The following is a 71,618-nucleotide window of genomic DNA, read 5'->3' as shown; positions in this document are numbered from 1 at the left end:
CATGAGGTACCAGAGGATCATTCCTCCTCCTTTTGACTCCCCAGAAAGGCTTCAGGGGAAAGCTGGATGTGGATGCAGCAGGACTGCTTTATCACTCTATTTTCCGCTACTTTTGAGCAAAAACTGAAGTTTCTCCTTCTATACCAGGGAGACAACTGGTGAGTGACTTCTGGTGTGATTAATGGATTTAATGGAGATCAGAGAGTTAAAATGAGTACTGTGGTTTTGTAGTCAATAGGAATGCTTCTGTATACAATACTTCAGTTACCCTACAAGAGGACTTTTTTTTGTACCTGACCTGTGCTGAGCAGTGGTTACATTAGAGGCTGAAGAGCAGGACTGCCTCTTTGTGCCTCTCTTGCTGGCTAAAACTTCAGGACAAAGTAGGCAAGCTCCTTAGGAAGAGCAGAGTTTGGGGTTCTGCATCCAGTGGGGCTGGGAGCTTGGTCTGTCCAGACTGCAGCAACGGGAGCATCAGTCATAGAATCATAGAATGGGTAGAGTTGGAAGGGACCTTAAAGATCATCGAGTTCCAACCCCCCTGCCAAGGGCAGGGACACCTCCACTAGAGCAGGTTGCTCAAAGCCACATCCAGCCTGGCCTTAAACACTTCCAGGGATGGGGCATCCACAACCTCCCTGGGCAACTTGTTCCAACAAACTTCCAACAAGCTCAGTGCTGAGGATCCCCTCCCAAAAAGATCTGGGGACTGGCCTGAGGTGCCCTCTTCATACATGATCCTGCCTGAAAACAAACCACTTCTTGCTTTTTGGACAGCTAGTTTTCAGCCTGTTTAGCTTTCTGAGCCAGCTCACATGGGTTATAATATTGTCCTGAGGACCTGCCCTGAAGAAGGAGAAGGCTATACAGTTGCACCATCTGCTGCAGTGTTTGTGCATCCATAAGCTGAATTAGGTGGGCCCATGGAAAGAGCTAGAGCTCCTGCAGCATCCTCTCCTGCCATCCCCCCAATCACTCTGTATCTGCTCGTCTCACACAAGTATGTGTGTGTGTTATTCACACACATAGGGGTTGCAGAATCAGGCCATATTTTGATATGGTAAGGTGCTCAGTTCAGCAAAAACATTAAGTGTGTGTCTAACTTCATGCTCTTAACAGTAGGCATCACGTCAGTTTACGCTCACATTTTAGGAGGCATAATTCTCTCTTCACCTTGAGTAGTCACCTGCCTGATCCCCTCTTCCAGCTTCTCTGAGACAGTCCGGCACCTAGAGAGCCTGCAAACACATTGTGCAAGGAACACACCAAGCCTTGAAGTGCTCCTCTGGCTCCTGTGAGCACTCGGTGGGGACACCTCCTGTCGCCAGCCAGCTCGCTCCCCGGCCCTGGGGACTGCAGCCGTGCCCCGGCACCAGCCGGCTGTAGGCCAGTGGTAAGGGGTTTGTAGGATGCAGGAGGGGAATCCAAAGTGAAACGGGACAAGTGTCAGTAAATAAAACCTGGAGGAGCCATGAGATGGCACTGGGGAACTGCACAGAACACGGCAGAGCGGGCAGATTAGGGATCTCATTAAAACAAGCCCCAGCCTCTGGCCTAGACCTAGCAGCCCCAGCCAGGCAACAAGCCCAGGCTCAAAGTGTATGTAAACAGGCTTGAAAGTTTTGTCAACAGTCTGGAGGTGTGGATTAAGGGCAAAGCAGCATTTCAGTGCTGAATTAAGAGGTGTTTAAAATCTGCCTTAAATTAGGGAGATGCTCACATGCTTCCCAGAAGGTGTGCCAGGGACAGCCTCATCTCCTGGGAGGCTGTTTTCCAGTCACCACTTACCCTTGAGAAGGCCCCCATGAACAAAACTCCCTCATTCTCAGTTTGATGGAGACTCCTGCATACAAGAGTAGGTAGGGTTGAAGGTGGGAGCCTGTCACAGCCCAGTCTCATGCCAGTTTAAAATGTCAGGGAACCATATCCTCCAGTAGCAAATGTTTCAGAGCTAGAGATGAGAATTTCTGCCATGGAAAACCAAAGAATAATCTGCCCATCTGCCCATGGGGAAAGTCTTTTCCAAGCTCTAATCTCTTAGTAGCTGCCTTAGGTCATGTAACACAGTGATTTATATTTGCCGTTACCATATCAAATGTAACAGTTGTCGTTATCTACCTAAATGGTTAATCCTTCTTGATATTTAGCCTCTGTTATGGGACAGATCCTGACATGTAGTAGCTGCTTTGGGCCATTCTGTTCATCTTCAGTACCCATAAATCTGGATTATTCTTCTAAATGTGGAAGTTCCAGGTGGAATAGATGTAATTGTCCTTCCCATTCCTCTATGCTAGGGTTGCTTGTGCTGTCTGTACAGCTTTCAGGGATTTCTGAAAGAAATAAACTTGTCTGATATGGTAATTTTCTGCTGTCGGAGAAAGAAGAACCAAAATGAAAGCCTGTATTCCAGAATGGAAGTTTGCAGATATCTATGCTTGAAATCATATGGCTCTATATGTAGGTGTAGTTAATACCTTTGCCTGAACAAACAGGCTACCTCGCTGCAATAAGACAAGCCTCCCATGCAGGTATCTAGAAGTTCTTTTTGCACAGGGGAAACATTGGGTAGTAGGTGGATTAAATAAGCCAGAAATTGAGCTGGGAGGAGAGGAAGCAGGCAAGGATAGGAAGGAAGCAAAGCTAGCAATTAGGCCCAGAGAGCTGTTACTGTGCAAGCTGAAGTGGGAAGAGGGGGAGTGGAGCATTATTTGTTTGGATTGTCAGGAAGAAGGGAAAATAGAAGCCCTGACAAAGAGGGAAGAACAATAAACATAGACGAGTTCAAGTACTCTTTGAATCTGCATACCAGTTTTGAGATTGAAAAAGCCCACATCAGACTAGGATTTCTCTGTCAACTCATCACAGTGCCATTCTATTTCCTGAAGACAGGAGAAGAGTGACAATGCCCCCTTCAAGGCAAGATGAGTCCTGACACCCCAGAGGCTCCTCAACACAAGCATATACAGATGCATGCACACACAAGCAAACAACGAGCACAGACATTCAGACAGTGTGACAGGAAAATACTCAGAATTGCATTTAGCATCTGAAGAAACCTAGGGATTACCGAAGGAACTGCGAAAATAAATCCATGCAGCCTGCACTGGTATTGAAAATCTATGCCCACCAGCTGCTTGGTAGCCGTCTGTCCTTGCCGCTGAATACCAAGCAGGAGCGCTCCATATATGCTTGCCCAATTGCAATTCTGCTCACCTTAAATTTGGGAGAAGCAGCAAACACCATCAGAATGACAAGCTGACAGTGACAATACTGCAACAGTATGCTGTGGGAGAAGGAAAAGGAGAGAAAGAAAGGGCATTTCCAAAGAGATCAAGACGTGATGCTGACATCATCACACCCCAGGGAGCAGGCTGAAACCATCCAACTTACTTAATTTTAAAACCTTAGGTTCATTCAAATTTCCATTCCCAGAGGTAAGCAGCCAATTTCCTCTTTCCATGAATAATTCAGCCTTGCTGTGTGTTTACTATTTCATATATCATCTCCACCTTAGTGCATAACAGTTCATTTTGGACAGTATCTCCTCAACATTCTGGAAAATATCTTTCTCTTTCCTATTACAAAACATTTGCAAATTTCTTCAGTTTCTAGATCAAAGCTATTGGAGTGAGTCCAGGAAAACTGGGGTTTTTTTAGCCTGTGGCTACATATCAATCAGCAGGTCACCAAAGGTTTCTGGATCAAATGTTAACACTGCTTGGGAAGACGTCCATAAGTTACTGAACATTTCAGCACAGGAAGGAGAAAGCAAAGAGCGACTCAAATCAAATCCAGGATTTCTTGTTTTCAGTAAGAGAGAACCAAATCTCTTCACAGCTTTGCCAAAACCCATGATTGAAGGCACATGGAAACACATGTCATAGCTTAATGTAGCTGTCCCTGAAGTCCACGAAGACATCCTTGTAAGGCTTTTTTGGCTCAGACACAAAATGCACATGAAGTACTGATCAGGAAAAGGACTGTGCAGAACTCAGTAGAGAAATGAAACTCTATCAGGGCAGGTTGATTAGGTAGAGATCAAGCTAAACTGGGCGTGAACTACTCCACAATGTAGGTCGGAGGGAAGTTTTTTACTCCTAGAGGAAAAGGCTCTGAAAATTTTGGAGCCGGGTCCAAGTTACCTCAAAATTTGGGAGACATTTGGGTTTGGGATTCAGTCTCACATTCATCGTAAATACAAATTAGGGAGCACTGAGAGAAGGGGTCCTTTCAGTAATCTACTCACAGGTGCTGAACACAAGCTAAAACAAACTGGAATTCTGAATCAGACCCCAAACTTTGTGTTCAAGCTCGAAATTACATTTCTCCCTTGTTAAGTTCTGGCATCTAGCTCTTATGACTGTGAAATAAACCACATTAACTGAGCAAAGAAAATCAAAAGGAGACACCCTTCTCATGCCAGGCTGGTGCTGATGGGATGAGAAGCTGCCTGCATAAGACAAGCTTGCTTTATACTCCCTGCAACTAATAAAATAAAGGCCTAGCTATATTAGCATTTTAGATGACAAAGGAGGTATAATTTTCAAAGCTGTAGTCGAAGGGTGTCTCTTTCTCTCTTATACCAGAACTAAGGCAGCCTTAAATAAAGAGAGCTGGAACCTGTTGGAAGCTCCATCTATGACCCAGACCAAAGTTCTTTCCCCCCCACCCAGTTTATAGGAGTTCAGATAAGGATCTGCTATTTCTGTCTTTAAGCCTAGAGCCGACTGCTGTCAGTCTTGTTAAATGTGCAACATGCTCAAGAACTTGTACAGGTCGGGATTTTCCCAGAGGGCAAAATCTGGCCAAGGGTATAAAAGCTTCAAATATCCAGGGCGGAGGAAAGCAGGCCTCGCAGTGAGACATCCCCGAAAGCAGTAATAAAAAGGTAATCTTCCTTCCTTCCTTCCTTCCCATAAAATAAAACAACAAATGGTATCTGCTGTGCTGACAGAACTTGCTGTTTGCTGAGGCTGAGATATAGCCATTGGCTGTTTATTTAATGCACATAAATAAGCAGATATCAGAGTAAAGGTCAATGAAGTATTTGCCCTATCCCCAAGTTACACAAGAGTGTGTCATCATGCAGATCTTAGCTCAGTGTTGCTTTCTTGGCTTGTGTTTTAGCTCCTTCCTTTCATCCCATTCCTGCTTTTCACACGTAAAGGGTAGTGAACAAAGTTCAGGAGGCACCGCACAGAGGGAGAGCTCCCTAACATTGTCATGGGAAAAGGGCTGCTGGCCAAAACAACTGTCAGCAGCACGTGTACATATTCAGAAAGCATATTTTATGAATCTATGGTTTTGTAGTCAGAGAATGTCAGAAAGCAAACACAGAAAACCCGTCCACATAGTTTACCCAAATATGTGGCCCAACGTAGTCCAGGAGAAGAGAGTGAGCAGGGAGGGAGGAGATTTACGCGACTGAAAGAGCTGTTTTTTCAGTGTGTGGCCATACTAAATACTAAAAACATGAGTAAGAGCCATGGGAGAATGTGAGGAAATCCCTTTGGGGCAGTTAGAGGTCAAACTCTGTTTCCTTGGACACTAGTCTAAATGCAGGGTGTGCACTAGTGAACCTGTGTGCGGATGTGGTCCACTGGCTCTGTACTGGCCAGGACACAAACGCCAGTGCACTACTTGCACCTCTCTGAGACAGTCCTCCTGGGCTCCTATGATACATTATTTTTTTTCTTCCTCACATCACAGCTAAGTATTCCTGGGGAATCACTACATTGAACAGGATATGGAAAAAAATTATTCTTACTTTTTATTTGACAACTGCCATAGTGCCCTGAGGTGCCAGCTGCAGCTGAAGCTCCACCGTGCAAAGCATCACACCACATGGAACAAACACCCTTCCTGGCTTTCAACATCACTCTCTGCCCTGGAGGAAGTCACTCCCAGGGGATGCTCTGCAGTCCCACGCTTCCCCTGCTTAAGGGGAGAGCCTTCGGGTGGGCTCTGGACTCCAGCACAAGCTCTGTTCCAGGACATGTGTCCATAAGCCCACCTTCTGGCTTTGCCTCATCTCTGTTCAGCATCTTTGACTTCCCAGGCCCTCAGCAAAAGAGAAAAGTAGCTGCTTTATGCCTCTGTGACTTCACACAGTGAATTTCCTCCTGCAGCTGGCTCTGTGCCCTGTATTACATCACTAGAAGGTGGGATAATACAAGGCCGGTTCTATCTTCATATGTCGTCAAGACACTTGGGACAGTAATGTTTTCCAAGCCTCCTCCACTCATCTTCAAGAACTGCAAGCCTTGGAAAACCAGATGCTCAGGAATATAATTCAGGCACAAGGCTGGTGCAGTGAATCAAAAACAATGCAGGAAAGGATCTTGACTCTCATTACCATGAATGAGAGAAAGCTGAAACCTGTGGCTCAAGCCCCTCAAGAAATTATGTTCCGATATAACTGAAACCTCCCATGAGATCCCGGGTCAAGATACAAAAAATAGACAATTTATGACATTCCTAATGTATCCATCTCCTCCCCCAGCACGTAGCTGCCATTTATATTAGTTGTGGATTTTACTCAGACAAATTACTTTTTCTGCAAGCTACTATGATGATTCTTGTTTCTTTGCATGAGAAATAAGAATAACAACAACAGAAAAGTCAGATGGGAGGGAGTAGGGACCAGAAAAAACTTCATTAAAAAATATTATGTACCCACAGCAGCAAGTTATCACAGACCAGTAACTTCAGCTAGGTTGAAAAAAGGTAGAGCAGTTACACTGTGCCAGCTGAACCGATGTAGTTGTTCAAAGAACCAAAATTTGCAACACGTGCCAGAACTGTTAAAAAAACATCTTTTAAGGACATGTTCTTCTCCTCTAAGACAGAAGATGAGACATTACTTGCTACTTTCTTTTGTAACAGGTCCTGCTACAGAAATATCCATATTTCAGAGGGGTGCTGGTGGCCTCATGCCAGCGAGATCTGCAGGTATCAGGTGATGTCTGTGTGGCTGATGCACTAAGGTGCTGGGTTCTTCTAGCAGTGCCCTGGTATGAGGTGGGGTAGGATGCTCCTCATGTGCCGTGGTTAAGAAAACACTACTTCCACCAGAAAATACCTTTCCAAAATGGGAAGGTTGTCCTTGCTACCTGTCTGGCCCAAACCCAGACTTTGGAAGAGGTATCTGTCAAAAGCCACAGCACTTCTTCCTCAGCTTTGGTGTAAATGATCCACCCTCTGCCCCAACTATCTGCTTGGATTATTCAAATCACTTACAGTGCCCAGGAGAGACCAGAGATGCATCTTGAAGGCACATGTGAGAGCAAGACATCACTCAGTCCCCAAAGCGGAAGGCTGGGGGGGGCCGTCAGAAACGGGTCCCTCATACAGCAGAGCAGAAAATAACTCCCCAAAAATCACAGCCTTTTGTTTTACCAATTAACGCTTCCTGGTTTAGCTGCTCCAAGACAATTGCTGAGTTATTTGTGGTTGTTTTTTTTTCCTCCTCCACTGTGGCAGCTGCTACTTCTTTGCTTTCTCCGAGTCTGCTTTCTGGCCACCATTCAGCAGCTGGCCAGCCAGGAGGGAGCAAGGGGACACTGGAGTAGCAGCTTACATGCGCTTTCCCACAGCCTCACTTCTGAGGAATTACTAACATTGACTAAATACACTTCGTGAATTTGACAGATATCTATGCTCTATATGCTTTCACAAAGGCTAGAAAAATTCACTCCCAGGAATTTGACAACTTTCTCTTAATTAGTAAAATTGCATGAGATAAGAGGTAGATTTCATTTCCAGCTTTTTCTCTCTTTGCATATGAAGAAATTATTTATCAGGTACAATCAAAAAATATTTTTACATTTGCTAAGTTTCTATAAACTTTTCTGAGAGCAAGAGCTAGCAGACTTCTGAAGGACATTCTGTTTAAGCCATTTATGTTTAACAAGAGATCAATGTAGCAGCATTTTTGTTCTTAATAAATGTAATGTTATTAGAGGTTTTTCAGTTTACTAGGATACTAATGAGGGTTTACCTGAATGATGATATATTTATGATTTATGTATTTGACAATCAGCTTTGAAAATGAAGCGTTGGTTAGAAGAGATGTATAATTATGTGCATCCACATGGGGAGTTCCATATGTTTTATACATAGATGAGGCAAGCCTTGCCTCTTAAAGCAGCTTCTGGCCCCAGCCGGGGCATCATTGGAACCAAAGTTTGGGAGCATTTTTAGGACCATTTGAGGAACTTACCGTTAAGGGTGACACTGATGATTCCTGATTCCAACCATAATGGCCAGATGTCTGAAACTACTGGAAGCCCAGTTTAAATTACCTGTTTTCTATGAGCCTTATTTTTTGGAAGGATGGATCAAATTAATCATATTGTTAAAACAATGGCAAGGAAACTAATGACTGCAAGCACAGGGCATTGGTCCAGGGAGAATTAGATAATTAATTGCAGTTGCTGTGATTTGACTTAGGCACACCTGCTAAACTGGGGAAGCCAAAGCAGTATTTATTTTGACACATTTTTTTGGGAGAATGCTTGGAAAGCTAAGGATATTGTAATGTTACTCGTTTATGTAGTTTTAAGTCTGAATTGTCCACAAATGATTGAATTTCACTGAGCTGTTAATACAGGAGTCTTACATGTATCCAATTAGGGCTATTAAAAGCAAGAATGTTGTGGATAATGTTTCCAATGCTAATTAATTTAAATAGTATCAGTTGGAGAATGTCTCCCCAGAAGCTGCCCCAACCCAGCCCCTTCCAGCTATGATTTATAGCCACTTGGCTTGGTGGTGTGGAAATTTTAAAGGCTGAATTGCTGCTGCAAGCTTATTCTTTAGCAGTGAAATTAGGCTATAATTCTATACAATTTGTTAGGAATGAAATAAATAAATATTTTTCTTTTAATAATGGTGTTGTTTTAGAACGTTGTAAGGATTTGCAAGTTGAAGCCCGAAGGAGTTCTGTGAAGATTACTTGAAGCAAGCAGTGGGTAGCCTCTCTAACTTCATTAATTTCATAAAATCATAGAGTAGTTTAGGTTGGAAGGGACCTTTAAAGATCATTTAGTTCAACTCCCTGGTTCAATGGTTACTGTGAAGAAAAAAAGTCACCAAGGGGAAAAAAAAAAGGTTCACAAATCTGGAATGTACTTTTCAGCATGAGCTAGGGGCAGGGGTTCCTATGTTTTGCCAAATACAAAGAATGTGTATTAAAAGTCTACAAATTGGGGAATACTTGAAAAAGCCTGAAACAGGAAAAGATGCTCATTATAGGGTGGTGTGGTGAGGAGCAGGTTTCCTTTTAACCCTACAAAAGGTTTGAGGCAAAACCAGCAATACATCCAGTGGGTGCTCTCTGAATAAAATTCCCATTTTAGCTCAGTTTTGAGCTATGGGAATTACTTATTTTTAAAGATTTTTAGATAGTAGAACCCGTTGTACACATTTAGGGTTAAGAAGCACCTTTCCTGAAAATGCAGATGAAAGCTATTAGGCAAAGTTTTATGTGTAAAATGCATCAGCCACAAAAGACAAACTTGTAATGGATTTAGTTTATAATATATCATCTGACTAATGAAAGGGGATTAGAATAATTATTCAGCTAAATATAAATGGATAGGGAAGTAAAATATTTACTTAGTCAATAATAGCTGAGATAACATGCTACAGTTTTACAATCTAAGAATGGAAGATCACTTTGTAATTTTATTACTTATTCAAATAATTTTAAAATAATTATACTAACACAGTTTTATTACCTGCTATGGTGTTGCAGCACATAACTTAAGAACTATTTGCATTTTGGCAACCCTCACACTTTATCCAAACATGGTTCTTGTTGTTGGGACAGGAAGACCATACTTGTGTCATTCTGGAGTTTTTACATGTATGTGTGTGATTTCATGAGATGCTAATATTTATGCCCAGTCATCCATTTCCAGACATTTTGAATCCAGCATCTATAAGAAAAAAACAATAATCAGAAAAATTAATTAGAAAAATTATGTTCAATTGTGTCATGTATCAAAAAAAAAAAAAAAACCTGGCAAAGAAAACACCCAAGTAAAGGTATAACCAGGATATAAGAATTTACTGTTTAAAATACAACGAAGTCCAACAGAAAGGTGCAGCAACTACTTTATGCTTTCATTTAAAATTTTAGTAAGCCCTAAGTGTATTGTGGCTGCATAGGTTATGATTTAACTTGCCATATTAACAATTGATCGAATAGAAATATTTTTAGTTACAGAAATTAAGTATGATATGCCACTAGCAAATCCTATGACTATTAAAGAACCAAAGTCATTCCCAACAAGATTAAACACTGAAGATGTATTAAAATTTCCTTCCAAAGAAAGGCTGCCTATCAGTGTGTAATCTTCTTATCGGCCCAGCCAGGACGGTCTCTCCCAACCCTGAGGGAATGCTCTCATTTTGCAGAAATACAGGTTGGGAATATTTAGAGATGAGATGTTCACCTGATGTCAGTGAATTTCATTGTAGGCATGCAAGCATATTACTCAGAAAGGTTATAGGAAGCCTTTTTCCTGGCTAAGAAGGAAAATGAAAAAGTGCTGGATTAATAAGTTTACTGAAATTCCTTTTGGTGAGTCATGAAGACAAGATAATATGAAAATACAGTGATATTTTATATTTTGTGGAAGCCATTTGTAGAGCAAGAAGATATTATTTGCCTTGACTAGAAGTTAATTAGCAAGCAAGCATGTAAAATAGAGACAGCAGGACCTAAACGGCATATTTAGGAGGAGAGCTCTTTTAAACACTCCTAAGGGTGACACTTGTAGACTACCCACCACAACACTGCTGCCCGTGCTGGTGTAGCCCAAGAAAACAACTGCTTTGCTGCTAGCAATGATTACCTCTATATTTCTGTTCTAATGAATCCCTGAGTTTCTCCAATAATTTTTAAAGGATGGGTGGGTCAGAAATGAAGCTGGCAAAAGGTGTTAATTGGCTGGTTTTTTATCTGAGGATAATCCAGTGCTATCTTTGCTAATGTCTCCAACAGAGAGAGTTTCGATCTCCTGCCTCTGAACTTGTGTTTGGAAAGTATCTACAAATTGTTTATTCAGACCCAGGGCCTTCTCCCACCAGTATGGACCATTCAAGTTATCCTATTAGAAGAAGATCACAACTGGAAGCCCAGGCCCAAGAGCTTAAATCTTGTTACAAGTCTTTTAAGATAATTTTAGTGTTGACAGGCTGTAGGAAAATCTCCCAAAATCTCCTTTTACAGTATCAGATGGAGTGACATTTTTGTCACTACTAACAAAAATATTCTGAGTCCTTGTGCAGAGGAAACATACCCAAACATGCACATAGTGTAAAGCATCCTGGGCTGTGGAATTTTCTCCCATGAGAAACAAGAGCAGGCTTGCACTATGTACCCTCAGATCATGATGCAGACTATCTTCTTGAATGTATGCAGCAGAAACCACCTAGAAGATCATCCAAAACAACCTTGCATAAGTCCTCAAAGGAGAGAGTGAAATCAGTCGTCTTCTGTCTTAATTAATGTGAATCTCTTCAATGAACAAGGTGCTTAAACACTGCTGTAAAAGATGCATTACAAAATATAGAGTAAGGCATGCTGGATCAATCATAGCTTCTGCACAACTCTTACGACTGCTTCAGGAAGTAAATCCACTGGATTTATACTTTTATAGGATTTCCATTAAGTCTTGTGCTGTTTACATTGGCTTTATATTTAAGGATCTTATACAGACCTAAATCTGATTTCTGGACTTAGAGAGGGATTGTGTCTCAGCTGTAGTAAAATTTAATCCTGAGTCAAAAGTTGGAGGACAGTCAGTGATCTGTGGAGTATGGGCATCACTCCATGGTGATGCTGTCTAAGTGGTGTCAGAAAATTATTCTCTTTGGTCTCCCAGAAGAAGCTGACCTACAACTGCTTCTTGTGGTGGTGTGCACTCCCTGTTTTTCCCCTTCCTCCCTGCCCCCCCCGGCTCCTGCTCAAGCCGTAACCATCAGTGGGAGTTGTGATGAGTTGCACCTGGACTTTGGGGGGATGGCTGGCAACACAGCCAAAACACTCTCTGGAGTGGGGACATAGATATTTTGTTCCCATGAGAATATGACTATAGGTCAATTATCTTACTATATAAATAGTGGACAGCCCAAGAGCCTTTTGAGCTCTCCTGCATGGCAGCGGGATGCATGCCAGGATCTCCCCTTTTCTGAGGATGCTTGCTTAAGGTTCTACTCCTCGAGGCTGAGAGATTCCTTGCTGCAACAGATTCTCGGTAAGTGACTAATAGCATGCTAAACTTTGAAATCCTAGCTAAGTAATATAAAGGATTGATTGCACATATATAATCCTTTAGACATAAACCGTTGACCAAGTCTGGGACTAGGACTGGATCCAGCCGCACCCTAGACTCCTCTCTGAGAGGAGTTTAGAAAGCAAGGGGGTCCTTTCTGAACCTCGTGACTCAACGGAAGGGTCTCCCTGACAGCTTGTCTGACCCTGTCCTCTATGCAGTAAATAACCTAGTGTACCTTGCCATCGAATCTCATAAAACACTGTCGCATTTACCACTAATTTTGTTAAATCACTGTTTCACCTTAATAAGTATTTCACTACTTCTCTCTTACGAGTGAAATCGATCACTGCGCCCACAACTCTTCTGTTACATTGAATTGCTTTAATTGACTTTGTCCATCCAGCCAATGTTGAAATCAAAACACAATCAGAGCTTTCACGGCTTAATTGACAGAATATGTATTTGTATAGCTTTAAAGGATGATGAGTTGTTCCTGTAGAGAATCAATTGCATCTGATATTTTCAGCTGTGACTAGGATTTTGCTCAGTTCTATTTCTGTTTCACCTTATTTTCCAGCACAGAAAACCTCCTCTGTTCTTTTTTTTTATACAGAAGAGCATTCTATATTCTCAGACAACACTTCATCCACTCAGCAAGTGACATGCTCAACTTATGCTTTGAGCTCGGCAGGATTTTCTCCTTTTTCTTTAAAAATTAATTTTCTTCCTATTGCCACGGACTGAAATTGGTGTGACTTTCCATGGAACAGCCCAAGAGCTTTGCTGGCATACGCTCCCTGTCCCTTAAAAGGAGAAGCAGTGTGAGAGCTTCCAAGCTGCCTACTGCAAGACAACCCATGTATCTGGCAAACAGCCCCTGAGCCCTCATTCCTCCTTTGCTGAAGAGGAGGTCAACAAGTGTGGTCAAGAGTGAAAAAACATTGTTCAGATACATATGTGCTAGCTGTCTGAGGAGGCCACCATGCCCTTAGGAGGTCACCTGCCAGTTTACGGAGGTCAGGTACCAAACACCATGCCTGGCACGGCACCAGCGCCTATGAAGAGGACCTGACCGGTCTGGGCCCAGTGCCATCCTGACAGATGGACACGTGCAAGCATCCAAGTAGATGTAGGCAGGGAACCTGTTTTAGGATGCCTTAATAGGCATCTGCTCTGAATTTCTGTGCCTGTGACTGAACGGAGGCACTGTCCCCAATCCCAGTCATTACGCAGCTGCAGAAAAGCTACAAGCTAAATTCTGGACTCTGAATCCCTCATCTGTACCTGTTTCAAGGGCATTTACATCACCAGAGTGATCCAAATAGACCTTACTACATGAGAATCAGGCTTAAACATGTGCTTTTAACCAGAAGGAGGTGCTGCCAAGTGTACCTGCCCTCACGGCTGAGAAAGGGAATTTGCCCTTCTGGAGCACTGGTAACAGGCAGCAAGAGGCACTGTGAAGAGCTGGTGCCTCTGACATACCCAGTTGTAGGTATTTCTGTAGGTACAATGCACCTGAAAGACTTCAAGGAACAAAACATTCAGCTGGCTTTGAAAGAGAAACACAGTGAGGGTCGAGTTATCTGGCAGACTTAAAAATTCTGTAACATCTGCTGAAAAACATATCTGCCTCATTTGCCTTCAACCTCTCTTCTAACTGGTGATAACAGATCTGTGTGGGTTTTTTTGTGACAGCAACAGCTAGGAAGCTAGATAAGATCATCAAACACATTTTAGATAAGCCATCAATAACAATATTCAGTCACTAGCACCATAGGCTGGATGGAAATCCATGCCTATTCAATTCAATCAACATTTCAGTTTGATGATGTAATTTTTTTTAAAAAAAAAAAGAAAGGAAGGAAGCTTCTTCATAGACCACAAGTATTTTCAAACATTTCTTTTCAAAAAAATACTATTGAAAAAAATAGCTACTAGTTACAAGGTTATCTCTGATGAAGGTGAACCAGGCAGAAACACAGCCATGAAAAATGATGTGCATGGTCAGTGCCAGAATTGCATTTTGGGAGCTGAGATTCACTACAAAGACATCGTTGTATTTAGGCACAGATTCTTCCTTCAAACGCTCTTGAACCGGTCTAGTTTTCCTCTTTGTAGCACAAGGGGGCTTGCACATCTCATCCACATGGGGCAGCTCAGTCAATCACCTCAAATGCAAGGTGAATCCCTTGGCTTTTATACCAAATATATTGTGTATAAAAAAGTGAATTTAGACTTTAGATGTTCTGAATGTTATGTGTGTCTAAAAAAAAAATAAACTGAAGTCTGATCCCTTGATAGGTGATCTAAGAGATTTTTTTGTGTGGAATGCTTCAGGAGTATATGATGACAAGTTGAAAAATGCTGATCTTGTGGCTTTTAAGGCAGAAATATGTGGCTTCAGAGAAATTTAGCACATATTTCGCAGTGAAAGGCTTAACACTGCACTACAGACCAGTCTTCTCAAACCATCTCATCACAGATCACATCTCCAGGTTCATGCAAAGCCACAGCAAGATTTTAGCCCTAGAGACATCCCCTCAAGCGTGGCTGCTTTCTCTTCTCCCAGGCCTCTTCCAGCTGCTGAGCTCTCCTTACAGCCATGACAGATGTGCACTGTGCTCCTCTTTGGCCTCTTTACATGAAAGCTGGCCTGTCCCAGCTTTCATGGCTGCATAATATCACCATGTTCAGGAGGGAGAGCAATATGGGTAAAGTGTTACATGCAGTTGCAGCTTATTTTAACAACACTGCGACTGAAAAACACAGCATCCTCATGACCAGAGGACATTTTTGCCGGTCAGGGAGCTCTCTCCACAGAGAACAGCTTGGCACTGCCAGCCTGTGTCCACCAGGTCTCCCTCTCATTTCATCTGTGCACACAACAAAACAAACATGTTCCAGGAGCTTCACAGTCTGTTTAGATTACTTAATGAAAGTGGCTTTCAGAGACAAGGATGTCACTACAGACTGCTTGTTTAAAGGTATGGAACAGTTCAGAGAGGAAGATAAGCATATTGCAATTTGGCTTTACTCGCCAAACCTGAACGAAAGGTTGCCCATTATAATTCTAACGGCATGATGAACTGCCAGTAGTGGGCTGAGAAGCTGCAAAATAATATCCCATCAGCCGTCTGCACACACCTCCTGGCTGCTGCCAAAAGCAGCTGCAGCAGAGCCTGCTGTGAGTATGCCGGCAGCAAGGGGACACGGGGGAGGCAGGAAGGCAGGGGACAGCCAGGGCACAGGCCCAGGGGATTCAGTGGTTTTCCTCACCAGCCTGGTGCCACATCCCTGTACCTCCTCCATCTGCACAAGCAAGTCCTGGAGAAAGACAAAGCTGGACACCCCCATCCCTGGGGTGGGGTCTGACCGTTCCTACTTTTAGGTATCTATAAGCTTGTTTTTCAAAGCCTACATTGGGCTCCCTCTGTAGCAGAACTAATAGAGAGAAGGTGATCCATTCTGTCCTCAGGCAGATGATGACGATCTCAGGGCTGAAGACCTCTCCGGAGGTGCCTCTCATTCTGCACTGATACAGATGGTGTCCAGACACCCAGTGTGTGTTTAGGCTACACCTGATCAAGGGACATGGAAGTACTTCCATGGGTCAGGGTCCAGCTGCACTGTTACTTGCAGCCCCCACCACAGCAAGGCACGGGCATCAGGTACATTTTGTACAGGTCCCTGATTCAGCTGGCTGGGGGACAAGGACCTTGGGAGCATGAGATCATGCCTCCACCATTTGGTTACCTGTAACATGGGATGTGACGAGACAAATTCCTCCTTGAGCATGCAGCTCACACGCTGACCCAGACAGAGGCACTACCTGCTGTGTCATCCATGTGAACCCCACAGGTTCACACCCATGTCCAAAGCCAGCCTTGATTGCTTCCTGGTGCTGCATTCAAAGCAACTGAAGAGATAGAATTGAATCAAGGCTCCTATATTGCATCTTTGAGGATATTCACTTGAGAAACAGGACCCCAATGAGCAACCTTTTCATTATATGCGAGTTCTTCTGAGGAGGGAGAACGGCTTTGAGCTTGCAAGGGGTAAAACTCACGTGTTGTTCCTGGGTGTCCCTGGGTAGTCTATTAACAAATCTTCTAGTTTGTTGTATTAAAAACATCAAACCCCTCAGCCATTCCCTATTGCTAAAAGTGAATAAATGCAGCCAATTACATCCTATTATCACTATTTCACCAACAGAGCAGTTAATTGGTGACACCATGAGGCTAACTTCATAGAACACAGGTGTCACACAAACCTGTGTTCTAGACACTGTCAGAGTAATGTACTTTTATAACACGTCCCAAATTTCTGTTGTCTTCATTTTCCTATGCCTCTCTTGACATGCTGAAATAAGTATTTAGACCCCTTCACTCCATTTACATGATTCTTGCAAAACTAAGTCACTAACTGTTTTTGAAAGCTATGGCCTACAATCTGATTTCCTTTAAAATCACTTTTTTTTTTTCTATTCTGTGCATTTCTTTTTGAAATATAGGGCTTCTATATATCTTTATGCTAGTAAAAGTGCGTTAATATGTTTCCCTGGACAAAACACCTGAAAATATTATATAGGGTTCTTCAAGGCAAAGAAAGACAATACTCAATCCCACATCAGGGCAAATTTGTACTTCTGGATTATAGCATAAAGCTATCCTGAAACAAGCTTATCCCACCCTCTGGTGATTCTTCATAAATACCAGGTTGCACAGTGCAGCTGCCTTCTCCCTACTGCTGATGAAGTGAGCATTATAAAAGAAAAAAGCGGATAGCCAGCATATAGCATACCGGACTCTAGCCTACTAGCCACCACCGGCTGCCAGTACAGTAGTGTAGCTTGTGGGCTTCATATTTATTCTTGGAAAAGTTCACCATGGGGCAAGATAAAGGAGTTAAATTACAGCACCAATCTGTAATTGCAGTCACCTTCTTCACCAGCTCCTATCACTCTGGGCTAACAGCTGAGGGATGAGCCTGTGATTTTAGAAGTATCCAACCCATAAATTTCCATGTATAACTGCAATTACATTAATTGACAACCATGTTCATAGGTTGAGGGCAGCTTCTGCGGAAGCTCAAGATGAGAGTGTTCAGATGATGTCAGTTGTTTTCAGATAAAGACAGCTGGCCAATGACACTGCGTACAAGGAGGTCATGGAAATCTCAGAGGTTTCTCAGAACATCAATCACCCATCTTCATATTTTGTTTGGGTTGTTGGAGCCAAATTCATTGCTGCTTCAAATCGAGCTGAGTCCTGCAGCTTCCACATACACTGGGTTGCTTTCCATATTCAGCACACAAGGAACAGGAAAGTGTGGCAGAATACCTCATTCCCCATTTTACCTGAGTCTCTCAAATCGGACTGCGTGCCACACAGCCATAACTAATAGAGAAAAGACACAGTAATGTCAGGCTGCCTTCCACATACGGCCGTGTAGTGCCACCTTCAGACGAAACCAAGACATTCCCTAGCACTCTCCCAAGTAATAGCCCACCTTCAGCTGCACTCCAGCCCCAGCCAGAAGCACTCAGCCCTCAGTGAAAGTGAATCCAAAACATGGCCCAACTTCAGATCCAGACAGAAATTTGTTTCCCTGCAAAGGAAGGCAAATAAAACCGAAGGAGCTGGCCATTTGCAACACTAGGTCATTAAAAGCCGTGTCCAAATCTATAAAGTCCTAAATCAGATTATTTTATTTCAGAGGAAAGAGCTTTCACAGAATAACCCATCCTGAGTCTGGATCTGAGGTCTTGTGGGTCCTCTTCCATTCCTAAGGTGTCAGGTGCTAATATTATGGTACATTGGTTAGTAAAAACTTGTAAAAAACAAGATTAGCATTTCTAGAGAAACCTTAACATGACCTTCTTAGCAGCAATTTTACAACCACAACCAATTGTAGGCACAATAATTGTGGTGAAACTAATTTGAGAAACTGATGATAGCATTTAAATGTCTGATCTGCAGATATAATTTGACATAATGTATCTGTTTTTACATGAGCCAGAAGTTTCTAGCAGATGTAAACAACAGAACCCATAAATCAGAAGATGAATTAAGCATTTGGCTTTTGGTTTTTTTCACCCTCACATCCAAAATGGAAACTGATGAGGTCATTTCTAGCTATTTATTTTTTGATTACTCAGAATTATTTTATTAACAGACAGGGTCCTATATTGCCAAATAACTGGGGTATCAGCTATATAGTTTCTAACCTAGTGCAATCTTACTTATTTCTGAATTTTACTTTGTTCTAATTTCTTCTTCAAAGCAGAAATACTGAAACACCAAATCCTATTCATCTCTCGCATTCTCCTGTCTTTGCTTTACCATTCTTCCAACCGCCTTCTTCCTCTTCAGTATTACTAATAGCTTTTATAGAAAGCTTTACAGTTTTAATGTATTTTATTGGCATGTGCATGTAAACAAATTGGGAGTGGCTGGAGGCAGAGGAAGGCTGGAGGCATTAGCACAATGACATATTTATCAAATATAACCGCCATAAAGGCAAGCTCATCTTGCAAGATACACATAATAAAAAACAAGATCTTACACGAATTTGTCTCTTAGCCTAAAGTACTGTTTATACAGTGCAAGATGTCTAAATCTCCATGTTCTCTTATTGATATAACATGACATATTGTTAGTAATCTAGTAAAATTTGTCTACTTCTGTGTTAAACAATCTTTGGGATTTTTTTGTAATACTTTTGGGTTGGGTTTTTTGGGCTTTTTTTTCAGCAAAAATAACCAACATTTATCAGGGATTGGGTGACGTTAGACCAAACTTCTTTAAGGCCCAACTTAAGTCTCAAAACATACCATTTTGGGGGACAGCTTTCAGCCACAAAGCTCTCATCTGTGACACACTGGAATCCACGCAGCTCACATGAAGACCCCTCAGCTTCCTCTAGCATTCTGGAGAGCAGATACCGCAGAGAAATGATCACATGTGATATCGTAGACCTCAATCTTCTCTGTGCATCAGGGCTATGATAGCATTGGGAACTTGTGTATATAACCTCTAATTACTGTTCATAGAATGGTTTGGGTTGGAAGGGACCTTAAAGATCATCGAGTTCCAACCCCCCTGCCATGGACAGGGTCATCTTCCACTAGACCAGGTTGCTCAAAGCCCCATCCAGCCTGGTCTTGAACACTTCCAGGGATGGGGCATCCACAGCTTCTCTGGGCAGCCTGTTCCACTGTCTCACCACCCTCACAGTAAATAATTTCTTCCTAATATCTAATCTAAATTTCCTCTCAGTTTAAAACTGTTACCCCTCATCTTGTCGCTCCACTCCCTGATAAAGAGTCCCTCCCCATCTCTCCTGTAGGCCCTCTTTAGGTACTGGAAGGCTGCCATAAGGTCTCCCTGGACCCTTCTCTTCTTCAGGCTGAACAATGCCAACTCTGAGCTTGTCTTCATAGGAGAGGTGCTCCAGCCCTCTGATCATCTTTGCAGCCCTCCTCTGGATCCACTCCAACAGGTCCGTGTCCTTCCTGTGCTGAGGACTCCAGAGTTGGACACAGTACTCCAGGTGGGGTCTCACCAGAGTGGAGTAGAGGGGTAGAATCACCTCCCTTGACCTGCTGACCACACTTTTGATGCAGCCCAGGATGCGGTTTCTGGGCTGCGAGCACGCACTGCCAGCTCATCTTGAGCTTCTTATCCACCAACACCCCGAAGTCCTTCTTCTCAGGTCTGCTCTCAATCCATTACCCATCCAACCTGTATTTGTGCTTGGGATTGCCACAACCCATGTGCAGGACCTTACACTTGGCCTGGTTGAACTTCATCAGATTCACACAGACCCACCTCTCAAGCCTGTCCAGGTCCCTCTGGATGACATCCCTTCCTTCCAGCTTGTTGACCACACCACACAGCTTGGTGTCATCAGCAAACTTGCTGAGGGGGTACTCAATCCCACTGTCCATGTCGCTGAAAAAGATGTTAAATAGTTAATAGTATGTTAAATGTTAATAGTATGAATTTGTTAAGTACTTGGTTCTTTGAAAACTGTAGCAAGTTTCTTTGTCGATATGATCATCATCAAGAATAATCAGTAGGTTCTCTGAGAGGTTCTTGGTGCTGGCTCAATGTGTATTGTTTCACTGATTAGAGATAGGAACTTAAAAGCTGACCTCTGACCAACAAAAGTCTCAGTAAGGAGGTGGCTGGGACAGGCAGAAGCAGTTTTTCCTACCGCTTGGGAGATGATGGAGAAGTGGAAAGTATGGGAAGTTTTGAACAACAATATTAAAAACCCAGAAATAACAGAAGAATTTTTAAAAGCACTGGCAGAAAGGAAAACGTGGAGGACACACAGGAAGTTTCGCTTAGGGAGGGAAAAGACAGGCTGTTGTGGTGGAGCCTCAGTGCCCCTCGCTGCCAGACTAACCAGGATCACAGCGGAGTTAATCAAATAAGGAATAATCTAAATGAGGTGCTATTGCACTCAGGAAGTTTATTCCACAATCTGACTTTCCTCGGGGTTTATCTTGGGTGTAAGAAAAGCAACGGTGAAGTCAGGAGCTCTGCAAAAAAAACCCCAAATCCTTGTCTGTTAGCTTATATATACCATGTGCCTCAAAGGGATTATCAGCAAAGGGCTCAGCCTTTGGCTGAAGTGCTGGCAATTGGGAGGGTAGGGGGATGGATGGTATTTCAAAGAACCTGGGGTAGGCATTTTATGACTAAAGCTAGACAGTGGGATCCCGTTTTCAGGAGAAACTGTCATAGGAAGGTTCTCCACCAGGGAAAAACTGTTTGTGTGCTCAAGAGCAGGAAAGTCAGCTGGAACCACCTCAGATAGCAGGTTACAAGCCAGAACCGAGGGGACTATTCCTGCTCCACTCCCCACAGCAGCCTCCCCAGCGGCTCCATTTTCCGGGGGGAGCAGAGGAGAACCCCTGAATCATACAAACACCGTCAGCTTCCAGCGCAGGCACCAGAGCGGCACAGGGCACGTCTGGGTGATGGGAGTGTTCGTGTGAAGACGGGCACGACGGCCGCCGCTCCTCAGAGCCCGCCCGGGCCGGGCCGCGCCTCAGCCCAGGGGTGAGGAGGGGAGGGGGGGGGGGAGCGGGCTGTCACGTAGGCCCGTGTCGCACCGCCGGACCAACGGCGCCGCCGCTCTCCAGTCACGCACGTGCGCCTTGTTTTGGTAACGGCCGCTGGTGGTGGGGGGGAGGGGAGGCGGGGCCGCGAGCCCGCCGCGCCTGCGCGGGGAGGCGGGGCTCCGCGCGCCCCCCTCCACCCCCCCGCCGGCGACGGAGGGCGAGGCGGCCTGTGCGCGCGTGCGCAGCGGTGGCCGTTGCTGGCGGGGGTGAGGCGGGCCGGGGTGCCGGTGGCCTGTCCGCTTCCCTGCCGGCCCGCCCGCCAGCAGTGTCCCCGGGCAGGGCTCACCGCTCCCGAAATGTCGCAGACTGCCATGTCCGAGACCTACGGTAGGAGCCGGGGGGCGGGGCGGGATGGGGGGGACCCTACTCTTCCTCCTCCCTTCCGGGGGAGCGGGCCCGGGCCCGGGCCCGGGCAGTCGCCTCCTGAGGAGCGGGGTGACAGCGGCGGGGTAGGGCTGAGGCGGTGCGGCGTGAGGAGTCCAGCTGCAGGCGGTGGGGGCTCTCCGGGCTCCGGCGGGTTTCTCTCCCCACCGGGTGGTGTGCTTGTGGTGTTTTGCCCGTTCCTGCGAGGTGTGTGCACTGCGGAGCCCCGCCCCTCCCTCTGCTGCCCGGGCTGGCGCGGCACCGCGCCTGCAAAATTGTCTTTCGTGGTGTGGAAGTATTGACTGGAAACGTAAATGAAATCTAGTCGAAGGGACTCGGACGCTACTTGTTACGGCTAAGTGAATTCAGGAGGAAAGTTGCAGTGCGTGTCCTCTGGGAGAAGCTGCACGTTTCTCTAATTGGAGATTGTGTTCTTTTGAGGGTCCAGTTAGGATTTCGGTCCTGGTGTTTTAGGTATGCAAGCATCAGAAAGAACTGATTGTGCAAGCGAGTCAGGAGGGGAAAGATCAGTGAGTATGTTCATACTTCCTGTGTTGGCATGGATGTCTAACTGCTACTGGTAGAAAAAAATCTGAAGGAGTAAGTCGTAACACAGGCACTCTGGCCGGGTGTGCCAGTGCCTTATAGGGAAGCATTAAAGAGAAGTGAGGAGTCGAAAAGGTAAGCAGAGCTAGTGTTGCTGGCTAGGTGGAGGAGATGGGAAGCAACTGAATAGTATTAATTTCCCTTCTTTATCACTTTGCTTGAAACGACTGTGTTTGCTTGAATCAATTTGGTTTTTCTCCCTTTTCCATAACATACAGTTCTGCAATATTTTGCAGTATAAAAATGCTGTCATACATGTAAACATACTCAAAGCTTGTATGATGGGTTGTTGGAGAGTAAGATCAGAATTGCATACTGTTATAAACCCTTTCACTTGTTATTTTCTGGCTTTGTCTGTTGCAACATCTTCAGTAGCTGTTCAGACTTTAGCGCTGGACTTGCATCCTCTTGCTTTTAGAGCAGATTCTTGAAAATAAGGAGTCGTTTGGGTAATTAAAGCAAAATTGGATGCAACAACTCTGCTAAGTGTGAGGGAGGCTGGCATGGCCATCAGGAGTTTTTACTAGTAAGCTAACACCTGATTCTTTCTGCTACGTAAGTCGGTTTATTTTCAATACCCTAGTCATCAGTGCTGAAGATGTTTTGTTCCACTGGTCAGTGCTTCGCTGTATGGCAGATGCACAGAACTAAGGGGCAAAATGAGGCAAGAGTGTGGGACAGCTCTTGAAGTGCAAATGTTAAGATACTAAGACCCTGTTTCTTTTATTTCATACTTTCTTGAAACATGTAAAACTTACATGTCGAAACCAGAGAGGTGTGCTTTGTAAATCTAAATTTGAGTTTGAACTAGTTCTTCATGCTCTGAACTCTTGTGATCAAGAACTAGGATCGCTTTGACTGTGCTTATAGTGGGATTGGTGGTCTTTAAGCAAATGGGTTAGTACACAACCAGAGATGACAGACTGGATTTTAGCAGTGCTTCTCTTTTGATGTTGCAATAGTAATCAAGCTAAATAGATGATTGTGTCTTAAGCGAATACATTTCAACATTTTTTGCATTGTTCCAGTGATGCAAAATAACAATTGTAAACCTACTGTAGCTGTTGATACTTTCCAGTTGTTTTGGTGCCCTGGAAAACAAGCCCTTAAAATTGAAGGTTTGTAGTTGTAGGTTGTTCCTTCTGTTTGTTTAATTCTTGGTTGGTATGTTTCTCTTTTGAGTTTCAATGTTTGTTCTGTTCATGCACAAGCTACAAAAATTCTGAGCTAGAATACTTGAGAGTGTTGAGGTTTAGAGTAGATAGAAGAATAAAAACTACGTTATAATATAAAATTTAACAATGGCCATACCATCTCTGACCATAACAGCAATCGGTATCTAATTTTGCAGTGTCCTCTCCGCGTGTGTAGCAGCCCAATTGACAGATCAAAGTAAACAGTATGATGTGATAAAATCATGGATGTTCTGTGTTGATGAACTCTCTGGGATTTAATGCGCTCACTGTCCTAACAAAGGGCACTTTGTTTCTGACCAGCTGTTACAGTGATCATCAAGGATGATAGAAGTATTAGGACAGTTCCCGCTGGGTGACTGAGATCAGTGGTCACTGTATTGCCTCAGTGCTGGAATCATGTAGCTTCTGCCCTTGTAGATGCTTATTCATGAATTGGATTTTCTTCTTACTACCTGGATTATGACCCATTCTAATTATGTAACCTCAAAAGTTTTCATCCCCATACAGATGGGCTCAGGAAAGTGGTTGGTGGTTTGTGTTTTGGGTTTTTTTTAATGTCATTTTGCTGTCTGACTTTTTTATGACTTTAATTTTGCTGTGAGGTTTCAACTTATCTTCCCTTTGAAAGGAGAGTATTTTTTTCAACATTATTCTCAATCCATGAGAAATAAAGAGCCTTTCATCTGGTCTGTCCCTTCTGCCTATCATACTTCATTATCCACCTCAGTTAATTTACATGTCTCTTCCTGGTTTGTTTTTTTTTACCTTCCTAAGCTCTTTTCTCTGTTTCAAATTCTGTCTGCTTTGAAGCTTTTCTGTTCACCCAGTTTTCCTAACTATTTGTCCCTCACTGTGATTTTTGTTTCTTTCCTCTTTTCAAACCAAGGTCTATAGCCTCTCACAGTCTTGGCACTAAATTCTTTGTTCGCAATGCGTATTTTCTCTCCTGTATTTCTGTTTCATCAGTTGTATATCTTGTGTTCTTAGCTTTCTAATCTGTTTACGCCTTTTCTATATGATCAATTTATTTCCCTTACAAAATGCCAAAACAAAACCAAAAGAGTCATTAATACAAGGAAACTCCATGAATTTTGAGAAAGAACGTTTTAGTGCCACTTGTGGGACAGGAGGATCATTCTTTAAAAGGTTTATCTTGTAACATTGGAAACAAATCTCTTATTTATAGGAAAATTATTTTAACTCGAGTTTTCTGGGATGCAGTGGCCTGTCTGTAGATAGTTGCCATGTAACAACACATGCATGCTTTCTTCTGCTTCCCAGTGCAAAATGTGTGTGGTTTTCTGTTATGGTTAATACAGACTGACATAAAAATAGCTTATCTTTAATAGATAAATGCAAAGCAACCTTTGGATTTTAAATGGTAGAAGAAGAAAGGTTGTACTACCTTTGAGTAAATGTGATATGTAAGGTTCCAGACAAATCTCTTCAGTGCCTCCTTCCCTGTGTTTTCTCCACCAGTATCTACTACTCCCAGTCTGGTCACATAAGCTTATCAATCTCTGTCATTGTCAGAGAACGTATAGTCTTTCTGTCTGTTTAAAAATATTCCTTTTTGGTCTGGACAATTTGTTTAATCTGTTTCTTCCCACCCCACTTCCCCCCACTTATCTAGTGGTCTCTGCATGTATCACCTTGGCCTTCGATTTATTTCAAATCTGATTTTATTGCTTAGAGGGCTTAGCTCTTTTGCTTGTAAGGAAGCAGATCTTCCCTCTTTCAAGCATTCATTATGCAGATTGGAATAAATCCAGGTTTATCTGTTCTACCTGTTTATCTTGTTAACTCTTATTGCTAGAGAAAGAAGTAAGCAGGGAGAATAGCTCTTCTTTTCTCTCATTTAGAGGCAGCATATGCCAGTAGGAATACTTCAGAGCACTGTTTCTTATGCAGATTTCTGCAAAATAGACAATGTCTAACTGCTAGAAGACTTTTTTTTTTCATGGCATGAATGAGAAAGTTGCCAAAGGTTCATCATTAGTGAGTGTAAGTTCTACTCTTTATCAAGGAGTTGGAAGACCAAACTGAGATGGATAGAATTTGGTTTGTTTGTTTCCCCCACCCCCTTCTGTGTTAGCAAGTGTATAAGAAACAATTTTGTTCTCATTACATTTTAAAGAGTAAACTGCAGTAGCTCAGAAGCTGTTCAGTTATTCCTTCTGCTGGAGTAAGCTTCAGTCGGAGGAGGAGGCCTGGTGTCTGGGGGTGGTTTCTACATCAACCATCTGTTTTTGCTGGTATGTGAGTCAAAGCCCACAATTGTCTCATTGTCATTTCCCCTCTCCTCCTCCCCATGTAGTTTAGCTGCTGGTGCATCTTTGGATGCCACAGTTTTACTCCTTTTCATCTATGTTAGAAAGTAAGTTTTGTACCCTGTACCCCCTACCCGGTGTGGGATCAGATGATGCATGTAGCTCACAGAAGGGAGTAAGTTGATTCTATTACATTTCCTTAAACAGCTGTGCTATGCTATCTTTCATCTCTTTATGCTTTCTTTAGTGTATGTCTTGTAACCTTTTTTCCTTTTGGCACAGAGTTCAGTTTTCATCCTAAATTCTTTCTGTATTATGGGGATATTATTTACAGGCAAAGTACTTTAACTTTTCTGGACCTTTTCAGTAGCCAGCATGGTAGCAAGCGTTTGTAACATCTGAATGATGTTGCTTTTCCATGAAGGTAACAGAATTCAAAAGAAAAACTTCTCTAGGGTGACAGCCTTGACAGCTAACTGGAATGCTGGAGCTCAGAGCTGCTCTGTCAATCGCAAACAAACAAACAAACAAAAAAAGCTGAGCTGTGAAATGAAGTTACTTAACTCCTCTGGGAAGAGTACATCAGGAACAAAAACTAGAGCAATTAAGTGGTAGTGCAGACACTAGAATATGGGTTGCATTTGGTGAAATTGCAAAGAATGAATATATAAAAATTCTTCCTGAGTAACATCACTGTGGTGTTACACAGTTGGGCTAAAAGAAGCTATCTGTCCAATCTCATTCAGCTTCTGTGTTTCTGAATTTTTAGATACATCTGTATAGTTCAAACAAAAGAGAAGCTTATTTCATGTCCTAAATCAAGCAATAAAAAAAGTTATAAAAATGTAATTTATGTGGTTCCTGTTATCACACAGAATGACATTATAAGAAAGAAGTTCCAGAATAACAGAATGAAAAATATTCTCCCTTTTCTTACCTGGTATTACCTTACTCATTAATATGCTAGGGTGTGAACTTAAAAACTTGTTAAGTATGGATATCTGTGGCTTTTGGTATTGGCAAATCCATTTTCCTTCAGTGCAGTTGATTAAATGTGCAAAGTATTCCATATTTCCTGAAATGCGTTGTCTGGTGCTTGTGGGTAAACTGTTAACTGTGGATAGGTCTTTTGCTATTTTGAACAATTTACATAAAATTGGAGTTTAAACTGATAGAAGTACAGTTACATTTGTGAATATAACTTCAAACTGTCATTTACTCTGTGAATCTATGTGTGTTTGGAAACATGACCTCCTTTGGTGCAGAAAGGTTTTGATTTTTTTATTGTAAGATTTTGATAATTCCATTCTATGGTAGAATAAACCACATTTCTCTTACTTCTGTACTGTAAACAAATGAATTGTAACCGCCATTTCAAGTTTTACCTTTAGAAAACCTGTTTGCTATTTTGCCTGAGGGAAATATATATTTTTTTGTCTACTAAGTAAGCAGGTATTGAATGGGCATTTAAGTGATTTATTTGTAGGAAAGATTCCCTTTTAAAGTTGTCTGGCACAATAGAATCTTGACAGGAATTGGGAGTCTATTATAAAGTGCTTCTAGAATATGTTATCGATTTAAAGACATGAATATAAAATCCCCAAATATCACTCTTGCTTTCAGAACAAAATATAAAGCACCTCAACTTAAAACACCTCTGGAAAAATGCATGGCTGTTCTGAAGCTATTCCAGATCAGTCCCTGATAGAGACACTGTTGTCTCAATTTCTCACTGGCCTACAGCCTGTCTGTTCAGCATGGTTTTGTGGTTTGCACAAGTGTAGCTTCATGAACCACATTTAACAACCAGTGCTTACAATCACAGAGCAAATGAGTGTAGGAATAGAGATTTGCTTTTATTCTTGTCCTGGTTTAGTTTCACAGTAGCTGCTATGCTACTGTAAATAATGAGTCTTCCATAGAAAAAAGGAAGGTAGACTTGAATTTTGTAGTTGTTTTTAAGAAAAAAATCTGACAAACCAGATACATAGGAGAATGAGTTTCAACTAGATTTTGGATTTATTTTTGGGAAAAACTGCAGAGAGCAGAAACAGATTATTTTAACTGTGGCTATGTCTCAGAACATCTCACATCTTGAGGAACTCTCTGAAAGTGGTAAAACCAGTGAGATTACACACACCCACAGTAGTTTAAATATGCAAAAAGGTACACAAGGCAGCTAACTAGTGATATTTGGTCCATAAAAAGAGAAACTTGGCTTTCTTTCAAAGATGAATTTTTTCTTAACCTAACACTTTGGGGTTATTTAAGATACCTACATTTTATACTAGCAGTGAAGATTTGATATAACGAAACATTCTCAGCTCCAGTGTGTTTTGCAGTTGAGGTGACATAAAGAGCCCTTCTTTACAGGAGATAACACAATTTTCACAACCCAAAGCAAAATCCTATTTGTAACTAATTTTTTTTTTCATCCAGAAAGCATGAGCAGCTGGGTGGGGGCGTGAAGAATGAGAGGAGTTTGGAACAGAATGTCTTGAGCATGTAAATGGTCATATTTGTAAGCAAGAAACAGCAATCTCTTTCTGAAAAGGGTAGAATACAGAATCTATACCAAGCCTATTACAACATTTGAAACAAGAAAAATCATGCAAAGCTAAAATGGAAAAAAAGCAAAAATCCTTAGGAAAACAGTGTGGCTGGAAAGCTGCCTTGGAAGAAAGAGACCTGGGGGTTCTAATTGACAAGCAGCTGAATATGAGCTGGCAGTGTGCCCAGGTGGCCAAGAAAGCCAACGGCATCCTGGCTTGTATTAGAAATAGCGTGACCAGCAGAAGTAGGGAGGTGATTGTGCCCCTGTACTCAGCACTGGTGAGGCCACACCTCGAGTATTGTGTCCAGTTTTGGGCACCTCAATCCAAGAGAGATATCGAGGTGCTGGAGCGAGTGCAGAGGAGGGCAACGAAGCTGGTGAAGGGCCTGGAAAACAAATCATATGAAGAGTGGTTGAAGGAGCTGGGACTGTTTAGTATGAGGAAGAGGAGGCTGAGGGGAGACCTCATCACTCTCTACAACTACTTGAAAGGACACTGTAGAGAGGTTGGTGCTGGTCTCTTCGCACAGGTAACTAATGACAGAGGGAATGGCTTCAAGCTCCAACAGGGTAGGTTTAGACTGAACATTAGGAAAGAGTTTTTCACAGAAAGAGTGGTCGGGCATTGGAATAGGCTGCCCAGGGAGGTGGTTGAGTCACCATCCCTGGATGTGTTTAAGAGACGTTTAGATGTGGTGTTGGGGGATATGATATAGGGGAGAACTTTGTAGTGTAGGGTAGATGGTTGGACTCGATGATCCCAAGGGTCTCTTCCAACCTGGACGATTCTGTGATTCTATTAATAAAATTTGGAGAGTGAAGACAAAGGATGGTGGATGTTCCCAGGTCTCATAGTTATGTGTTTTGCTGTTGACTTTTCAACAGTGGGAATTTTGTTACCATATGAGAAACTTGCTTGTTGCTTTTACCATTGCTAGGGGATGTTTATGATGTACCATAACAAGTAACAATTCCTGCATGAAATGAAATGAGCAGGTGGATTTCTGTGCATGTTAAATTCAATTTGTAAAACTAAAGACTCAAACAAGGTTCTGATAGAGTAATGTATCAGTGCTTTGACTTGCTTAGTGTAGTCTAATTTATTTTCTATTTTGCTATCCCATGGGCCAATATCTGTGTAACCCATTTGACAGCTCTGAACACTGTTAATGAAATTAATGTTACTTTTAAATTTTTGTTGATAGTGCAAACATAATCCTTTTCATTGCATGACGTTTCCTGATGTCTTCTGGAGCCCTGCTATGTTTGTAAGATAAATTATGCAATAAAGTTGTAAAGATGACTGTAAAAATAAAAAAGTTGCTGCCAGTAGAAAAATAAATGGTGAATCTTGCATGAACTGTTAAAGGTTGCCTTGATGGTTATATAGTGGGGGAAGCAATTGTAAACTTTCTAATCAGTTTGTCAGTGTATATGTTTGACAGTGGTAAGACAAGGAAGTTTCTTCGGTCTTTAGACAAAATGAAAGCAGATCTGGGGAGGCAGTATTAAAGCATTATATGTAACTGTTAATACAAATGGAGCATAAATCTTGAATACATGTATTACTAATAAATACTGATATAAATAGCTTATAAATAGGTAAAGTGCCAGAAATACCTGTATCTTAATTTACCATGTGGAGCAAATGTGAAAGCAGGCATTTCAGGATAAAAATTACTCTTTGTCTGTAAGTTTTATAGAAAAATATTGTAGTTGTTCCAGCTTTAAAAGTATTAAAACAAAGTATGAATATTAATCAGTTAATATAGAGAAGTTCAAATTAATGTGAATGAAATAAAAAATACAAATTTTTTTTAAGTACAAAAGCATACAGATTTTAAGAAATGACGTTATTATATAGGGCATTTGTACTGGCCATGGTTAATAGCTTACATACCCTTCTGACAGGTTGTTGGAATACAAACCGACCATATACCTGTAATTCAGCCTATTTTAACTGAATTCAAATTCAGCCATCTCCATCTCTTCTCCTCATTCTTGTATCTCCATAAACAAATAGCATTTTAGCTCTTACTTTGTAACATCACAATTGAATGCTGTGGGTAATTCTTCAGATTTATTGTTATTTTGCTAATTTTGTCATCTATTCCCTGCTCTTTGAAATAGCAGTTACTAGAGAATAGCTGGTCTTGTGATAAAAATGTGAGTGCATACTAAAATTTAGCAAATATTTTTTTGTCTTTCAATCTTCAGATTTCCTGTTTAAGTTCTTGGTCATAGGAAATGCTGGAACTGGAAAGTCCTGTTTACTACACCAATTTATTGAAAAGAAATGTAAGTATATGTGAGCACAGTAAGAGTTCTCCATTGCTTTACACCACAGTTGAAGGCTCTGCCTACATGAGTATCTATTCTTTGTATTGAAGTTCCTGTAATTCTCTTATTTGTATAGATGAGGATTTTGACTGAGAACTATGTTCAGAATAATGCTGTAAATCTGTATTGATCACTCTAATCAAAAGCCTGATATTGAGCTGTATTTTCTATTACTCTCAAGTAAATATAATAGGATGGGGATGAAAATACAGACTTTTTGTGAGAATTATATCTTGCAGCTATAAGCTTCACTAGATGTATAGTAGAGGCTTGGGTATTTAGAAAAAAATACTAAGCAGATGAAAGAAATGTTGAATTGCTTAAGTACATTTAGAAAGCTTGTAGTCTCTTTCTAAATAGACACTCCGTGTTCTTTGTTAAGGACTGTGTTCTATGATAAGTACTGGTAGAGACTCCATTGTAAATATTGTTTAGAGATGAATGGATGATAGAAAATTTCCTGTTGGGTAGTGCATTTAGCGTTATGATTAAACAAAAATAATACACATTTAGAAACCTTTATAAATCTAAGGTGACTCTTATCTTTCTCAACCAAATGATAGTAATTCACCTTATCTCTTGAAGAATAGCTCTAGGATAATAATGTGTAATCACTAAGGAACATGGCATAATTCTGTGATTGAACTTGAACCATGACCTTGCTTCTAGTAAGGGCAGTTATATATTGCTGAGAATCTGCGATATCAACAGTCCACATAAAGCAAGTATCTTAAATTTGTGTTTTAAAGAAGTAGTAGCTCTTGCTTATTCATGAGCAAGACTGTTGTCTTTTTATGTTCTGCTTTTCCATGAATATTAATTTTAAATTGCATCAAAGTATTAGAGAAAACAGTTGGAAAAAAAAGTGTACAAAAGTTTTCTTGCCCTTTATTAACATGAACTGGGAATGTTTTGATTAAGTCAGGCCTTCCTAGTAGTAATTTTGAATAGAATAAGCTGTTCAAGAGTTGTAAGAATGTTTATTTCTGCATGGTGTCAGTATACTTATGAGTGGCACTGAGTTTGGTGGTTCAGGAAATAGTTTGTAATTTGAACAATGAGGACTTTTGATTATACCTAAATTAGATTATGTAAAAACTAATTATTTGCTCTATTCTCCAAATAAGTGTGTGTTTATTTCTTTTTTTGTAGTCAAAGATGACTCAAATCATACTATAGGAGTGGAATTTGGTTCAAAGATCATAAATGTTGGTGGTAAATATGTAAAATTGCAGATATGGGATACAGCAGGACAAGAGAGATTCAGGTACCATTTTCAATCATTTTATTAAGTGTTTGTTATTAAATTGTTGCTGTGGGTGTTGGGTATTATTTATCCCTGCTTATAAGTAGGCATAGTTTCTTGACGAGTGGATTGTTTGCCTGCTTTCATGTTATTAACTAGGCCAGATCTTCCAACTTGAACATAGTGACATAGATCCATTGATTTCAGTAAAGCAATGCTGCCTTGCAGGATCTGAGGTTCTGCCCTTTCATTGGGTATTTTCTGTGATAGATAAGGTATACGAGTAGAAAATGTGGCTAAAAGCTTGTTCACCAGCCAAACTCAGAATAGTTTTTTTAACTAACTGTGTGTGCTTAACTCTGTGTTTAGAAGACCTTCTATCGGTTGTAATAAGTAAATGCCAGGAAGCTGTAAGCTGTTCAAAATCTGCATGAGAATAAATTCATAATAGAATATTATTTTACTAAAGGGGAAAAAAATCACTTGTCAATTTCACTTGGCTAAATACACTTCTGGAAAGAGTGAGATGTCTTAAGTTTGTTAAAGAAAAAGCATTGTATTTGCCAGCTTAGAACCCCCGGTGTACTTTTAATGCTGTATGTTAGCTGTGTTATACATCTGAGGCATAGATCAAGCTCAGTAAAGATCTAATGTATTCCTGAGTACATTCACCATCAAATAGAACACTTTTTTTTTTATATTTTGGAGGGGGAGAGGATGAGGGGGAGGTTTCTTTGGTTTGGGGGGTGGGGGCAGTGATTGACAAAGGTAAATATGGTGGTAGAAGTGTGAGTAATAGGCAGCAATCCAGATAAATGTCCGCTATTAGACAAGTTCTTTGGGTACATCTGTGACTAGGTAGAGCTGGGCAGTGCCGTGTAGTCTCCATTAATGAGATCTTTTCAGTGTGTTAGCTAGGTATCCTGGCATTCTGAGGAGTTTGGAGGCTCTGAACTTTGAGGCTTGTGCAAATTCTGCCCTTTCAAGTTCAAAGAGTTCACAGACTTGCAGGTCCTTTTTTCCTGTTGCTTTTTTATAATCTAAATGATTCTTTTCTTTTTAAGGCTGATCACACCACTGTGTACTTAGCAGGTTTTTTAATTCCATTCTTCCTTTACCTTCTGAAGGATGCTTTGCTTTGCTTGTCTCCTCTTCAATTTAAGGAGTCTTTAATTGTTCAATTACAGCTACTTTGCTCATTCTGTCCTCACTGCTGAGAGTTCAAACATAAGTTATTTATGCTGTTTTTAAGCCACAGATACCACCATCAGCTCCCGGTTCTGCATCAGGCTGTATAGTATGATGGTATGCGTAACTTCAGCAGCACACAGGGCATAAGGGACTTTGAGAATGCTTGTACAGCTACATTTAGTGAAAGTGCTTTGTCAAAAGTCTAGTTGTAAATAGTCTGCTGCTGCACAGCTGATAATGTTGTCTAAAAAACACATTTTAAATATGTAAATGCCAATTCTATTTCATAATATAGATTGCATTATATTAAGCCAGATTTGAAACACTGAAGATATTACAGAAATGTACATCTGTGGTTCTATTTCAGGTCTGTAACAAGGAGTTACTATAGAGGAGCTGCAGGTGCTTTGCTTGTCTATGATATAACCAGGTAAGAAGGCTAGCAACTCTCTTGCTTATAGACTACCGGATACAATTAATGCATAATGATTCCTTCCCAAGCACATAGCCCTCTAACAGAGAATGGGCAGGAAGAAAAGAAAATAAGTATAAAAAGTACTTCTGTTTTAGTGCGTATTTAAGTTTTGGAACTGGCTTACATGAGCTATTGTGAATGTCATAAATATAAAGTCTCAACGGGTTAGAAAAAAACATGGGAATTGGTCCCCACTGGCTGTTCTAATCATGGTGGACTGCGTGCCACCACTGGCTCAGGAAGCCTTGCAACAGAAACTAATAGCAGACTTCAGCAACTTTTAACCAAGGTGGTACATCCCTAATTGTGGAAACTGCTTATTAGTATGCTGGCATTACAGGTGATCCTCTGGATAAGCTAGCTCTACCTATACATTCCTTAACTGTAGCCCAAAATTCTGTTCATCTCTGCATCTTTCAATATTTTGATATTGGAGGCAGCCAATAGAATACTTTACCATTACACATTTCCACATCTTTTCTGGCCACGGTTGCCTGATACTTGTCAGATAAGTTTTGTGTTGGTTAACGATGATTTGCTAGATGTGTTACTTTTTGTCCTGTGAGCAGGCTGTTCTCTGAGCAGTCTTTGAAATATGTGTTTTGTGCTTAAGGACAGCTGGACTCTTCTGTCAGTCTTACTGCTTGAGGGTCTTATCTCTAGCCACCACTACAATGACTAATGGTGTGTGCGGGGCAACTACCTGTGATATTATTGGTTTTGACTCAAATATGAAAGTTCAGACACACAGTTCTACACAAGTGTAGTAAATTCTTACAATCTCACCTGAAACTTAAGTATCAGTTGAATTTCACATTAAACAGTAACTCATTGTTATCCCAAAATTTCACGCACAAAAAGCTGAAACTAGATTAGTGCTTAAAATTTTAGCTTTTCGTGTTAACAGGGCATTTTATAATTTTATAATTGTATGTATTTATTTATATATTGTGGTTGATTTAATTTTGCTTTTTAAAAACCTTTTAAGCTTTTAAATAGCTTCATGAAGGAACTTGATACTCTTCCCAGTTCATAGCTGGCATATTGAGATATGTAGGTGACTTGCCTGACTAGCAGCAATTTGTTGTTTGCCAGAAATACAGATTTTCCTTCTGAGTTTTAGTTCAGTGATCTGTTCATGAGAAATGAGTTTGTTCTAATAAAGGATGTCGTTTTCTACATAGCCGAGAAACCTACAATGCACTTACTAATTGGTTGACGGATGCAAGAATGTTAGCAAGTCAAAATATTGTGATAATACTGTGTGGAAACAAAAAGGATCTTGATGCAGATCGTGAAGTTACTTTTTTAGAAGCATCCCGGTTTGCACAAGAAAATGGTAAGTGGTAATACATCTTCAGGTAGCATTCAAAGATGCTTAGTAATTAAAGTTATTTCTTGTGCAGGTAGGTAGTACTTTGCCCACTGTACCTTGTCAAATATCTACAGAAAAGAGAGTTCTGTCAGTACGTGAGGCATAGAGAGAGGACAGTGCCTGCAGTGAGAACTACATGTACTATTTAAGTCTCATTACCAGTGATTCTTCCAGTTGCAGCTGCTACTTAAAGAATACCTTCTGTGTAGAGATACAGTCCTTAGGGAATGTAATGCAACTTCAGGTATTGCCTTGCCTCCAAAGGGCTGAGGAGAAAATGAAGAGCATGATTTCCTAGTTTTCAGCATCTTACAGATTCTATAGATCACAGACAAGGTTGGATGGGGTACGCTGCAGTTGGAAGCCATAAGTTTTACTCATGGGAAACTGAATTCAGGACATGGCATGGATCCAGAGGTCTATTACCTTGTCTGTAGTATTCAGAATTTCCTGTCTGAGGACATGTTTCTGTGGCAGCTAAAGCCAGTCTGAGCTTCTGTGCTGCAGTCCTGCCATCTGTAAAAACTGGGTTTGCTTTTATGAATCAATTATAAATATCTTTTTCTACCAACTGTGGCTGCTGTCTGTCCTGTTGTGTGTAACTTGCTATTAATGGGAAATTATATGAAGTTTTTTAGTTTCATGCTCTATTTTGCGTGCACACTCCAGGTTATTATATTTAGATTCCAACTTTCTAGGGTTAGTGTATAAAATCAGAGGAAGTTTTTTGTGGTTTTGCCATCAAAAGCTAATTTTTCCAGGGCATACTACTTGACAATAGTTCTTCTTAAGAAAATTTTTATTGTTCCTAGCTTTCGTGCTTTGAATTACTATATCAGATATTCCAGACTTGTTTTGAGAATGTTTTTCTGGTGTCAAATGCAGAGCTGATGTTCCTGGAAACAAGTGCACTAACGGGGGAAAATGTTGAAGAGGCCTTTGTACAGTGTGCAAGAAAAATACTCAATAAAATTGAATCAGGTAAATTGAGATTTATATTATTTTAATTTTCATTTTTCCTGAAAACTAAATGTGCACATGGAAATATTGCCTTTCAAAGTTATCTAATAGAATTAACCTAAAGAACCAAAATTTCATTGTGGTAAAATAACCCATTTGGTTTATAACTGCTGTTTTAAAAGGAATGGACTTCTAAGTCAGATTTGTATATCTAAAAGAACAGGGTGGTGTGAATTATGGGTGTTTTTACAAAGTGTTTACCTTAACAGTCAGCTCTGAGTGTAAACTCTACATTCTGTGGGTTGCTATGTCATAGAATCATAGAATGGTTTGGGTTGGAAGGAACTTTAACAATCATCGAGTTCCAACCCCCCTGCCATGGGCAGGGACACCTCCCACTAGAGCAGGTTGCTGAAAGCCCCATCCAGCCTGTCCTTGAACATCTCCAGGGATGGGGCATCCACAACTTCTCTGGGCAACCTGTTCCAGTGTCTCGCCACCCTCATAGCAAAGAATTTTTTCCTAATATCTAACCTAAATCTATCCTCTTTCAGGTTAAAACTGTCACCCCTATCACTCCACTCCCTGATAAAGAGTCTGTCCCCATCTCTCCTGTAGCCCCTGTTAGGTACTGGAAGGCTGCTATAAGGTCTCCTCAGAGCCTTCTCCAGGCTGAACAACCCCAATTCTCTCAGCCTGCCATATCCCTGCAAGCATCAAGCCTGACATTAGACGGTTTTAGCAATGCAGAATAAAACCCTAGCATCAGGAAAGACATAACTTTTAATTCTGCTTCTCATATGTAGCAGGAAATACAGTCAAGAGAATTTGAACAATAATACTAAAAAATTCAGGGAGGTTTCCTAGCAACTGTGTTTCTCTGAAGCGACCTTCCTGCCTCTCAGTTGAAACTATTTTTACTTTTGCAAATCTAGAAACATACCAGAAGCTTCTCAGCGCAAGTGGGCAGGTTTCTATCAGAGATGGGCTCCTAAGTGTTAGGTGTCATTACAGCTAATTTGCATTCCAGTTTTCCTCTTTTCTTTTCTACTTGTATCTTCAAAGTTTTAAATATTGCCCATATTGAAAAGTCTCAGACTCTAATTACACATTTTGAATGCCAAACACAAATTTTTAGATGAAAATAATACAGTATTTTCATAGATTTTTTGTGATTACTGCATCAAATCAATGCCAAACAGCAGCTTTCATTTTAAACAAAACAAAAAGCAAACAAACAAACAGAGAAACCCACACATGCATTGAATCGCAGAAAAATTGAGACTGGAAAGAACTTATGATGTCTCTAGAACAGCCTCCTGTTTAAAGCACATTCAGGTTCAAAGTGAGAGCACAAGCTTGGGGCTTGTTGAGGCACATTTTGAGATGTTCCAGGAACGGAGATTCCAGAGTGCCTCTGGGCAGCGTGTCCCAGTGCTAACCAATTGCTGCTATCTCCCTAGCCAGTCCTCAGCCTGTACCATTGCTGGGGTTGTTCCATCACAGGTGCAGAGCTCTGCATGAGCAGTTGCTGAATTTCATGAGATTCCTGTTGGCCTGTTCCTTTAGTTCAGCCAAGGTCTTTTCTGAATGACAGCCTCGAGCAATCAACATGGTGTCATCTGCTAACTTACAGAGGGCTCACATGTGCAATGAACCTAAGTGACCTGAATTATTCAGAGGGATTGTTTTGTTTTGTTGTGGTTTTTGGTTTTTTGTTTGTTTTTTTTTTTTTACTAAATGCTTTTAATCTTGGCCAGTCCACTGTGCAGCCCTAAGAACATTTCTGAAGGCACAGGGTATGGAGTAGGCAGAAATGGATACCAGAAGTAGGGAAGGTTGAGATAATTTCCTCTGGGGTCAGTGCTTTATGGAATCCCACTGTCAGATTGATCCATTTTTGTTTGGCTTGGTATCTACACTACTACTTTCTTTGCATATTAGTCCCTGAAAGCAGGTGTGGTTTAAGTGTTCGCAGAAAACATTTTGGACATTTTCTATGTTAGAAGTAGTTAGTGCAAATACATTTCTTGTTGCAGCCTAACTCGGAGACAGACTTCTTTGTTACTATGATTAAGGGCACATGGTTGAAATTACAGGAGAAAATGGTAAAGCTTTGGAATTGCCTAAAAGTAAACAGAATTGCAATAGATCTCTCCATAACATTATGCAATTTTTATCTGTTGTTGTCAGTTAAATTGGAATATATTATTTGCAAGTGATCCATCTTCTTGTGACCATTTTGTTTCTCATCAGGAGAATTGGATCCAGAAAGAATGGGCTCAGGTATTCAGTATGGAGATGCTGCCTTGAGACAGCTGAGATCACCACGTAGAGCACAAGCACAAAGTGCTCAAGAATGTGGATGTTAAAGAAACAAAACACAAATTCCCAAATACTCACTTTAGATACAGAAGGTAAGGTTACAAAAATGTCAGGGTGTTGAGTGTGTTACCATATTTCATAAATGTGTATTGAGTGCTTGGCTTTTTCAGTTAGCCTGTAAAGTAACATAGAATATAGTGAAATAATGCACAGTAGAATGGATTAATTTTTTTACACTTTGATTTTTTCTTCTACCATCTGCCCACTAAAGCAAGACTGGTGCTCTTATTGAAGTATTTATAGATATTTGCTTACTCTGAGTAATGCTGTGGAAAACATCTTAAAATTCTGTATTCCTGAAATGCGTTATAGCCCTAATAGTTACCTAATGCACTGTAGAGAAGATTGATAATTTCTTCTGTGTCATGGACAAATATTACTGGAAATGAGAATTCACAAAATGTATGGTGTGGTATCTTGTCTTTTCTGAAAATACAAAGTTTAAAGACTGGGACTTGAAAATTAAAGATAATACTGAATTTCAAACTTCCACTGGCATTTTTTCGACCTAAAACCGTGCCAGAGTGGTTCTCCCTCACTTTGTTCTCACTCAATGAGGGTAATTAAGGAATTGCTGCATAGTTAATTATTCTTATATAATTAATCCTTCTTCTTCTTAGCGATATCAAATTAAACAAGTATTGCAGGCATAGTTACTGCATCATTTTTATTGTATTAATTTTTTATCAGTTTGAGCAGTGCACACCAGCAGAAGCTTTACAGAACCTTAAATAAAGCATTCACATATTTTGTTCTGTATTCTGGGAGCTTAGCTCCCAAGTAAAGCTCAGAATTTTAAATAATGGATAGGAATCCTTGAACTGCTTTTGTCCCTTATTTTCCTTCTATAAAATACGATCCTTCAAGTAAGAGACTGCTGGAAAAGGGCATTAATTTAGTTCAGCGTTGGTATGACTACAGGAGTGAATATTGATCTTTTTTCAGGAGTTGAATTTTCAGATTGATCAGATGTAGATAATTGATGCAGTTCTTGTGTATTTTTACAGCTGTCCTTGCAAATGGCGTTTGAAGAAACCGACAAAGCTTGAAGGCTATGCAGTTTTTAAAAACATCTTTCCACTATCTATAAACAGAGGAGACCACTGCTGACAGAAAGGTGTACCCTGTGGTGCGGGGCAGGAATGTTCACATGACACAAGTCTGCAAAGCAAACTTGATAATTTGGTGGACAATATTAAGACTCATAGCTGTATGTAAACATTTTCCATTACCTATTTTTGTTCTTTCACCTCTGGTTTAAAGCATTGCTATATACTGTAAATAATGTAATAGTAAATTTACAAAGCATGGTATACTTATGTATGCTGATAGAATGTTGCACTACGAGCAGTTTAATATTTTATTTTTTTATCATATAAACAAATTGAACTGAGGTAGGCTTTGTCATGTTTGTTTGTTGCACAATAGTTTATATTTATGACCTGAATTATAAAACCACTGGCGCTGTCAGCAAGGGGTTGTTGTTTTATTTTTTCCTACTTAGTTTGCTGCATTCTAACGAGCTGTTGACATGATTCTCAACATATGGTTAGGACCCATATTTAGGTTTGCTAATATGTTAAGTTCAAAATGTAATTTTTATTGACGTTCACATATTCTGTTCTATTGCAGTTCTTAAGTAATTTCTGAAGCTCTTTTATCATATTTCAAAAGTTTAGAAAAAAATACTTTTCGGTCTCTTCAAATGGCTGTTGACCGAGTTGGATTTTGGAATTTTCTGTTTTCTTGGTCCTAATGTTTTGTGTAGCACTGGCATCATGAAGGTGGGATGTATACGTGAACTGAACTGTGCATCTTCTGTGTGTGTTGTAATTCTAGGGCAGGGGCTTACGGAGAATTATCACAGGAAGAGCTCTCCTAACCTCTTATCACAGAGCAGTCAGCTACAGAAGTATGGTATCTGTTAAAGCATACCCCAAATGAGGAGTTCTGAAGTATCCTGAATGTATGAAACTTAAAATACTATTTTATTTTTCTTAGACATTCATAAATTACAATTAAGAACTTGAATTTAAAAATTAGACTTTAAAATTAGGAGTTTACAGTCTGTCTTGCTGGAACTCTACGTTTTGAATTTCATGTGAGTGCACTGTCCCCGTTGCCCTCAGGAGACTCGTGTGATGGAAGGAAAACCAAGCGTACTACTTAGGTAGTTTTTCTTCCTGTGAAATTCATCAAGGAGAATTTCAGCCTTGGTGCTGATTTTTTTCTTTTTTTTTTTTTTTTTCCTGTGTTAAAACACACAACTCGGGCTTTCTTTCCTGCCTTCTTTTTATTGTGGGGAGGAGGCATGGGGCAAGAGATAAGGAAGCCCATCCTCATTCCTTAGCTGGAGACAGAAGAGGAAGAAATTTGCAGAGGGTCCAAGAGGGAGGACTGAACCACAAGTATTGCATATCGCTTTTACAGTGCCATGACAACTGATCGGGTAAGAGGCCTGTGGCTTTTGTTTTGCCAGATAAGGAGCTGCAGAATTAAGCTAGTGTTTCTGGGGGTGGCTGACCGGAGGAGGGGCAATTTCACTTCCACTGATGAAAATCACTTATCATATTTTTACTTAGCTACTTGTAAAACTAGAAATGGGATGTCTCCTTAGAAGGGCAAATTAACACAAAATAATTTGATCAGAACCTAGTATTGAAATTCCAAGGTCAAACATGTTTTATTATTGTCTAGATATGAATCTTTTGTATTGGAGGGTCGCTTGTCAAATGCATGTTTGAAAACTAAATCAGAAAACTGAACCGATGCTGTAATTTAGAGGGCAAAGCACAAGAGCAAAGCGGGAATGCTAACAGAGGCGTACCATTTTTTGTAGAATTAGAATCGTGTTTAAAACTATTCCCTTCATTCTGACATTTTTGGTTCAAATGGATACTTATCTGAAAATTGTATACCTTATGTGATTAAAAGGAATTAAGTTTGCTTTGTACTTAAAAAGCCTAGGTTTTGTTTTAAAAAGGCTGTTGGTTCCAAAGACTGATGTTATAGCTCTGTCCTATGTATCGTGTTATATTTAGGATTGGATTTGTTACATAACTGATAAGAATTATTCCCAAGGAATATTCTCTTCCCGGTAAGAACGTAAAGTATTTTTGAAGCAGCTTAACTGTGCATTTACCAGAACATCAAAGAACTCCGAAGAAACTTACCTGTCTTAATCTTCACTCAACTTACTTTGCCTTCCACTACTCAGAACTGGAAGTAATTACTAAAAGCAAGTCCTGGGAAGCAGATGGTGGATGTAGTTGTCTCTAGCAGTCCAAGTGGCATAGTATTAACTGAGATGTGTTGTGTTTCAGCCAGGGTTGGGGAGGGGACTGTGTTGGTTCTAAAACCCCAAACCAGTTCTGGAATGTTGGGAAAAGATGATATTTTTGGAAGTCTGTTCCCTGCCCTTACCACAATCTAATCAGGTTTCTTGGTACACTCACAACAGCGAAAGCTGAGCACTTATTTTGTAGCTGGGACATAGCACAAGTAAAGCTAAAGGTCTCTCTTGTCACTGGTACAATGGTTGAAGGGGACTTGGCTGCTGATCAAAACTTCTTTCCATTATGACAGTAGCAGCTGAAAGGAGCAGGGGACTGTTACTCAATTCCATTGCTTTTAAAGAGAAATTTTAGGGGCTTGGCAGGGATTTTCTTATACTTCTTCCTGTCCTTTTCCCTTTACATAGAAGACTGGCCTCTTTTGTATACTCAGTTCTTATGATCATTTTGGTCAAGAAGCAGTAAGCACAGTTTTATTCTTCCTGTAACCAACTGTCTTAAGCTGTCCCCTTCCTACCTGGAAGGACATAGTAGTGTCATTATAATGAGTTTTAACATTTTTAAATCATTTTTTTAATGTATACTCTTACTGTATACACATTAACCAGATCAATGTGCACGTTTTGTAGTATTGTAACCTTTTATGCGTATCTACTGACACTTTAAAAAGAAACTTTCTAAAAGTGCAGCTGCTGAGGGAAATACTGTTGGAAGCAATAGCTCTCACCAGTGCAAGCTATATTGTTTACTGTGTCTCCTCTGAGGGTTTTTTTATTTCTAAAAATAAACATTATGCCAATATCAGCCCTAGAGTAGATTTTAAGCTTTAGCTTAAAACAGCAACCCAAACCTAGCTCACCTAAACAGTAAGTGATAAATAGGTTAAGTTATGTATGTTTTTAGTGTAAAATTCATACTTTACCAAAGTGAGATGGCTTGGAGTTTTACATGAAATAATACTGGGTACCTGTATCCTAGAATTTATCGGATGTGGAGCTTTAGCTGTTGAGATCTTTAAAAAAAGATTTAAATGTCTTATTAAAGCCTATGTCTTGCCTTTTAATCAGTCTGTTGGCCTACACTATTTCATTTAATGCTTGTATCTAGCACCAAATAAAGAATCTTTCTTGATTTTCTAGGTGTCTCATAGCAAATTCTATTTACTTGTACAGGTTTTGCCTGGTAAGTGAAGTCTGTAACATGACAAAATACTGGCTGTGCAATGAATTTAGTAGCAGTATGGGGCTAGGGAGCTGGAGTGCTTCAGTGTATTTCCCAGGAGCATAGACCTCCTTGGGCTCTCTGGAAGCAGCTTTGCCCATGACATGAGAGGGCCCCAGCCCTGCAACACTGATGCTGCCACCCCCTGTTAGAGAGGAACAACACACCACTTCCCTTCTGTGTGTCCTTGAGAGGTTATGGCTGCAAAGGTACACTTACTTTCCTTGTGTCTGTCCCAGATGGATCTGTCTAGATGTCTTGGAGAGCATGGCTTCAGAAGTTTAGCTTCTTTTAAGCATTAAACAAGGGGGGGGGGAAAATCAAGTAGGAAATACAGAATGTATTTGCACTTAACAGCTTCTCCAGGTTATTAGGCAGCTCACAGTTGACTCATCTTTTGTCCATTCATTATATTCAACTGGGTTATCCTATGGCTTAGAAGTCAACAGCTCCCATAAGTGCTTAAAAAATGAAAGCTATAAAAAAGCCCAATTACTCTGTGCAACTCATTTGCATTATATTCTATATGCTAGAATAATTAAACACTATAAAAATCTCAAGAAATACACTGTAAGTCTACAGAGTGTACAACAACCAGGTAAGCTTTGTTTCCTTCACTTACTGTAGAACCAGCAGCATAACTTACTTTAGCGTAGCCATCCTTTGATAGCTTAGGCTTTCCTCCTTGCAAGATTATACTTGATCTTAGAGATACAGGTTCCTGTTTTTTCCGATGTTACCCTCTTTTTCCAGAGTTCTAAATTAAGATCCCCCAAGGCTTCAGCATGCCCTTCAGCACACCTAGCCCTTCAGACAGCTATTATATTTTAGGCTCTATTTTTATCTTGTTAGTGGTAGAAAAAGCCAGTCAGATGGGGAAAGGGTGTTAAGAATCTGTGGGAGAGTTACAGGAGGAACACAGGAGACAAGCTCAGCTCTCAGCTGGATGTATAACTGCCATCTAACCCTTCACCCAACACCACTCACTACAGAAGCCTGTCGCTTTTCAGGAGAGCGCCCAGCAGAAGCCACAGTCTGCATGCAGAGACTAAAGCACCCCATAATAGAAAACCTGAGACCCCAAAAGCCACAGTACAAGCAGTCAAGGCACTTTGTGTCACTCATTTTATTCACATATACAAGTTGACACTACACTATTAAATATAGACAATACAGAAGCATTAAAAACAAATACTGTTTAAAAACTTTAAAAAACACATATTGCTTCAAGCTTAGATGGTATTTCCCTATAGTTTTTAAAGTGAACTCAGTGCTAACAATAGCTGAGGCAGCTTCCCCTTCACTTGTACCCCTAATTTTATAGGGCCTACTGTCAAGGTGTTGAATCAGGCTCCATATATGGCTTCGCTGCTGAGCGCACTAACTGAGCTGGCAAATCAACTGGAACATCCAGGTTACCACACCTAAGGCCCTCAGATTGCTAGCTTTTGGTCCCTATCACAGTTAAAAAAGAATAAAATTCAGCAAGGCCTTTATATTTCAGTGGCACTGCATTATACCTTAAAAAAAATGAGAACAGCTACACTTCCCTACAAATTTGATTAAAATGTGCATTTTCTACCTGGATAAAATTACCACCAGAAAATTCAGGTCTGTCGCTCAGTTTTGTTAAGTTTGGCTGTAAGTTTAGATAACCACCTTGCCTATCTCAGCTTCCAGTGAAACAAAGTCTGTAATTCATAGTTGCAAAGAAGTGAGAGCAGTGAGTGAGCAGGCATGCTACTCTAGTGCACAGGGACATTCCCACACAGTTCGCGTTGTAACATTTTACATTGTAAACACTAGTCTTCACAACACTATAGTTAAATTGCAGCATTACACATTGTAAAAGTCTTGTTTCACTTAGCTAAGTACTTTCAGAAACAAACAAACAAAAAATGAATAAACAGTTATTTTAATGAAGACCTTGGACAACTGAGTATTTACTGTGTTCTTACAAAGTTTTACTTCTAAAACAAGAGTGAGACACGGTCATCACTTGGCCAAATTCAAGAGTCCATGCAAAACAAGGTTCAGAACTGCCTTAATTCATAGGGTGACATTCACTAGGTTTTCCATTTTCAGTGAGTCCAATTTGATGCAAAAAACCAGCCACCTCCTGCAAGAAACTATGGAATATAGTTAAAGCTTTTACACCTGAAAAGTTCTGCCTTCCAAGTCAATGGGCTTTTCATTTGTTAACATCAGAACACCAAAATAAGGGCCTTCCAGACTTCAGCCTGGCACATGGCAGACATTTTGCATATACGACTTGCAGTTATCAGAACTACACTGTTTTACATGCTCTAAGCAAACCTACCTGCCTTTTTTAGTCAAATCGTGCCCAAATGCAGGAAGGCTACCTGATCTGCAGAATCATTTACCTCTCACTTCAGGCATTTTATTACTTAAACCAAGATAGTACCAACATAGCTAAAAAATAACCCTGGGTGCTACAGACCATTTGAAAAAGCACAACATGACCCGATTACTGTCACTACCATCTTCTACCAAATTGTTTTGTTGGGGAACAGCTCTTGACCAGACAAGGATAAGAACTAGATCATTTCCTCAGTACACAGCAACCTTGATGCTGTTGAAGAGTCTCATGCTCTCTAGCATGAACAAGCCTGTTTGAGGTGTTTTAAATTTGGTACCTGGTATCCGAGGCAGAAGACATTAAAGCCTTCTATAGTTACTGGAAACATCTAATGGAAGATTCATCTTATCCAGAATGGGTACTTAAGGCAGGCACATGGTCATCTTGGCCTCTCCATTCTCAGCAAGAAGAGAACAGCAGAAGCTGCCTTTGAAAGGACAGCAAGATGAGTCCTGCCCTACACCATCAAGGAAACTGCTTAATGTGACAAAATGCACAGAGGGCGCAGTCCATCTGCTGTAGTGGCACAAAGGCAGAGGTGTATGTGGTATTCTGGGCAACAGGAACAGGCAGAGTTTGTACGGAATAAGGCTGTTAAACACTGAGTTAATGCTTTGATACTGTTGTTCAAAGCTACAGTGGATTTCTGAATTGTAACAGCATCAGAAGCAACTTAAACATATTTACAGCAGCTGTTTAAAGAGGAAAACATAGCACAAAAGGAAATTAAAGGAATCTCACACGAAATAAAGGCATCCTCTGGAATAGTTTCACTCAGTTTTGGGCACTGTTTAAAAACAAACAGAAGTTCTAACCTGGGTTTACTTAGAAGTTGGAATACAATCATTTTGTTATGTGTAACATACTTAAATCATACTTTACATACATCCCCAGACTTAAAAGCTGTAAGAACTCAAGTAGGTAGCCTGAACAAGAGTGTCTGTATTTTTATAGCTTCCTTTTAGTCTGCTATAGTCTGCCTTTTATAGCTTAAAAGGCAGGTAAAAAAATCAATTATAATTTCATAGATTTTATGACATCATAGCAAGATTAAAACTGAGATTAATGAAACCTTTACTGATGCAGTGTAATTAACGCTAGGAGGCAGCAATGCTTGCTCCCTTTGCATGATTACTTACTTTCAGTAACACAACCAAACTCTTCACTGAGCGTGTAACTCTGTGTGTTGCAGTAGTAATTCTAGAGCCCTGCTTACTCACTGAGACCGGAATGCAGCTAAGCCTAGTGCAGGTTTCTGCTGCAGAAGTGCGAGTGTGCTTCCCGGGAGAAGGTGTCCCGTCTGTAAAACACAAGCTTCCAAACAATTAAACCGAGATAACCAACATATGTAACTAATACACAACACATCTGAACAAAACTTTGAAGCTCACAACTACAGCAATAATCTGCCTAAAGCTTAGTTACCAAATTGAAAAAAAATAATTTACAGCAGCTCGAGGAGGGGAAAAAAAACAAAAAACAAAACCACCACACCACTGAGGATCTCACAATGACTGTCTTACTGTGTGAGAGCACTCGGACTCCTTTATATATTCTTGTTTACTAAAGGGTACGCCCCTCCCTCTTCCCCTAACCCTCACTCCCCTATAGCGAGGGGTCCTGCACCAATTTGGAGAGGGAGAAAGCATCTCAGGACTTCATCTACAAGTTCTATCAACATGATTTTCGAGTTTAAAAACTTTATATAGTATACTTGTACAATACCACCAAATGGAATGCATATTGCACTCTGACCCCTACTGAGTATAACAGATATTCTTAAGTGTTAAAAATAGACTTCACTAGACAGGAGCCAGCCCTCTCCTTCAATAAACTGGCATTTACACGATTAAGCGTAGAGTAAGTGCGACCACAAGCTTAATACAGTGGTACAACTTGATACTGGTAGAACAAGCGGCTGCTCATTGAGCAGCAGCTCTCAGATGATTGTCTACATCAGTTATTTGGTACAACAGGCACAGCAACAGCAAAACAATCCTGTGGCTGTTTCTTGCCCTGAAAATTTGTAGTTTGTTCTAATGACCTTAGAAACAGCAATAAAAGTTAGCATCAGCAGATTCACTAATCAAACAAGGATTTTTTAAAGTTTCTATATACAAATTATACTTGGTATTTGTTTGCCTGAAGCATCTACATTTTTTAGTGCTGTTTACCAGACCCACTGGCTTTCCTGTTGCCTGTCTTAATATATTTATTTTGGTAAAGGTTTTAAATCAAATAGTACTATAAATGCAAAGGCACCTCCATCACACCTTTAAAGTCTTTCTCCAACACCACCTCCCCATGACTTGGACTTTTAAAATAAGGGACAACAGATTATTTGTAACCAAGAGCAAAAAAAGTGTTTGCTTTGTCTCCCTGCATGCTAAGGTTCCCCCCTCCCACCCCAAAACAAGTCAACTGAAGCATTAGAAAGATTCCCAAAAGGGGAATTGTTTAAAAGTTTGGGTAGTTCTATTTCAAAGCCTCTTCAAATGTTATGGCTCCAACAATACACCCCACTGTGAGGTAGGTAGCCAAGATAAAAATATCATTATAAATATTTTAACAGCTGGAAACTCCCTATAAAAACCTTGCATAAGTAGTTTGGTTCCTTGCACCAGAGTCCTGATATGCGTAACTTCTTTTGAAGATGCCTAAGGGAATCCAAATTCACCGGGCTCGCGCCGAGTAGCATCTCATGTACTCTGTCATCCAGGGGTTGTCTGGCGGGGAGGGCTTTATTCGCCAAGCTTTCTCTGCTTCTGCTGATCGCACCCGCCTCTGAGAAAGCTTCCTTTTCTCCACTTGTCTCCTGTTCTTCGCTCGTAGAGCGGATTCATGAATCTGAAAGACCAGAGTTAGTATTACAGCAGGGAAACAGCAGAGGAATGTCCTCAGGATCCTCCAGGAAAATGGAGGATCACTTTGTATTTGTCCCAGTCCCCATCCTGAAGAAACAGGGTTTGCTAGCAAGATTATGTTTTCTTCTGCAATTTGTACCACTAATTACAGAAGTGGTACAAGCACAGATATTTTTTTCTAAAAAAAAAAAAAAAAGCCTCAAATTCCATTCTGCATTATCTTTCCCACTTCACACTACTAAACAATTCCAAAAAATCTTGTTTCTCAATCTTACTCTGACATATTCTCAAAACCTCAATTCTCTTATTTCTACCATTTAAAATTCTTAACCATCCCTCAATATGCCAAAGCATCCCTTAAAACCTAGGCCATAGTAGTAAGACCAATCCCGAGAGACCACAGAATTTAATTTTGACAACATGCTGCAGGCAAACATACATAGATTATTTTTTATATTAAGAAATTATCATATTTTCCTCAAATTTAATCTTAAGAGCCAGCTTCTGTGTTTTCTTGCTTCTATCTCCAGATTTCAAGTCTCCCATCTCAATTATGGGGAAATAACAGCTTTCAAACATTCAAGAAAAGTGACCTGGCCAGGCAGTAAGTAGTCAGTCCCCACTGTGACAAAGCACTACACAACTGGAAGCGTTTCAGAAGCGTCCTGCCCACTCACTCTGAGCTCAAGGTCTGATCTTAGGGGTTCTGCAACTGTTTCTAGCATAAGAAATGTCAGACATCTTAGGAAGTATAAATCTCTCTGCTCAAGTCAGGCATCAGCCTATTGGGCTCCAACATAAAGCACAAGTCAACTGTGTCCACCACTGACCAAAGCTTATCAACCCAGTAACAGTATCCATCGTCAGGAAGGGCAGCTTCTTTCAAGAGCAGCAAGGCCCAAGTTCCTCATTTCCCTCCAAGGGCTGAGCTGTCCAGGCAAGAAAAGACTGTGCTTCAAACCCCTTCCAAAACAGCCCATCAGAAGTCAGTTCTGTCTTTACACATTGGCACCACCCACCTTAATCCTCAGATGTCTTGGGTCATAGATTCAGAGTCTATATTAGTAGTAAGACAAAGACAAGACACTGGCAGGGACACAATGATTGTGCTTTACCAGCCATGGGGAGTTATAGAAAAAGAAAGAAATGGATCTGTTGTAACACTCCAGCCTTAGTGTTTCTTGCTAAGCCAGGAAACAGATCCCGCTACAGCGGAATCCTGGTGCTGTCCATGACCATATGAATTTTATTTGTACTATTTTGCTAATATTTACATCAACCCTGCAATCCATCAGCCATCCAATAGACCATTCCGCTGTCAGGAGAACATTCCCTGCTGGCAACCCGCTGAAAGAGGCTGCCATACAGGCATTTTAGCAGCAAAGCATTTGTACCTTCTCAGTGAGGCTCCCATTCCTCGGAGGCTCCCCAGCAAAACTCACTCTTTCACAGCACGAGCTCTACCCCAGTATTTATATACCTGCCTGCTGTGGGATGCTTGCTGCTAACTGCCTGCTGCTTTTCTCCTGTTTTCATGAAGTTCAGAATGCAGAAATACATTTATAACAGCCAGTTTTGCTGGTAGCGCTGTAACAGCCAGAAACAAGATAGCCAAGTTTTAATCAGAACTTGAAAGTATTAGTCAAACATAGGAAGCTTCAAAACTGATTGACACTTAAAAGCTACTTGATTTGGACACGTCAACCCTCTTCAGGTTTATTGCTAGGTTGTTGGGTTTTTTTTGAAGAATTTACTGCTAGAATCTCCATGCACTCAAAGGCATCCCTGAGAAGTTTCACCTAGATATTAGACTTATGTCTTACCCATGCACTAAGTAGTCGCTGCCCCTTAACGAAACAGAAGCTTTCACTTACTTCATTTGCTGAAGCAGAAGCACAGACATTGTGAGTTCTCTGGCTTCCAGTATCCGTCTGCCTTTCTCCCCACCCATACAGAGCAAATGGGTGTTTATTCTCCTTTGGTGCATCTGTCTTTTGAGGACTTTTGGCTGATCTTCGATCATTACGACTGGACAAGGCACTTCGACTCGGACGTCGTCCTGTACGGCTGGTTTTGTCTGCTTCCTTTACAGAAGTGTGTTCTACAGTTTTTTCTTGCTCTTCTCTCTGATGCTTCTCTTGCTCTTCCTTCTGCTTCTCTTGATCTTCCTTCTGCTTCTTTTCTTGCTCTTCTCTTTCTTTCTCTAAAGAAAAAAAAAAGTTATGCTTTAAGCTCCCAATGACAACATATTAATGCCTGGTTTGCACAGCCTCGCAACACATCACTGAAGCTGTGCTTTTTTTAGAAATGGAAAAAGTCATTACTTCCTTAGCAACAGAGAGATACCTTAAATGCCTTCAGTCTTTAGTGACTACAATATTTCCAAGCCCATCCCTCTGCACATCAGCTTTCACGTAGTTAAACACATCTTGCACTAGTGAGGCTACAGATAACCAGTAGCTCCAGGCAGTATTTTGAAGACTGTTTCCAGTGATCTTCTGTCTCCACTATTTCATCCTTCCATCTTTCAGACAGTAAACAGATGGGCTGCTGAATGCCACGTAGATGCTGCCAGCCAGTCAGCGATGAAGTCTGATAAGAGTACGTGCAATATTAAATTCCTCATATTATAAGCTGCCGCTGAAAGAAAAGTGATTCATTTTCAAGCTCTCTTGATTATACACACATCTTGATTCTGGATTTCTGTTAATGGAGGAGAGGGGAGTATGAAGCAGAGACTTAGAAAGTGATAGACATCACCTTTACTATCTGTTTTGTGAAGTGTTTTACATTTAAAGTACCACACTCTACAGGCAGTGCTCTCCGAGGCTCATTTCCAGCCTCCCACTTTTTAAACCTTCCCTAACAAGGGTCCAGCATTTGTCCCCTCCAGGCACTGGGTCTGTAGAGTAGGGTTTGTGAGGGAGAATTTAAAGTCTGTGTCATGGTTAATTTCCTGATGTAGATCAACACTGAAAGCTGAATCAGCATTATACAAGACATTAAATAATAAAAACACAGGGAAACTACTGTCCCATAAGACCTAATCTTCTTGCATTATAGAGCTATGGAGGAACTAGTCTTCCTTTGTTTGTGGTGCCTCACAGCCAGCAGCTCTCAACCTTTCCTGCATACTTCTACTTATATACAAAAATTTGGATTTTAGACTTCCAGTGAAGGAAGCCAGTATCTGGTATAGCACTGCAATACTCCGTAAATCTAAGACAAAGGCTGGTAAGGAAGTCATGCCTTACTATAAGGTTCTAAGATGCTTTGAACAAGTCTGTTTTACAATGTCATTAGTCAAGTGAATGTCCACTGATAACAGTTACTGACTGAAAAAGAATGTCCAAAGATTTTTCCCACCTTTGAGATCTGTAAGGTGTCACAAGCTGGTGACAAGAGGTCTTGGACTAGTCTGTTAATACTAATCTAAACTAATATCTTTATCAATGATCTGGACAAGCCAATTGAGTGCACGCTCAGTAAGTTTGCAGACAACACCAAATTGTTAGTGAAATATGACTTTGAAAAAAAGTAAAAACACAGAACCCTGTTTTAGTTTTCCATCCTGCAAACCTGTATCAGTAGTGTGGACAAGTTGGAGTTGTAGACTAGGCATTGAACGTGATCCTTAAGCATTGTGGCCACAAGCCGACATCGTGAGCTGAAGTCTGTGAGTTTTAGGCCAACTATGCCTTTTATTAACCTAAAAGCATAGCAGTCCACTAGTAAGTGATTCCCTTCAAGTGTCCACCTTTGAACATTAGATGCTGCCTTCTGCTAGACACACACAGTGATGCATTCAAACTCTGCTGACATAAACATGCTGAACTTGCAAGTGTCCTGCCACATCATCTCTTTCTGGTTGTGGTAGGGACCAGCCGCAAGCTACCTCTGTTCCAAGTCTCAGTGCATACACTGGTACATATGGAGAGAATTCCTTCACTGGCTTAGGAGTTCATCTAGTTTAAGGCTTGCTCATATATTGAGAGGTTGACCACAAACAACTAGAACAAATTTTACCTAGGTGTCTTCATTAAAAGCAAAAGGGCTTGCCAGTCCCGTGACACAATAGCAATTGTTCTTGCTAATTGCTAGTCAAGCAAGTACATGACAACCTGACACTGCTTTAATTTTGCTTCTGCATCCATCCAGCTCTGATGAAATGGAAATTACTTGCCTGGCACACTGGGTGTGCATCCAGTTAAGCATCCATTTACTCTTCCTCTCACTTTGCACTTGTGGGGTAAAGACACACAGAATTGCCACACGCCCCAGCACTCCCATGAGGCAAGCCTCGTGCTCCCTCTTACTGGCTGTTAGCCTTGCCAGCGTGTTTTCCACTTGCTGCCAACCAGCACAGAGGCCCTGGCAGTGGGTCCTGTTCGGGCTTGCCTATACACACATGGCTTCCAAGATGTGCAGGTGCAGCATTCAGCTACAGATGATACTGCAGTGCAGCTGAGTATTTGGTAAAGAGCAGCCAGCAGCGTTACAGGTATTTGGAGCTGTATTTGTTAAGAATTCAGTTGAGCGTCCCCACAAAACAACAAAGAAAAGTAGTCAAGGCCAAAGAAACGACAGAGTGAAACCAGAAAGTGGCCAAACAAATTTCAGGTACCTAAATAATAGGTGCACAGGGTTTCAGTCATTACAGCCAAGGCTCAATAAAAAGCAAGCACCAATGACCTCAATGTAGTTAAGAGACCTGCTTTGTATAGTGTCCTGGGCTCTGGGACACACAGCTTCACATCTAACAAGGCAGCTCATTCATCACAGCTGCAACAGGCAGCACAGAACTATCCCCTTGCACAGTATTATTCACACATCTCTACACAGCCCACTCCTAAGAAGGGACTGGCTAGGTCCCCTTCTGTGCAAGGAGGCCATTATCAGAAGTACTGTTTTGAGGAAACACAGAAGGGGCACATACTGCTGTCAATCCTGGAACAGGATTGCTTTTACTTCGGGAAGCTGTTCTACTCCCTGTTCAAGGGAAAATGGCATCTTCCTTCTCTACAAAGGAGAATGGAGCAACAGGGATTTCATAAGCAGCAGAGAGAGCATTTAGATACTTTAAAATACAGGAAAGTGGGGACTCTGCAATTGCATGGATACTCTAGCTTTAAGATATTACTTCAAGGTAACAGCCATGCCTGGGGATGCTGCTCACTAGGATATAGTCCCAGCTGATGCAGAAATGATTGAGCCAGCTTGTCCCAAAATAGCAATGTAAGCATATGGGTAAATGGCACACAGAGCCCTGCACACAGTCTTACAGTAAACGCTGTGTGCCAGAGCTTACTATAGCACCCTATGGGCACCTGCTATTAGAGCAGGTATTCCAGTGAATTTGCTTCTGCGGAGCATTTACACAGAACTCGGTGAAGGCACAAGGCAGGTATCTTTTATTTAAAGTAACTTAAACCATAGTTTATACCCAAGCCATTTTGTTGGGCACCCCTTTTCACAGGAAGGTAGCAGGAAGGAGAAGCAGCAGTTGATGGCAAGGAAGGACTTAGGCCAGCTGCTCAGGGAGCCCAACCACCAGCTACTTTTCCCCGTCTCCTTCCCATGCAGCGTGTGAGCTCCAGCTGACAAGGAGAACTCAGAACTGACTGGCTGCAGCATCACAGGGATTAGACAGGAGAGGGAAAAAGCTAGGAACACTGAAAACTGCATCGTGGACGCTAAGCAGAGCACACTGGACAGGAGGGGATTAAGTGCTTAGCAGGCAGAACAAGGCTGCCAGGCCCACCCAATATGGCTTTTAAAAGCTCCTGCCCAGAAGAGGTCACTTAGCCCTGCTGCATTGCCCAGCTTAACTAACAGCCCCCCTCCTGGGCTCAAGCAGGAAAAGCTCAAGTGGAGCTTCCTTCCCTCCCACGTTACTGCATGTTCTACAGGGCAGACCCAATTCCCATTTCAATGGGAATTGAAAGTTGGAAGTACCAACAACCCTCTGACCAGACCCACAGGTCTTAGAGGTCAACAGTATTATTTGTGTATAGAGATGTTTGCTCTTTACAGCATCTCCTCAGGTTCAGAAGCAGCACTTTGTGCTTAAAACAGCTATGGGCAGAACTCAGTTTCCTGCTTCAGTACAAACAGCTCTCCAAACAGGGCAGGTCTCCAAGGCCTCCTGAAGGGGGCATATACTCAGTTGTGGGTACGAACTGACTAGAAAGTAGTTACTGCAGCTGAAACAGAGAGCAACGTCATTGCTTCAAGACAGATCTTGTATGAGGAGCTACCAGCAACACAGCAGTTGAGAGCCATTTAGATTCACAAAAGCTTCATCTGCAGCAGAGTTCAGAAAGCAGTGACTGGCTTGGCTTGATACCAAAGCTTGTAGTAATTGGAGCAGCTTTGAATGACAGTACTATAAACCCCTGAACTGACACTATTGCCTTCTTCCCCCACCACATTATACTCCTTCCCTTGTCCTTGGGCCAGCAAATACATCTGCAGCATCAAGGCAGAAAAGATCAGGGAACTAGTTTGAAACTGGATCTTCTGTTGAGTTACACTAATCCAGATCAATCAGTCACTTTCCAACTACTGTGTGGCGACTGCTTTGATACCAGCTTGTCACTGCTGTCACTTAAGAGCTCTGCACAAAAATGCTGAAGGCGAAATTGCAATAAGGATTGAAAGATGCCTTCATCCTGCATGTGTGTGCAGCAGTATCATTTCACAAGCAACAGGTCTGACAGCAGCACTGCTGCCAAGAGCTCCCGTCTTTCACTTACCAGCCTGCTGGGTTCTGTTGACAGTTTTGAGGATGTGTCAACTAGACCAGCTGATGTAGGTCAAGATTTTGTTGGATTATGTTTAAAGCACATCTGTGCCTGGGCACGTTCTAGAGAACAGTCCCACAAACAGTTGGTGTGAGTGAAGGGCCAGAAGGAATTAACCCAAAGTTGCCACCAAGCATGCCCTAGTATCACTTGGCTGTAGCTTAAGCATGACATACAGTGACAAAACATGTTTGTCCAACATTTTCTCAGGTGTTTGTATTGGTAGCGCTTTAGACCAACACCACTAAACCTTAAAGTCAAGCTACATACACCAGCTTTCTCTACACGCACCAGAAGCATTTACAAACTGCTTTAAAAGCACACAGAGGCTCATCTTAATGTGGGAAAGAAGCAACAGTGGCCGCAAGCACCATTACAAATTGGCTTTACCACAGATACTAGGCAATATTAGTGCTTGCCAAACATAGTTGGCCACAAGCACTGTCAATACCACTCAGCCAGAAATGAGGTTCCCCACATAAAAGAGAAGGAAGCAGCAGTAGCCAGGTAACAATCAGGATGCTGCAGCGTGTGGGTGTATGTCAGATTCAGAATACAAAGGATGTCATCAACACGAGCACACTCAGCTACCCCCACAGCACTTCAGTGTAATTAAGTTCTTCCAGAAAAAAAGCAGTTGAATAATGGAAGATTCACAGAGTGGTAGTTTCTATGTTCTCTCCTCTGCATGCTTTAATTAGCCTGCTTTAATTAGCCAGCCGCTAAGCAAAAGAAAAATACATCCTTACAATTGTCCAATACTGAATGAGTTGCTTGCTTACATATTAGTGTACACATCAGTACACAATAAATTTCCACTTAATCCAGCTGCCTAAGCAGTGTTGCTTCCAGTCCTTTTGCTAAGGACTTGCAAAGCTCTTAAATACTGGCAGAACTTGGAAAAACATTTATCCTAAGCCACTTGACAAAGAAATGCATGTAAGGTAAAGATTTTTCTCCCATTATAAGTGTAAAGTAGCAAGGACCTAATAGAACATTAGGTATTCCCTTACAGCAGCTATGGCAAAGTTGCATCAGCTACAGAGGCACAATTGCCCCAAACCCCACAGACTGACAGGCCACTGTTGCTCCACACTCCCTTTGCCACTGAGATACAGTAAGTGAGGACACAACTACACATGCATTGGATAGTCACACACACCATCACTCACCACAGAAAACACCTCCATGAGCAGCACATCCAGAGCTACCAAGCTTTTATCCACTGCCAAAACTGGCCCTATCAGAATCAGGCTACCAAGGAACTCCAGCCAGATCTCTTCCCAGAGAGGAGTCAGAGAGAGCAGCAGGGAGCAGGCCGAGGACCAGTGCCCCAGCCAGCGGCCTCTAGCCTTGGCAACTGCCAGTCCCATCTAGAACACAGAGGGCTACCTGCTCCACCCCACTGGTTCAATGAACAGAAGAAATTCTGGTCCCTACCACAACTACCTAAGACCGGCATATTTTCTGACTGCATCAAAAAGAGGTGGAAGTGCCAAGTCTGAGTGCAGCTTCCACCCTCCTCTCACCAGAAGCCAAGCCTTTAAACTACTCATCAGAACACGTCTTTTCCCATGCAACCATTCCCTCCTCTGTTGCAATTCTTTAGTGCTTCTTCTCACTGAGATGCTACGTACTTACTGCTTCCACACATACTCCCCAGGTCTAACTTCCTCAAAGGCCTGCTCAAGGAAAGGAAGATTAGACCCACTAATACTCTGTTACATACTGGTTAACTGGGGTGCTTCCATCACTGCACAGCCTTGGGAAGGTGGAGTGCATTACCCCAGCAGCTGTATGCACCCCCATACAGGGGCTGGGTACCACAAGCCCACCCAGCCACGAGGTCTACAGCTCACTGCAAAACCCCACATCAGTAGCATGCTCTGAAACACCAGGCCTCTTGAACATACGACAGCATAGCTAAAGCTTTTGAGTAACATGGTATTCTTAAGGACAACGAATGCAATTTAGCCTTGAATATCAGAATACAGATCATTCTGGTAAGCTCAGGCCCCATGGGATGTTGAAACAGATTCATGTCTCCCCACTCCAAGCAAGCACATCTAACCCCAAAACACACCCCCAGGCAGCAGGAGGCTTAACTGAACAATTCTCAAGTATTTTCCCTGCTACTGTGCAACAGATATACAGCCAATTCAAAATACATTGCAAAACACCAATCAATAGCTGCCAGATAGTTTTGTTTCATTATAGGTAAGAGACAAAATCCTATGGGATAAAAAAATACCAACTTCAGAAGCTTGACAGCACTGTTACCTGTCTACCCACTCTGCATTCTTAATTCCTGAGACATCAAAAGGCAAGACGTACTAGAAGAGAGCCAAATACTATTAGCTCTGCATCTGCTTAAGCCCACAGGAGCCGCCTGCTCTCAGCCACAAACCCAAGCCCAACCCTCAGCTCCAGGCGCTCAGCTGAGACAGATGAGGTGTGCGATGGCATCAAGCACACACAGTCCCACTTGCCACTGCTTTTGCCAAGAGAACCGGCTTATGTAATGGCGGCGATGCTCCGCTGCCATGGCAACCGTTTACATAAGGGCCCGTGACTCAGGGCGAGAGTTGCCACCACTTGGCTTTTTAAAGAGACGCCTCCGACGATGCCGCAGCTACGGCTTCTCCGCAGCCCCAGCGGGGACCCGATTACGAACACTTCACTGCCTCGGGTCGGGAATGGCGAGCGCCTCGGGAGGCCACCGGGGCCGCGGCTGAGGAGAGGCCTGGCCCCCGCGGGGGTCTCCTACACACCGCGTTCGGCGGGCACCGAGCGGGAAACCCGCGCACCCCCTGCCCGCCTGACGCCGACCCCGGCGACCGCTTCCCTCAACGCCGGACCCCCCACACCATCGTCCTCCCTCGGCCACCGCCCGGGCCGGGCACCGCCGGAGCTCGGCAGCCCGCTCCTCGCCGGGGCCGCCCGGAGCCATTTTTGACGCCCCCTGGAGAGCCGGGGGCAGCGCCCGCCTGGCCTCCAATAGCGGGCAGCGCAGCCCCGCCGGAGCTCAGACCGCCGGCTCCTTCCCCCCCCAGCTCACCGGGGACACCCCTCACCCCCGCCGCCATCATCCCCGCTCCCTACCGGGGCTCGCCCGTCCCGCCTCGCTCGGCGCTGGCGGCGGCGCCTCCTCCTCCTGCGCGGCCGCGGGGCTGCCGGCGCTCGGCGGCGACGGTGACCCGCCGGTGCTGCTGCCGCTGCCGCCGCCGCTGTCCTGCTCCCAGCCGTCCCACAGCCAGGGCCGGTGGGCCTGCTCCAGCAGGCGGCGGCTGAGGCGGTAGCGCAGCAGCTCCAGGTAGCAGGCGCCGCACGACTCCCACTTGGGCTCCTTGAAGCGCTTCATGTACTCCGTCTTCACGCGGCGCGCCGGCACCACCATGGCGAGGCCGGGAACGGGATCATCCACCGCCGCGCGCCGAGCCCGCCCCCTCCCGCTGCAACGTTTAAATCCAAACAGCGGCGTCCGGCCCCGTCCCCGCCCGCCCCCGGCCAATAGCGACGCGCCGCCGCCGGCCCCTCCCCAACCTTTCTGGCGTCACACGGTGCGCGCGGCCCCTGACGCGCGCGGGGCGGGGGGAGGCGGGGGTGAGCGTCGTTGGGCGCTCCGCCGCCCCCGAGCGGGGGGGGGGGGGAGGGAGGGAGGGAAGGGCGACGGTGAGGGGAACATTGGGATGAGGGCAGCTGGGGACACACCTGCCCGGCAGCCCCCCCCCTCCTCCACCTGCGCTGTCCCATCCCCCTCCCGGTACCGGGGCGAGCCCCGCGCGGGCCGGAACGGGGCCCCAGAACCGGGCGCCCGGCAGCAGCCGCCCGGTCCGGGGTGCAAGGAGGGCTGCTCCCCCGGTACCGGCTGCGGCGGGAAACCCGTCCTGCCGCCCCGCCGAGGGGACAGCGTGGCTCAGCCCTGCGCCTGCCGGGGGCGGGGGGGGGGGCGTGTTTGAAACGCGCAGCGCTCCAGAATTAATGAATTTGCATCAACAACTCCATTTTTGTGCAAAACCGCGGGGGGGGAGGGGCACAGTTGCTGATCCAAGCTCCGCTCCCGCAAGGTGGGTAGAGCGGTAGGGGCCTGCCGGGGGGAGGGCAGAGGTGCCTGCAGCAACAGGGACCATTTTGCCTCTCTCCATTTTGCATTAATCTGCTTTAAAGACCCATCCGCAGCGAACACCAGAATAGGATTTGCCTCATCCAGCGCCGTCGCTTGGGAAATGAAGCGTTTCGGTGGTTTTAGCGGAAAACAGGGTGGCCTGCGCAGCCGACACTGTCCCTGCGGCGTTCCCCGCACCGAGACACGGCCGCGATGGCACAGCCACACAGCGGGTCTCCCCAAAACCTGCTCTCTGGGTGGTTCCTTCTCTCTCACACGCTCCGAATTTAAGGCATCGCACCCAAATCCTGTCCCCGTGGGCTGCAGTTGTCCTGGAGAAGGTTGCTGCGGTGCCATCGCCACACTGCACCACCCACACTTCGCAGCAGCCCTCTCGAGAGGGGACAGCGAGGTCCCCCTCCTCCAGCCCCGACCCTCCGCGTGACAAAACACCCCATTTTGGGTAGCTGCGTACCCCCTGTCCCTCAGTGGCAGGCAGCAGGGCTCTGCGCGGCGCCTCTCCGGCCTCCCCTCCAGCCACCAGCTCCAACACACGGGGGCACTGACGGATTTGCAGAAACAGTTGTAGGAAACTACTTTTTTTTTTTTTTTTTTTTCTCTTTTTCTTAAATAAGGAGGCAAACGGTCTTTTTTACCTTGCCTTGCCTTGTGCCTCCCCGAAGTGGCACAAATGAAAAAAGGCAAGCTGACACGGGTAGCCAGGATGGAAAACACTGTCCCGGAGAGTTGGGTGTAACAACAGTGCTGGTGGCTTTCATGCGAGGGGGCGGTGGTTGTTCCCAGCACCTCCGCCTGTGCGGCGGGGCTGATGCAGTCCCTGATACAGCTCGTATGAACAACCCGGTTTAGTTTGATCGATGCTCAGACCGAGTAGAACGTGGCTCTCGGTTCCTACATGGGCCAGTTGAGGCTTTGCAGGGCGGTGGTGCCCTGGGGTGAGGGAGGGGGGCACAGACGTTGCCTGAGCTTGGCAGAAGCGCTGGGATATTTCCCTCCAGCCCCCCAGTCACCAGCAGTTACGGTGACAGCTCTGTGACAGCAGGATATCGGGGAAATCCTGGCTGTTCCCCCTTGCGATTCAGGAAGATGCAATCGGGAGAGGCCCATTGCACTGCCGTGCCTGGTGCCGCAGGCAGCACGTTGTACAGCTGCGTTCATAAACCTATTAAGCTCCATTTTAAAACCAGTGAGAGCTTCTCCAGCTCCCTTCAGCTCTGCCGGCTGCTCTCGGGGGTAGGCAGCAATAGAGCTACAAGGGAGCGGAGCCTGGGCAGGGTACCCACTGGGAAGACAGGCACAGAAATAGCACCCCTGACATGCCAGCCATCGCACAACAGCTTCAACGGTGAGTGGGGAACTCCTTCTGAGAGGACCTTCTCACTGTGCTGTGCCGTGCGTGGCGCCCTACCCAAGGCAGACCTGCGGCAGCCTTGCCTACGTGCTTTGCTGGAAGAAAACCAGGCAGATCCAGGGGTTTTCCCCCTCCCAGTGCTATCCTGGGGATTACATTTGGGAGCTGCCTCACTCATTCATTATCCCCACTGAGGGCTCAGGTGGCAGCTGGGTTGTCCCCACTGCCTTCTCCTGTTGCCCTTAGTGGTACCTCTGTGATATCCCCCTGTGCTCCAGCCGTGCCCTCAGCACCACCTGCTGTAACGGAGAGCGTTTCTTGGAGAATAACAAGGGACAATTGGTATGAAAACACCGGTAACTGAAGACAGCACTAGAGAATGCTGCCGTAGCAGCGCTGGCTAGAGAGGAGAGCAGATTACTCCCCAATTAATCATGACCCTGGTTTCTTTCTCTCAGATTCTGCTCAGTCTATACAAGCAGATGACATTTGTGGATTTCATATAAATGGGCAAGGTCCAGGGTTTGCAGCATTTGCTTTCCATCTAGAAAAGGTTATTTTGTACAAAATGTCATTTTGAGCCAACCTGCAAAGCATTACCTTGGCAGCTGTGGTTATGAAAAGGCTGGCTGTTGTTCCCAGGTGTCATTTTAGAGCAACAATTTTTTACGTCTTTTCCTTCCCAAATAGCTTCTGTCCCCGGTTTAGGAAAATACAGCTGTATCAGATGTGTGGATACTCTCTGATGGCTTCCCTCCCTGACGGAGAAGGGGTTCATCTTTTGCAGGGCCAAGCTTCTCCTGGGGTGCCCATAAATCTGCTGCCCAGTCATTAACCCGTGTCTCAGCTGTCACACATAAAATGCCAGAAACAGAAACACCAGATCCTGGCAGTCTGACGGTTCCCATTTTCTGCATTTTTTCCCTAAACTCTGCACTCTTCTTATCGGGCATCTACTCTTCATATCAGCCTGCAAGGTGTCAGCACTTCAGGGATAGCATAGTATTGTTAGCAGCTGACTCCACCCATCCTCCCTGTTGTACCATACTGGGTTTAGGGCCTCTATCCCTTGCTGGCACAAAAGCCAGTGCCCAGCTGCCCCTGTGCTATGAGGTAAGATGCACCTTCACATTCCCGCTCCAGTTTCTCCTTCTCAGTGCATCCCTCCCACCCAGGAGTTTGCACACACATCCCGCGGTGCCGGGCGGATTGGCAGCAGCTGGGCTTGGAAAATAACTGGGGACCATTTGTATAAAAAGACCTGTAACAGAAGGATGCAGAGACACCCAGCAATGTTGATGTTGAAAATCCCACCTTACCTAAGGCTGACGCGAGCAGCAGCGGCGGCTGTCGGGCACGTTCCCCACAGCCTGCCACAATCAATCTTAAGGCTTACAGAGCAGGAACCACCAGGCAACAGGACCCAATGTCCCTACAGGCCAGCCATCATCCCAAAACGGCTCCAAAGCACATTTGGCAGCTCTGGGTGGGGGGGATGCTGAGACTGTCCTGGGTGAAGGACAGCTCTTCCCTCACACCTCCAGCTAGAGCCAAGCGGTTCCTTATGTGCCAGATGAGAATTATTCCCCGTCCTCAACACAGCAGCTCTGGATGTTCTCAGCGTAGCTGTATAAACATTACTATTTTTTTAATCCTAATGAGTTTTGGCTTCAATACTTCATGGCAGAGACTTCCATGGACTGAGAGTAGCCAGTTATTAAATGATTCCTGAATGAGGAACTATAATATTTATGACATTGATACTAACACTAGAATTTCCTCCCTTGCGTACTTTGCTGGGTTTTTTCCTTCATTAAAAAATGAAATAAAGGCAACACTTGAAATTCTAAACATGATTTTTCCTTTTAAAGCACTTTCCCCCTGAGGATCTTAGTTATGCCTCTTAATTCTTATTATTGCTGTCCTACAGGTAGCACACCAGGTGGCCAGGTAAGCTGAGAGTTTCCAACCAAATCAATGGCAGATGACTGATCAACGCCAAACCCCAGGAGTCCCCATTTCTTCTGCTGCCTCTGTTTCAGTGGGAGCACCAGAGCTTCTCTCTAGGGAGGAGAGCAGCGTGGCCTGGCAAACTGTCTTATTTCTGTCTGAAGTAACCACAGCAGAGTCAACAGCAGAGAGATGGCTTGATTTTTATGCAATAAGTAGCAGGAAATGAAAAATGAGCATGTATGTTATTTTGCAGAGTGCGGTCACCGAAAGTCAGAGGGTAGTTGCGTAGGGAAGTTTACACATGATTTTGACTTGCAGTCTTTTGCCATTGTGCCTCTCTGGGCAATAAGGGGAGACAGCAGACAGTTTGTGTGTAGTAGGAGTGGAAAATTACATGTCAACACAGCTTTCAGATCGGCAGACTGGCTTCCAGCCAAAACAGGAGCTGTCATGATCTGAAATCGGGCTGCTGAGCTATCACTTGGGTAAAGTCTAGGGGAGGGAGGAAAGAGAGAAAAGAAAGAAGCTGTTTCTCATAGAGAACCATATATTTAAAGTATTTAACAGCATAAAATCCAAACCAGCAAGAATATTTTGCCAGGCAGGGAAAAAACACAAAACCAAAAACACAAAAACACTAAACCTGTGAAACTCTGCCCTCACCTCGATCAGTGAGGCTCTGCCAAATACTAGGGGTAGCTGTCGCAGTCACCTCACAAAACAAGCCATCGTGCTGTTAATAGAAGCCTGGTTAATCCCGCCAATGTGGGGTCTTTGGTTTCATGGGCTGTTATCCCTTTTAGGTCTGCACCAGCTGCCCACAGAGTAACGCTGTCATGAGAGAAGGATCAGAAGGGCCGGTTCAAATGCTCTGCAGGGCAGGTTAGCCAGCGGTAGTGCACTTGGCTGGAAAAGTCCACCAGGACTGCCTGATTCTCTTATCCAGAGCTCTGGGAAATTTGGTCATGGCCAGGACAAGCTGCAACTCGCTGGGGAAGCTTCCAGCAACCCTGCTTCCAGCAGCTCTGAGCACAAATCCTGGTACTTCTGCAAAGCTCACATTTTTCTTGAAGGAACTTGAAGCTCTTTACCATTAGAGCTCTGAGTGGCTGTGCCTGCAAGCACCCACAGCAGCACAGTTTACAGCAACCTCAGCAGCTCCTCCAAGCCTTGTTGATGGTCCATGCTTTGCATCCACCTTTCTAAGGTATGTATCTCCTTGGGATGGGTGCCCAGGAGCAGGGAGAGATGTTTTGGATCATGCTGCAGGGACAGGCACTCTAGCCATGGTGAGGAGGCGGGAGGACACTGGATGGCAGCTTTCATGTATGTATACCTTGCCTTGGTCCCCTCTGCCTTCCCTCACCCCGTTTTGCTTTCTTCTTCTCCCCCTCACCAGCTCTGCTCCACACTGTCATCCTGGACACATCTCCACCAGAAATTAGGAGAGAAGCTGGAGAGAGGATAGGAGATCCTGTGGGAACCTGCAGCCACCTCTCTTTCTCCATGCCTAAAGGGGATAAAGACACCCAGTCTGGGGATGTCTGGGTTCTGAATGTCTGTCAGAAATATCTTGTGTTATTTCTGAAGTTCTGCTGAGAGGAGAAGCAGAGATCAAGGCAGTTCTCCATGTGGAGGGATCTCACTTCCATGAAAAATCATCAAGGCAGAACTGGATCGTGCTCCAAGTGGCAGAGCCCAACACAAGTGCAAGACATGATTAAGTTCATGGTCTCAGTAACACCTATAGGATGCCACCCCCATGATTCAAGGCAGGAGGCAGCCTGTGTACATCCATTCAGGGAGAGGCAGGCAGTGGAGAAGTGTCTGAGCCCACGCACTTTCCTCCAACCTTGTCTCAAGCTCATAATGCTGCACAAAGTGTTCCCCTCTTGTACTCCTGTCTCTCTGCTGTTCTGGGACAGCAATCCAGTCACTGATCAGGATTACTTTTACTGTCGTTCCAGTTTGTGTTCCTTTTTCAATCCCAGGCATGTCTTCCTCTCCTCTGCTCGCCCCTGGGCTGCAGCACAGCAACCAAGAGTCTGGAACAGCATTTGACATGAGCAAGGGATTACAAATCTCTGGCACGGGCCGGCCACATCTGCAAGCCCATCTGTCACTGGGAGAACACAAATCTGGGGGGAGAAATGGAAGGGCCCATGCTGTAACCCGCTCCCCATCTCACAGCAGTAAGGGAATGCTGCTGAAATGATCAGCTCTGAAAGATGAGTGCTTCAGACCATCACCACTGGGCTCCCATCACCTTTTGGTGATGGGGACAGAAGCCGTTCCTACAGCTTCAGGCTGTTTTTTCCAGCATAGGAACCCACATGCCTCACCATTCCCCACGTGCAAACCTGGCACCTGCACAGTGCCGGTCCTGAACCAGCCTGCTCAGGGATGCGACTCAGTTTCCCGAGCAATAAATTGATGGGTAATAATAAATGCGTTGTGGAAAATAACTTAATGCTTGAAAAAACTTCACAGATTTTGAAGTGAGAGGGCTAAGGAACAAGCCCAGCTCAAGTGCATATTCCTGAATCTGATTTTAAACACCAGAAATTAGTGGCAGCTCAGTGTCGACTTTTGGCTGATTTCGCTGACAATTTGTGAAATCTGTGTAACCTGAACTCCTTCCTCCTTCCTCTGAAAATGGCAGGTGTTCAACGCAGAATAAACCTCATCCCAGCATAAACTCCATCTACAGAGCTCAGTGTCATGACTGTGTGCTTTGAGATTGTCCATTGAAGATTGCCACAGCTGTCCACCAAAAGGTGGAAGGTTCCGAAGCACCATTTCAGAAAAGCCTGGGTATTGAAAGCTTTCCCCAACACACCTAGAGAAAGCGGCCCCAAAGGACCTGATGGCTCCAGCTGAGGATGAGCGGTGGAGGAGGATGCTGCAATGGAGCAAGAGGAAGGCTATGCGGGGAGCTCCCTGAGGGGGGTTTCCCTGCCCTCAGTGGTACCTGGCACACAGGAGTCCCAGCCTCTTGACGGGGCACTGCTGTGACCCGCCAAGGTTCAGTCCCAAATCAAGCCACTCGCATCGAGGGCTCATCTCCCCTTGTACCAAACAGGAGCAGGCCTCAGCTGCTGACCTCAGCTTCTAAATTGTTTCCAAAATTGTGCAGGGGCAGCAGAAAGAAACTGGGAAATGACCCCTGGGAAGACAAAGTCATCCTGGGGAACCACAAGCAGTAGGCTGGGGGCAGGCTGGTGGCTGCCCCTTCCCTCCCTGCTGGCACCTTGGCTTGTCCTCACTTCCAGCCGTTTGGGAAGAGTGCTGGCTTGGAGGATGAGCAACGGGGCGCTGTTCTCCCCACCTCTCGCCTGGGAGCTGCCGCCTTCCCTGCCTCTTTAAGTTAGGGTAGGGGGAACCTCACAGGGAGATTTCCTATGGGGAACGTGATGGGAGTGAGCAGTGTGAACGCAGGGAATGGAATCCCTAATATGGTCTCAGCCACGCTGACTGGCTGGGGGCTCCTGGGGGAGGAATGGAGCCCCTTATAAAAGCATCCAGGTCCTCCCATGAAGGCAAACCTGCCTGAGCTTCAGCAGGGTTGGAGTGAAGCTTGCTTGATATGGGAATTTCGTCTGCCCTTTGGAGATTATCCAGGCTTTCTTGGGTTTCACAGGGCGCAAGGTGGTGGCCTGGGCTGTGCGTGACCTGGTGGATGCCAGCTGAGAAAGCTCCTTTTCAAGGAGCTCCTGCCTGGGTTACTCTGCAGAGGAAACCTGCTGGCCCCCCCCTGCCATGCACACCCTGCCTTGCTCCCGGCTCCCCGCTCCTGGCCATCGAGGCAGGAGCACATGCCTCGAAGGGTGCAGAGCAGTGCCAACATGCCAGCCCCCATCTTGTTGCTCCCCTCCATGCAGCTCTGCTTATGGTTTCCCTCTTCTAAGTCTGCCCAAGTGCCCATTTGTAGTACACTGATCACCTCATCCCATCCGCATCCTAAGAAAAACTAAGGAAAACATTTTAGTCATTTAGAGAACGGGTTCCTGCTTTGCTCAGAGATACAAACTCGTTAGCTGCTGACTACATGTCGGGGCAGCCACCACGGCGGCGGCAGCGGAGAGCACCACAGACGTGCTGGCAATCATGCTGCAGTTCCCCGTTTATCTCAAGGCACCTCGGTGGCAAAGGCAGCCGCTGAAATAGCGCGTTGAAGGGGAGCTGGCCCGGGCAGCCGGGCTTTAAAAGAAAAAGGGGCCTTGAACAAAATGTCACCCCCGTGAAGGCCTTTTCTCTGGTCTGACAGAGGAGCGTTAGGATGGAAACGCAGGAAAAGCATGGCACACCTACCTTTAAATGGACATAAAATGTGCCATCGGCAGGGTGGGATCTATTTTTAACCCTTTGGAGTCTGTGGATGTGCAAAATCTGTATGTGCAGGTCTCCACAGCTAGCGGGAGGCAGGCAATTAGCCATTTGGCTATCGAACTGGGAAACACCAGTGTGGTCAGGGTTCATTTAGCCTCCAGCAAGGCGGGAGATTAAAGTCTTACTGTGTCCCTTCCTTTGGCTTGGTAGCAACCCCAGCTAGCAGCCTGAGCACACGCATATGTGCTAAGCACTGCCAACCAAACACCGGCTTTGCAGTTTTCCTTTTGGAAAGGGCCACACTGGGTCCATGTTTCTAACCTCGACATCCCGTCTGGCTCTGCCTGTGGGAGGGAGCTGGGACCAGTGCTACTGGGACCCGTCAGTAGCTGCTGGCAGCAGGAGAGTGCTGCCACGGGGGCTCAGTCCCTCCATCAGCCCCAGTGTGAAGGCATTTTGTGGAAGATTTCTCATCCTGTCTAAAGGGCTTCCTTACTGCCTCCTGGGAGAAAGCCTAGCTCTTCAGCAAAACACAGTACTGACTTAAAATACAGAAAAGCAAACACTACAGCCATTTCCCCAGGTCTCTCCAGATTAAAAATTTAATACATCTGTTTCTAGACACCTGTTTGTCCCCGCTAGTGCTCTCCATCCTAAAATACTCCAGAAAAGCAGCCTCCCTGCTAGGACAGTCACCAAAAAGGCCAGCCGCTCTCCAACAGCAGCTACAGACCCTGCAGTGTCCTTATGAAAAGGACACCTCAAATCTGCCATCACATGGCTTGGCTCCAGGATTTCGGTTCTCAGGGGATGGGGAGCAAGCACAACCTGTGCCCAGCAGGAAAAAAAAAGTCCCAGCTTGAAGCCCTGCATCCCCCCGGGCACCAGAAATTATCTTGAGAATTGTTTTGACAAATGGATGCCCTTGAAAAAAACCTGTCCACCACTTGTGAGTGGCTTCCCTAGAGAGTGCTGACATCTGTGTATATTGTTTATAATGAATTATCTACTCAGCACAGGGAACCTGTTGGCTCTGGAGAGTGGTGTTAGGCTGACTTTCATCTCCCCAGCTTTCTGGTGTGAATCCAGCCCGAGCCGCCCGTGAACCAGACCTCCCCCTGCACGACCCACCACAAAGCCCTGAGCCCACGGTGGCAGCGGGGGGCGGGGGGAGAAGCAGCTGGAGCCCACCTTGTCTCCACCACCCTGTGCAAAACAAACTGTCAGTGTCCAGAAACGCCTCTGTTAGTGTCAACCAGGCTGCACACAGAGAATTATGTGCCAGTTTCCCCTCTGGGGGGGGCGCCAAGGGCACTGCTGGGGGCTGGTTTTGGAGCAGTGTAGGAGCTGACTGCACAGCTTGTCAGCTCCTGCCCCAGCACCAATGCCCACCTGGCACCCCAGCGAGAAAGAAATGACTCCTGCTGCACCCTCTGCTCACCCTGCGTCAGGGCTGATGGGCAACGTGAGGAAACTCAGGGGATACAGGACTGCACTGAGCCAAGCTCACAGAAGCTTGGTACCAGCCCCGAGCTCACTCAGAGGAAACACGAGTGTTATCCACAAGCAAACCTGAGCTGTGCATTTTGCTAGCAGCAGCTGATGACGCGGATGGCTTTACTCCTGAGAGAGGAGACCCGGAGTTTGGGACTCTGGGTTGTGCTCCCGGCACTCCCACAACCAGGAGGGTGTCCCTGCTGTTCCCACACTCCCATTCCCCCACTTGCACAAGGGCAGAGCAGCATCTTCCTCTGGCTGTGAAATACTAATCCATTTGTAGTTGTACTGCTGTCTGAACAGCCCTACGTGACTGCTTCAGTTTGCTGTCCCTGTGGTGCTCAGATCAACCGCCTCCCCTGAGACCTCTGCGGAGGAAGACGTTCAGCAAAGATTAATGAATGCTACAGCAGCCCAGCCTTGTTAAGCCGGGCAGGAATGAAATTGCTTTCATGGAATCTAAAAACTGATTTATGTGTTGGGAATTTTGTGTATGCCTCTGTGTGCTACCAAACTGTGTTCTATTAAAGATCTTTGGGGCTACTGGCTGCTCCCAAAGCACACTGACTGCACCACCTTTCCTTCTGCAAAGGCAGACACGACCTTCAGGCCCCAGGGTGGCTCTAAAGATGAGAATATATACGTCCCACATTGAGCCCTGGTCTATTGTTTGCCCAGTGCATTTGGAGATGACCCACATGGAAAAATGACTGTCAGGGAAAAAGAAGATCATTCATTCACCTAAACCAGCCTTTAAAAAATCTTTGCCTGTCTTTGTCCCTCTTTGCCCTTCACCTATGGAGAGGAAATGGGCAGAATTGGCCAGGACTCTTCCTTCTGCATGAGTGGCACCACTGCTGTGCTCCCCAGTACAATTTCTGCTGCGCCCTTGATGCACCCTCACCTCATCACACCTGCCCTCCACCAGCAGGAGAACCCAGCACAACCCAGCAGCTGTGCACGGTGGGGTCTGGCTGGGTCCTTGTCGAGGACAGGGGTCCCATCTCTGCTCCACAGAAGGCAGTGGTTGGAAGGGCACAGGGAGCCTTTTCCAGCCTTTTCCTCCCTGCTGCAGGGAGCAACACAGACGGTGCCAGAGTCCTTGTGCTGGAGGTGGACACTGACACAGTGTCTGGGAGGGCTTCCACAGCCCAGAATTTGATAATATGCTCTTTTCCCCAGCTCCAGCTGGAGCACTGAGGAAGAGGATGCAGCTTGAGAGATGTGTCTGCCCACCCTCCTGTGCATCAAAGCCCTGTCAGAGCCAAGGCACCCCATGGCAAGCAGCAACCCAGAAAGAGCACTCGAGTGTAGCAGGGCCCTGGGCAGATGCTGGCGGGGACCCCCACCAAGACTCTGCCCCTCTCCACTAGCAGGGACGAGCTCCAGCAGCTCCCACAGCCTCCCTGCAGGCACCATGTGTAGGGAATGAACCACCAGCTTGATCACAGTTGTGTTTGTGGGCACACTTCCCCAGGATAACCTTGCCCTAGCCCTCTGCATGTCCTAAAATACAGCCAGGGGCTCGGCCCAGGTAAACCCTCACTCTGCTATTCTTTCCCCACCTTGCCGCTGGCAGAGTGACGCTGATGGGATGCACCTCCTGGACTTTTCCATGGTGAAAAAGCCAAGTGGCACATTAGCTCTGCTCTGCAGAAGGTGGCAAGTGTGCGGAGATTTGCCGTGCCCTTTCTAACTTCCCTCACTCTTCTAAATTATTCCTCGTGTCCCATAATACGCCACCAGAATCCCTTCCGCAATTTGGAAGGCTTATTTAGCGAGTCAGATATAGTAAGGCATGAATTTATAAATAGAGAGGGGCATGGTTGGGGACTGTGCAACGTGACTCACAAGTCAAACTGCCACTGAGGAACTTATCAGACATTTGCTTTAAATATTCATTTAGCAATACCAAACCCTGCTCACGGTTACACTTACCATATAAAAACACTGTTCCCATATGCAGTCAGTATATTTATGGTAATTTCTCCAAAACTGCTCAGAAGCCACTTACTGTCTTGCCGGTCAGAGATAAACCAGGATTGAAAATGAAAATACCTCCTTGGAGCTTGAGTCTGCCCTTGCTTCCAGCTCTGCAACTCAGCGCTCTTTCCCAGTGCAAAGCCCACAGGAAGATGATTATGTCATAAACCATCATCTCCTTAAATGTTGTTTTTTTTTTTCCACCCATGTATCTTATTTGTCAAAGCTACTACTCCTACAGAATACCTGTGGTCCAGACTTGAGTCTTAACTGCTTTTCAATTTTCTTCCATACCCTCATTTGCTCAACCGTTCGTTAATTCAGACTGATTCTTCCACAGAAAATGGAGAAAAACACGTGACTTACGAAATCAGCAATAAATCCCCTACAGAACAGGCAATAGATTAAATGTATACATCTTACACTTTTCGGGAAAAGAATGATTTTTTAATCTTTTTCTTCCAGCTGATCATTCCATGGCCTCAAGCCATGCCACGTTCTGGACTTAGAGCAATAAAATTAATTGGTCCCTCTTTCTCCCTTCTGCTTCCTCATGTGATTGCTTTTATTGCTCTGGCTTTGTTTCTTAATCTGGGACCTAATCATGCAAGCACTTAAACATTAACCAAATCTGTTGCCCTCCCAGTGGCTTCAGTGAGGATTACTTGCATGAATCAACTCCAGCAAATCATTACATCAAGGGTTTGTCTAACCCAGCAGAGGGTGTCTGAGACTTGATAAACAGGCTGAAACTTTGCTGCAACACTGTAATAGGTACAAATAATAAAAATTACAACTAAATGCAACGTCAATACAGGACCTCTGGGAGCCTTATCCATCATTCCTGTGCTGCAGATTATCCCAGATGCCTTCTCCTTACGTGGCCTCTGTGTCCACAGCTCCCAGTATTTGTTCTGTCCTTGCCCAGACCCCCCTGCCTGGGCACAAGCCCTCCCAAAGCCATCTGCTGACCTTGCAATATTTTCCATATTATTCTTTGCTCTCCCCTTTTTATTTTTAAACAATGATGCACATTCAGCAGGTGCACTCCCTGGGCCGCCCGCAGTCCTGCTTCAGCCTTTGCCCGGGGAAGCTGCAGCCCACGAAGAAACCAAGCGCCTCCCGTTCACATCCAGGCTACACCTGGTTTCTGGATCCCAGTCAAGATGTGACAGGAGTTATGTCAAGTTGCTTCTCCACACAGGAACATGTGCAGCAGGCACTAAGAAAAAAAATAAAGCCAGGTGTCAGCAGAGGTTAAGCATCAAGGATTAAATTGCACCCTTTTTAACTGGGACTTTGGATTTTAGCACCAAGTTCCACTGAATGCCAAATTTTGCTGTCTAAGCAGATCAATCTTCTTTATTAACCTGCCTGGCATTTAACCCCTCACATGAGGACAGGGGGATCATAACACCTCAGCCATGCAGTGTC

The 71,618-nt window shown here is 43.8% G+C and overlaps 2 protein-coding genes across 2 annotated transcripts; one reads left to right on the top strand and one right to left on the bottom strand.

Moving 5' to 3' along the window:
* The first annotated feature begins 21,600 nt into the window (after positions 1-21,600).
* Positions 21,601-42,813, top strand: RAB4A (RAB4A, member RAS oncogene family). Its single transcript, XM_074167904.1, has 8 exons — positions 21,601-21,750; positions 30,630-30,710; positions 31,905-32,019; positions 33,557-33,619; positions 34,849-35,003; positions 35,925-36,020; positions 38,256-38,416; positions 39,392-42,813. Exons 1-7 carry the CDS (start codon positions 21,720-21,722, stop codon positions 38,369-38,371), a joined length of 657 nt encoding a protein of 218 aa, XP_074024005.1. The 5' UTR covers positions 21,601-21,719; the 3' UTR covers positions 38,372-38,416; positions 39,392-42,813.
* A 1,200-nt stretch (positions 42,814-44,013) lies between these two features.
* On the bottom strand, positions 44,014-58,374 carry CCSAP (centriole, cilia and spindle associated protein). Its single transcript, XM_074169015.1, has 3 exons — positions 58,048-58,374; positions 50,017-50,345; positions 44,014-48,125 (listed from the first exon to the last, which is right to left on the bottom strand). The coding sequence occupies exons 1-3, from the start codon at positions 58,340-58,342 to the stop codon at positions 47,952-47,954; spliced, it is 798 nt and encodes a 265-aa protein (XP_074025116.1). The 5' UTR covers positions 58,343-58,374; the 3' UTR covers positions 44,014-47,951.
* Positions 58,375-71,618: the final 13,244 nt, after the last annotated feature.

Source organism: Numenius arquata, chromosome 2 (assembly GCF_964106895.1).
Source record: "Numenius arquata chromosome 2, bNumArq3.hap1.1, whole genome shotgun sequence".
NCBI classification, from domain to species: Eukaryota; Metazoa; Chordata; class Aves; order Charadriiformes; family Scolopacidae; genus Numenius; species Numenius arquata.
The sequence above is the reverse complement of the archived record's forward strand: the minus strand, read 5'-3'. Positions and strand labels throughout refer to the sequence as shown.

Coding starts and splice junctions, on each gene's coding strand:
- CCSAP (XM_074169015.1), bottom strand. CDS start 58,342: ATGGTGGTGCCGGCGCGCCGCGTGAAGACGGAGTACATGAAGCGCTTC. Junction 50,346..58,047: donor GGCGGGACGGGCGAGCCCCG/GTAGGGAGCGGG, acceptor TTTTTTCTTTAG/AGAAAGAAAGAGAAGAGCAA. Junction 48,126..50,016: donor CTTCTGCTTCAGCAAATGAA/GTAAGTGAAAGC, acceptor CTGGTCTTTCAG/ATTCATGAATCCGCTCTACG.
- RAB4A (XM_074167904.1), top strand. CDS start 21,720: ATGTCGCAGACTGCCATGTCCGAGACCTACG. Junction 32,020..33,556: donor GCAGGACAAGAGAGATTCAG/GTACCATTTTCA, acceptor GTTCTATTTCAG/GTCTGTAACAAGGAGTTACT. Junction 36,021..38,255: donor ACTCAATAAAATTGAATCAG/GTAAATTGAGAT, acceptor GTTTCTCATCAG/GAGAATTGGATCCAGAAAGA.